The 72,089-nt window shown below is 40.4% G+C and overlaps 2 protein-coding genes across 3 annotated transcripts; one reads left to right on the top strand and one right to left on the bottom strand.

The window, feature by feature from the left end:
- Positions 1-32,211: 32,211 nt before the first annotated feature.
- Positions 32,212-50,906, bottom strand: RNMT (RNA guanine-7 methyltransferase). The gene is made up of 11 exons (XM_050892302.1): positions 50,876-50,906; positions 49,608-49,884; positions 47,204-47,336; positions 45,603-45,725; positions 44,132-44,247; positions 41,996-42,177; positions 41,232-41,396; positions 39,969-40,086; positions 37,555-37,656; positions 34,995-35,028; positions 32,212-33,066 (listed from the first exon to the last, which is right to left on the bottom strand). Exons 2-11 carry the CDS (start codon positions 49,866-49,868, stop codon positions 33,029-33,031), a joined length of 1,272 nt encoding a protein of 423 aa, XP_050748259.1. The 5' UTR covers positions 49,869-49,884; positions 50,876-50,906; the 3' UTR covers positions 32,212-33,028.
- Positions 50,907-51,901: 995 nt separating this feature from the next.
- On the top strand, positions 51,902-70,741 carry FAM210A (family with sequence similarity 210 member A). 2 transcript variants are annotated; one of them, XM_050891286.1, is made up of 5 exons: positions 51,902-51,956; positions 63,390-63,513; positions 64,776-65,248; positions 67,409-67,520; positions 68,821-70,741. In XM_050891286.1, the coding sequence occupies exons 3-5, from the start codon at positions 64,800-64,802 to the stop codon at positions 69,118-69,120; spliced, it is 861 nt and encodes a 286-aa protein (XP_050747243.1). In that variant the 5' UTR covers positions 51,902-51,956; positions 63,390-63,513; positions 64,776-64,799; the 3' UTR covers positions 69,121-70,741. The 2 variants fall into 2 exon arrangements, with proteins under 2 accessions (XP_050747243.1, XP_050747244.1); XM_050891287.1 differs by having other exon boundaries at positions 51,918-51,956; positions 63,393-63,513.
- Positions 70,742-72,089: the final 1,348 nt, after the last annotated feature.

Genomic DNA, 72,089 nt, shown 5'->3' with positions numbered 1-72,089 from the left:
GGGGACAGTGAAAAGCAATTTTATCCATTTGAGTAAAATGGCTCCTCTAGCATTATGCAGTTATAGTCTGGAGATGAACTTTGTATGTCCCTTCTCCCCACTACCGGAAAGAGAATTTAGATTATCACAAACTAGAGGTAGCAAACTATGCTCAAGTGCAGCTGTTAGATCTAAGCAGATAATGCCAGCTAGTGAACAGCAACACTCCCTGCTGTATGTCACCCGTCTGCGTGCCAAATCTGAGCTCACAGTTCTTTGCTATGCTCAAAAGAAAAGAATGGAGGATGCCCATCTGCAGTTCTCTTTCTGTTCTTTACTGTAAAGCATGTTTTTGTTCTCCTAGGTTATCTTTAGTTAACTTACCTTAGTTATCTTTGGTTATCTTTTGCATAATTTTTTATTTTCCCATTGCAGACCCTGGAAATCATATACCTAAAAGTAAAATTTTACTTCTTTCAGTGTTCCTATACCTAGCAAGAACTGCACAGATGTTGTGCTCTTTCCACTTCCAATTATTTCTCTTCCAGTATCCTATTTTTTCGTTTATTACACTCTCTTTTTAAATTCTGTTCATCTTCCCATTTACAAATTCCTCTGTATGTTCAGTTTAATAAAGTTCTTTGCAGCCCAGCTTAGCTGCCTTTACAGAAGTTCTCACTGTACCTGGTAGGACTCAGTAGACCAGCTGATTACAAGAAATAAATAACACATCAGACTCAATGGTTTGGCTGTTATTCCTTAGAACAATGCCAGGTCTCTCACACATAAATTATAAATCAGCCTTTGGATTCTTCTTCCACAAGCCAGACACTGCAGGCCTAAACCCTGGTACAACTGTTTATGCTAGACAGGGAAACTTCCTTATTTACAAAGCTTGCAGAAAAACTACCTGCCTGGAAACTAGGGTAGTGATACAGATGTAGTTTATTTATGTTAGAGGATGAAATGAAAAAATACCTTCCCCCTCCCAAAAAAAAGACAGTTTTATCATTATCAAGCAGCTACAAGCATTATAGTTTGACAAGCAAGTAACTGAAGGGACACCCAACTCGCAGTGGATAGAGGCATGCAGGTGAGTTATAAGGATTGTAAGTAAAGGGGTACGGGACCAGATCTTTGGATTCTCTTGGAAAGAATCCAAGAGTGGCTTCAACTTCCAGCTGGAGGACTCCTGACTGAATAGGCTGGTCTTTCAGATGTTCATGATCTTGGTGTTTGGCTCCCTTGTTTTTTCAGTGAAATAAATTCTCTGTCTCTACAGACAGGTTGGTGCTCAGTGTTTTCCAAGGCCACAAAGATCATGTCTGGACTGCCAGTGTGGGCAAACAGTACTTCATGCATTGCAAAGCCTGCATTGGTATTTAGCTATTGGGCTGTACCAACACAGCACAGGACCTGACCCCTTGAGTGCACACAGAGTGGGCACCCTGAGGAACACACTGAAGCCCCTGTCCTGTTCTCAAACCACCATTTTCTTTCCACAGATGGAAAGAAGAAGAGAGGTTGGACTGGGCGCCTTGAGGTGTGGGTGCGCAGGTCTCCTTGCAGCATAGAAACAAGCACAGCTGGGTCATACACCAAGGAGCCTGGATCTGGAGCCCCTGGGATTGCTCCTGAGGTCCATGGCCATCCCAAAAGGGATACTAAAATGTATCTTTAGGAAAAGGTGTTTTGTTCTGTACTTCATGTACCATCTTATCTGGTGTAAGGAAAATGCTAACTGCTTAAAGTCCCTGTTCCACTGAACTCACTAAGAGTTTGCTTTGAGCTCCAGGAAAAAAGATCAAAAGTGCCCCAGAAAGACATCAGTGAACATAAGAAGCAAAATACGATTCCAGCAGAGAAAGAGATGTCAGGGCCTGCTTCGGTCCCATGCCATTTCTTTCTGTTGTGAAGCAGTGAGAGAGAGCAGAAAGCCACTCCAGTCACATCTCTGCCTCGCAGGCTTCATCAGCGACCAGAGTGGGAGCCGTGACGGCATCACTGACAGAAACACCCAGCCCCTGCCTGCCACCAGCACCACCAGCGATCACGCCAAAGCTCCCCTCCGCCTAGCACGTCCGCTGGGACAGGAGAGGCCATGACTACCCTGACCTGTAGGCTGAGTTATATCATGTCAAAACCAGCAGGGAATTGCATGCCGCGTTTATGACAGCAAGATACTGATTTTATCAATGAATGCATAAGTGAGGTCAACGATACAATGTGCCCCTGAAGAAGTTTCTGTAAGAAGAGCTTATTGCACTCAGATGCATTCTGGTATTAATCTGTGTTAATCTTAACAGGTTCAGAAAAGAGTTTTACTGATACTGATACAAATCTACCCAACTTGTCTAGTGCTAATACATTGAAGCAATTTAATTCCAGTGTCCTTCTGTAGCTATTTTTATCTATTTGATGAAAGTACATTTGTTCTTCATAATGTAGCTTTGGATTGGTGCTCTTGACCTATTTACAAAATCTCTCCTGTCTACTCCTTCCCTATGCTGTCATTAGCATAGTATTTCAGAGCCACAGAGGATCCTCTCAGACTGCTCTAAGAGATAACCAAAAGTGAAGATTGTGGCCTTCTCTGCATTTGACTCACATAACAAATGTTCTCTAACTTCTCAGACTGAGAAAACTATTTCTCTTGACCTCTGTGCTGAGTAGCTTTGGCTGAACCCCATCAAGGTCCCCACTGTTACCTCCCCAGCATTACCGTCCAGTTAGCCTTTAATAAAGACAGGCAATTAATTGAGATAAAGAGTAAAATGCATCAATAATTCCTGTCCTTAAATAAAAAAGCTGGATGAAGTGGTGATAGACCCTTTGTAGTTCAGTCCCCTCCTCTGTCCAGGGGACGGCTGAAAGCCTAAAAGTTAGGCTTTGCAGTAAGCAGTGGTATAGTGAATACATTCTTTTACATCACGGCCCTAATCTTCAAATCAACACTTGAATGATTTTTGCAGGAAGAATCACAGAAAAGCAAGACTGAAAAAAGACATCAAAATACCACGTAAATTGTGCCCTGTCAAAGGGTAGGATCAGCCATACTTATTATGACTGCACTAGCACTTCTGACCACCGCCCCTTTCATCTGAGTCCTTCAAAATGGTTTGAGATAATCTCTGACCACTCTCAGTACCTATGAGTGGTGCTTCTCGCATCAGAGTAGAAAGCCGAGAAAGATGCAATACAGTATAAAAGGCATTTTAGAAAGACATGTCCTAATAACCTGAACTGGACGATGTCATAACCAGCCTCCTAAACTGTAAAAGGGTAGTAAGAGGTTTAGTAACCATCATTTTTATGTGCCTTCTTATGGGAGCCAATTCTGGTAATGAATCATCCCCTAACATTTTGTTAGAGCATGGGTCAGCAGTACAGACCTGGTGAATCATACAGAAGTGCCAGCTGCAGACTCCACAAAGCACAGATGACCACTGAAGACCATAGAAACTTTCTGACAGAAAGGAGGGTGTCCTGGTTTCAGCTGGGACAGAGTTAACTTTCTTTTTAGTAGCTGGTACAGTGCTGTGTTTTGGATTTAGTGTGAGAATGATGTTGATAACACTCTGATGTTTTAGTTGTTGCTAAGTAGCGCTTATCTTAAGCCAAGGACTTTTCAGTTTCCCATGCTCTGCCAGCAAGCAGGTGTGCAAGAAGCTGGGAGGGAGCAGAGCCGGGGCAGCTGACCTGAACTAGCCAAAGGGGTATTCCATACCATGGAACGTCATGCCCAGTATATAAACAGGGGGGAGCTGGCCGGGCGGCGCGGATCGCGGTTCGGGAACTAACTGGGCATCGGTCAGCGGGTGGTGAGCAATTGCATTGTGCATCACTGTTCCCCCCCCCCCCCCTTCTTTTTGTTGCATTCCTTTTCATTACTATTATTATTATATTTCATTATTACTATTGTTAGTATTATATTTTAGTTTAGGTATTAAACTGTTCTTATCTCAACCCACAAGTTTTACTTTTTTTCCTTTGCTTTCCTCCTCCTCACCCCACTGGGAGGGGGAGGGGGAAACGGCTGCGTGGTGCTGAGTTGCTGACTGGGGTTAAACCACGACAGAGGGGTAATTCAATAACGGACAAACAGACTGGGAAAAAAAAACGAAAAACAAAAAAACACTTAGCAGGTTCTTATTGGATACTACTTTCTACAAGAGAAAGGAAAGTATTTCTTGTTAGACCACACAGAAGATTTAATACATCTTTATCCATTAGTATAATTATCAAAAAAAAGTGATTAAAAGTGCTACTTTAATTACATACTGTAAGACATTCCATGTCTCATTTCTGCAAGCTTATCTTGCAGTATGGCAAAGGCAAACATTAAGAGCACATTGTTCATTTCTTTCATAAAATGCTTGTGTATGAGAATCTCTTTTTTTATATAAAACGCTGCTTATTTGTTGTATAATTCAGCTCCTCAGTGAGACTTCGATGTTTGAACCTTTTAACTTTGTTAGAGTAATCACAGGCAATTCAGTGAAAGCTGATGTATAATACCCAATCTTCAGTAAATTATATTCTAATATTGAGCAGAAAAGCCCTAGATATTACTTTTAGAATAGAACAGAACAGAATAGAATAGTTCAGTTGGAAGGGACCTACAATGATCACCTAGTCCAACTGCCAATTCACATTCACAATTCCCCATTTTTCCAGCCCAGTTTGTAACACCAGTGCTAGGCACACATTAGCTGCCAGGTGGACCTTCCAGTCACCCGTTTACCAATAGATATTCACAATCAGATCATTCTGCTGCAGGGACTATTGCAGGTGTGCTCCAACATCTGTTCCCAGCAAGAACCAGCTGACTTTATTTGCACTCTTCTTGATGGGATCTGAGAAGAAGTAGTCCAGCCTAAGACTCATTTTGTTTCAGTTGGGACCAACGTGGGGCTCTGATTTTAACAGGCCTGCCCTGTGATGACAGCCTACCAACTATTTCCCTTGGCTGAAGAAACAGAGGTCTCCTTTCCATGGCGAAGGCCTTTTAAAGGACCGGTTTGAACAGGCCAGCCACGCATCCACTGTTCCTCTCACCTGCGTCACTAGCACATGGCCCAGACACTGAATCTTAAACCTCCCCAGCCTGATCAGAAACACAGGCACTGTTCTGCCCTAAAGTCTCACACATTCCCAAGATACAGACCAGTTCTAAAATTCGGTCTTTGCTTTTCTGATGTCTACCCTCATGGTCCAGCTCCGGCTTCTCTTGCATCTTAACTCCACCTTTCCTTAACTTTCATCAAAGTTGTGAGCTCCCTGGTTTAGAGTTTGCATCTTCCTCATGAAACAAATGTGAGCAAATTCATGTACAAACAGGCACTGCACAGAGTGTCTGAGCACATCATTGCATTTACATTAACAGATAAAAACCAAGATATTACAGACCACTAGCAAATAGCAAACCTTCTAAACCCAATGCACTGCGCTTATGTCATCCTTCCCTGGGAGTTTCCTGCATGTCCATTTGAGTATAAAAAGCCACATACCCCTCAGAATGAGTGAAAAAAATCTGATATCTGGGTTTTTATAAACTCCTGGTCTAAAGAGATCCCTTAAACAGCTGCTCACTTCCCTCTTCCCTCCTGCCAGATGAACACAGGAGCACAGCATGAACCCTCCCCTGGGAGCACTGCGCTCCCCATCCTGGGCTGGCTGCTTGGTTTGAGCAGGAAGCCCTGACAACTCAGTGTCTCTCTGTCCTGTGCTGTCTCTGTAGTCAGGTGTTGGTATTTTAGCCCAGCATGGGTATGGAAAGATAACAAAGAAGCTGAAGGACAACCTTGAGAAGATGTACAGTGAGAATAATCATTAATTCACTATACCCACAAAGAGACTTTGCTACACACGCAAAATTGCAGATGCAGCAATGTGTGCATGCGGTTCCTATCTAGGCAAGTGCAAATGTCTCTGATTCAATACATATGATGACTTAAACATAAATATACATGCTACCCAGGCAATTTTCAAGAACACTACGACAGCAATATCAACATTTCTCTCTTTAGAAGTAGTTTTCAGTGCTAATCGAATGTCTCTGTACTGATATACAGGTTCTTTCCTCACTCTCTGTTCAGGTTGGTAAAAAATGCAGTTACTTCCTATTTAATGAGGTGTCTAAATGCACCAGAAACGAGAATTAAATAATAACGATTTAGCTCAGAACTTAATTTTTTCTGTCAAGCCCTTACTACACTACTTTTTCTGAGCTTTCCTACAACACAGGTTTGCAATATACAGTATCTTTTTTTAATGTCAGGATTTTTTTTTTAATCACTGTATCCTGAAAGAAAAAAATAAGCAACATTATTTCAGGAGTAGGAATTATTTCTCTTCTAGCATTCACCTGCTAAGGAGTGAAAATGTGGAGTATTGCTATGGCTGAAACCAAAGATGTCAACATTAAAAAGGCAAATTATGTTAGCCAGAAACAAACAGATCTGCAGAAAGGAAAGAAGTCCAGTATGGTGTCTGAACCTAGAATATTGTCCTCTATACTGAAGTAACCAGTGTATTCAGTTGTACCAGTGAGAACTTAAATCGGTTTACACTAAAGCATTGTCCTTGATGGCAAGCTGTTCACTGACATACAAAAATCAAGTGACTCTCATGAGCCCCCCAGATTCATGGCATTTAAAATTTCAAGCACCATTAATCCCTCACAAAAGCAGGCACCGTGTGCCCTGCTGTATTTAGTGTCTAAGCCAGCATTAAAAGTGAAGCAGAACCTGAGAAAATGCTTGTCATACTGGTTTGGTGAGGCTGCCAATAAGCTGCAGCTTTCTGGCTTTCCTGGTCTTACAAAGTGCCTGGTTATAAAAGAAGACCAGAAGAGAATTCTTTTTGGCAGGTTTTGAACCATGAACCAAAAAAACCCTTTCTTTCTTTCTCCCCGCCCCCCAAACAACCAAAGAAACCCAGCATGATTTCAGAGAGAGGGCAGCCTCTAGAGCAAACTCTGGTTCTAATGAAAATAATCGAGAAAGCCTAGTGCATGGGTTAATCATTCAGGCTAAGAGGGATGGCACATTTGTGTCTCTAAGAAATCAGTTGCTATTGGATCAACTGGGAAATCAATTTCTGCAAGATCGAAGCTGGACTATGCCATGGTTTCTCAATTGAATTACATTTCTTCATGCCATCTCTAATTGCTGATAAATAAAAAGAAAAAATTGCTGGGCATCTACAATCTTTCTCACTTCCTCTTGCTGAGCCCCTCAATTATTGCAGCAAGGAGGTCAATGCTGGCTAAACATCACAGCCTTCAAAGTGGTGAAAAGGTGCATCTTTGAAAAAGTGACCTTCATGCTTATTAAAGATGCTGAATGCCTAAAATGCACCTCAAACTCTATGGCTAGTTGAAAGCTGGGATTGAAATATTTCCATTTGGGGCATGAAAGACAGACACTTCAAACTTCTGGGGAAAAACATGAAGCTTTAATCTTAAAGAAAAATCAAACTAAATTTTTCCTGTGAATCTGTATTTGAGTTGCCAGCCTTCACAGTCTCCGGGGCTGACAGGCAGAAAGCTCAAGTGCTCTTCAAGAAAATCACTGGGGAGTCAGGAGGGAAGATGCAGTTTGTGTAGGCCTTACAGCAGAACACCATGACAGGAGTTCCTGTTCCACATGTCCACATAAGACACGTTGATGGAGCAGCAGTTTGATACCACAAAAACACAATGGCCCTCTAGTTCTAGTAATTATTCTTGTACTCCTTGCACTCACCCGTGGATGTATAGAGCCACCACCAATGTTGTTGCAGAAGTTTAAACAGCAAGGATTGCACTCGTTAGTACAACTCCATTACTGTCAGTAATGTCACGCAGCTACAGAACATGGCTCTGATTCACAGAACCAAGTATATTTTTGTTGATATGTCCTGGTCTGTCAATGACTAGCTTATATGAAAAATTCCCTGAAAGCCAGCAGGGAACAACTAAGGTCTGAACACCTCCTCATGAATGCACAAAGGAGTAGCAAAGAGTTAACTTTGGCTTCAGGGAAAGTAGTAGCAGTGTAGTCAGCTTATATATATGCAAATATTTTTTATTCAAGAGAAGGGGACAAACAAGTTAATTCAAAGTTTCAGATCAATTAGAAGAATCAGGACAAAGAGAAATTGTAAGTCTCCTGACTTTCCTCCAGAGAATAAATTTGCAGGCAGAGCAAGTTCACAGGCTCTTGTTCAAAGAACAGGATGAAACAAGAGGAGCCTAATTTCCAGCAATGAGAAAGAAATGCACTTGGTTAGCATACATCTCCATTTTAGTAACAAAATTAGTATTGACCTGCAGTACCAACATTATCAAGTTCAATGATACCATCACTTCTGAAAAACAGGAAACAAAGTATACTTCCCAATACAACCTGAATTCAGCCTTAGCAGTAGGACAGTTGGAGCTTTGTCTTAATACACAGTGAGAAGCAAACTAGAGAAAATCAATTGTCCATTGAGTATGTTCGGTTAATTTGAGGTTTGCAACCAAGTACTGGTTTTGGTGCTGAGAGTTAAAATTAACTGCTACTAATGCAGTGAAAATAATAATGAGAAAACAAACAGTAAGACACAGTTTTCTTTTTCAGATTTATAAAAGTCTATTCTCTGCAGACTAAACAAGACTAGGAAAAAATTGCAGTGCTTCTCAGTTATAAATAATACAACAATTGATTAAAATACAAAGGCAAATAAAAGTTTAATATTATTACAGAATTTATAATATAAGAGAGATAATTTAATCAACTAATGAAATTTCCACCTCTTCATCTTCATTAGAGTCTTCCTAAAAGACAGTAAATTTGTCAATAACTAGAAGCTTCTTTTTAATGTCTTTTTACATTATTTGGAGATTAACATAGCAAGCTTGTAAAGTGCCAGAGAATAACAGGAAGGCCATGGGAATTTCTTACGAAGACATGCTCCTACAAGTTAGAGGATGCAGTGAGAAAAAGTTGAGGACACCTGATTCAGTGGAAGAGATATTTTTATCCTGAAGGTTTGTACTGGATTTAGCACACAACGTAGAGTTTATGCCCTGCAATGGGATGATCAATGCCTGACCTGACATAGAGTTAGAACGGGGTGGACAGGCAATTCAAGCACTGCCATAAAGCATGCCAGTGTCAAGTTAACCCATCAAAATTGTTTAAAGAAATTTGAACCAGCTGAATGAGTCTGTATTGCATCAGAGCTTTGTATCACAGCCAGATTTTTAACAGAGGATCAGGACATTAACTTTACTGCCTTGTTAAACCACAGCTCCTACATTCCTTACAGTTGAGGTCCTTGCCAGTGTTAACATTGCAGGCTAATGTGCCAACTACTTGCAATTGTGATAATAAGGCTCTTTCCATGTGAATATGTGTCCACTACACACAGTCAATAAAACCAAAATCCATTGGTTCTTGATATTTTAGCCCTGTCTAAAAATTTTCTTCCTATTCTGTCAGCCCATTTTTTATTTTATTCTTAACTTTTGATTATTTGTGTTTCTTGAGGTTGTCCTACACAATCATTGAATTGTTTTTTTCCAAAAGACATTCCAGAATAGATTTTCATTAACAGCAAAATGATCATTACTTTTGAAATTCAGGACATATGTTTGGGTCATTAAGTATTGACTAAAAGGCTAACTCCAGGCACACATTTTAGAAAACCTTGCCCTATCTATTTTCCAGCTTAGAGTTATGAAAATATAATGGGGGGGTGGGGCCTGGGGGAGTTGGGTTTTTGTTTGGTTTGGGGGGGAGGGTTGCATCTTTCCCATTTCTTTGGCATAACTAAAGTTATCTGAAGTTATCTGAAAGTTATCATTTGCAAATGAACACTGGAAAATGAAACCATGAAAGAAGCATGCACACAGTATGGCATGGGTGGAAATCCATTTATTTCCACAATTATGGCCCCTTAAGCAGCCCTCAATTCCCAGCCTGGCCTCCACACCAGCCGTGCCAGCAGGAAGACTTGGAAGACATATGACAAATGGGATCAGGGAACAGTTCTGAGTTGAAAAAAAGTAGCCTCTTAAAAGGATGGTTATTTTTCTGCTAAATTTGGGCTCTAGGTCTACGTATTCACATATAGATCTGTGCAACACAAGTGGGAGGAAAAAGTGGCCAATGGGAGACAGAAACTGTTGCAGCCAGGAGAGCTGCCAAAGGAAATCTGTGCCAAACCACAGCCTTAGAAACCAAAACTGTTCTGCTAGCTTAAATGTTTTTCACATACAAATAAAATAAATACAACTGACCTTATTTGTTGATGTGTGGGCTAACAAACTAAACCTGTTAACAGGAATACAGATGCATAACAAATGTTTTCTGTGTTTACTGAAGCACAGCACAATTAACAAGGGGGCGAGCTACCTTGGAAAAAACTTAGCTGAGGGAGCCAATTAATAGATGAAGTCAATGAGGTGGCTGCCCTCAGCAGAAGGATGGTAATGATACCTGTCTTCCTCCTCTCCTGACCCAGACCCAATCACAGCATTTAGCTGCCTGAAAGACCATATACTTATTTGAGAGGAAGAAGAGTTGAGTGCTCTGAGGTTTGTTGCTGTTTGTAATCCAACAACGATAAGACACTTTGTCCAGGGAACAACGTCAAAAATACCAGCTTCTCCTCTCTCAGAGGAGGGTCCTAATGACCAGCTACTATTAAGAGATCATGGCTTACTCTTTTTTGATCCTTTTCCAGCTCCAGAGAGCTCACTTTGGTGTAGCTTCAACAAAAGAGCTGATCTGACAGCAGTCCCATAGTCAGACGAGCAAGTCTTATTCCTTGGGAAGCAGGAGGCTGGGTGCTGAAACCCCTGCCTCCGAGGGGGCCTGTGATGGAGGCACCACTGCCCTGCGTGAGGGCTTGGGCCCCAAGGCTGTTCAATAAGTGGTAGGCATCTCTTTCAACACATTGCTCAAGGCCATATTTACGGGGCTCAAATTCAGCCTGATGCTATATTTATTTCACCTACAGCAATCCCAAGCTCAGTGTAACCGTAATAGAAAATATGTCAGACAGAGTGCAATGACTAAAAAGACAAGCTCTAGCTTCTCTTCCCATAACGGGACACATGGCATCACTCGCCAAGTGAGCGATGCTGGCAGGGCAGGAGCGAGACCAGGAACCCTAAGCTGTAAATAGTATTCCAAAGCCTTGAAGGTTGGAAATGCACACAATCATGCAGGAAGATCAAATTCCAATTCAACTTTCTTCATCTAGTTTAGAAAAGATGTATCAATTAGAGGTGTGACATCTTTACTAGGACAGTTTCGCCTGCACACCTTGTTGTACTTGAATGGGTAGAGATGTTTCTGTGTATAACATCTGCCTTTTTGCATGTGTAAATGGGCTGTAACGGTACAGCTACAGCTCCAGTGAGAAGCTGTACCACTTTCACATAACTGGTGGCACTAATGCAAAACAGCTGCTGTCTATAGGGAAGCCCTGGCTGAAACTGAGCATCTGGATGCTTGCACGCAACCTCTTAGAGGAAAAATGACATATTTGTTCAGCCTATTTCTATTTGCTGCCTGAAAAAAACTAATCAACTATGTCACCAAGGCCCTTGGTGCCATATCAACTATGTCGCATTCTGCTCTTGTTAAAGGGTACAGAAACCTTCTTTTAGGCCTGATGCTGAAATCTTGATTAAAATATGCCATCCTTTTGCTTTTTTTGGAGAAGCTGTGCTCTGGCATTTCCCCCTGAAAACAGCTGCTATATCTAAATAGCTTTTTGTGTGAACTTGTTCTTTTAGTACTAACTGCACTTGATTTGTTGTTTGCAAAAAAAGGTGATATTAGTATTAACAACAAAGAACAACCCATGCATTCACAACTGTGGTTTGATTTCAAGCTTTCTACTCCATATGCTTCCCTTACATAGCTTTGAAAAGGCTTGCATAGGACAATCTTTATTTGTTTCAGACTTGTTTTAATGTTTTTACTTTAAAAGAGACTACCAAGTTTTCTTTGATTAAAGGATGGGTATTGTTCTGAAGCAGTGGTATAGCCACAGTTGCATAGACGACAGCCAGATGACATAATGTACTTCAGATGAACAGTGTCCAAAGATTAGCTTTTGGTGCAAGGACCAGAGTTCAGTCTTTGCAATGAAATGTTATCCAGGTAGAAGGAAATTCCACTGGCTCTTTTGCTAGCACAGGATGCCCAGGTGATCAAAACCTCCAGCTCCTACAGTAGGAAGTATGAAGACGTGAAACATGCTGCTAGGTTTGGATGCACAGGAGTAGGGCAACTGCAGTAGTGTGAGTTTCCTTACCTACATCTCCATCTTGGGTAGCGAATACTTCTTTCAAGTGCTTCTTGCTGGCAGCCAAAGGTTTTGACATCTCCTGTAGCACTAGATGTATTCACATGAGATTAGGTCACTGTGTAAGAGACATGCAGCAGTTGAAGCTCGCTGAGGAGTGGATTTTCATCTCAGTGCCTGTTCAAGAACAGGACAGAGCAGAGGTACGGTGAGGCTGTATCACCCACTATACCATCCAATGCTATTGTCCCAGAGCAGCAGGGGAGAGCTGTGGGGAAAAGCTTCCATTATGATACAGTACAGGGTTGCGTCTGGGAAAAAAGCAGTCAAATATTACCACTGATTTTGAAAGTCAGAGTTCTGGAGTTGATGACAACAGCTTCTCACTAGCCTCTGATTGCTGCTGTATTAGATTTTTCTGGTTTTTTCAGTTTATTCTTCAGATAAGATATGTAAGGTAATAAGAGGTAAAGTGTTGTATCTGTGTCAGAAGTAGACACACACATGGAGGACTGCTCGTCACAGTGGGCTGGAGACAACTCTCAGACAGTGGAACTGGAGCAGGAGAAGGCAGGAAACCCCAGCTGGTATTGGGGTCCCATTCAAGGACTGCTGAACAGGTCATCTGTAAAAAATCAGATCATAAAAAATACTTTTTATAGTATTTCCAGTAAGGTGCCTTAAAACATAATTTCTAAAATCAGTCATCTTTTAAAATTCAGCTTTGTTTTACTGTGGTGGGTTGACTCTGGCCAGCAACCAAACACCTACCCAGCCGCTTGCACTCCCCTCTGCCATGGGATCAGGAGAAAATATAAGGCAGGTGAAAAAGCTCATGGATCAAGATAATGACAGTTTAATAAGGAAAGCAAAAGTGTTGCACACAGGCAAAGCAAAAAGAAGAATTCATTCACTGCATCCCATTGGCAGGCAGATGTTCAGCCTCTTCCAGGAAAGTGGGGCCCCAGCATGCCTAATGATTACTTGGGAAGACAAACACCATAACTACAAATGTCCTCCTTTCCTCCTCCTTTCCCCCAGCTTTTACTGCTGAGCACGATGTCATATATTACAGGATATCCCTTTGGTCAGCGGGGGTCAGCTGTCCTGGCTGTGTCCCATTCCAACCTCTTGCCCACCCCCAGCCTACAGGTCTTTGGGGGAGGGGGATGGGTTGGAGAGACAGCCTTGATGCTGTGCAGGCACTGCTCAGCAGTAGCCAAAACACTGGTGTGTTATCAGCACTGTTTTAGCCACAAATGCAAAGCACAGCACCATATGGGCTGATATGAACTCCCTCCCAGCCAGACCCTGTACAAGTACTTTCCATATTTGATTTCTCCAGTGTTCCTGCAGACTTTGACAGTACTGGCTTGTCTAGGTACTATTTGTGCTATTCCATCTATTATTTTTGGCATATGTGCTGATTGCAAGCCCACTGGGCAATGAAGCGAACTCTTTTATAATGAATAGTAAGCTAATGCCCTCAGAGTTCAGCCTATGTAGAAGAGGGATTATAGTAAAATAATTTAGAATACTTAAAGCATTACAGCATTGTACTTGGAAAATACCTTAATACAAGTCTAGAATATGTATTACAATGCTTTAATACTGCAGCTTAATTGTACAACCAGACACTGCATTTCTACCTTTAAGAAAAATCAAAGTTATTAGGTTTTATTACACTTTAATTCAGAGATTAAAATGTATTACATGAAGAGGCAAAGACAACAAACTTCACCTTGTCAGTGATGGTCGTCTTCAAGTAAAATTCCTAGAAATGAGCAAGTAGTCACAGACTTACAGAACTCTTTTGCAATGTTTGAAAGAAATCTCTTGATGGATGGTTGGTGCCTCAAAAGAAGTACTCTCCGTTTAGGTTAAACAAAGAACCAGGTAAATGTGCTGTGTTGAAATCTAGCCTCTATTCCAAGACAGGTTGCTTGTGATGATATGCAGACAGATCTGGACTGCAGCTGCATGTCTGCTCTGAGGCAGGAACACACACACACGGAGCATAAAGAGGGAACAATTATACATTAGATATGCAAAAATACCTGAAAAGGAGCCAAGAAGGAGCTTTCTATTAAAGTACTGTCTTGGAAGACATTTAAGACAAAAAAGCTATCCCTATCTGATTGCTACTACCCTTGTCAAGCAAACAGGACATTCTGGGCCTTTTTGGTGAATAAGGAGGACTTGTTCAGTGTTAGGATCCTGGCAGCGTAGAACAAGGCTTATAAGCTCCTCCCTCAGGAGTGGACAAATAGGAAGAACAGCTTTCTCCTGCCTCGTGCTTTACTGATGCCACTGTCAGCTTACTTACCTGGAAACTGGGCCTGAAGTCCAGTTATTATATTGAATCTTTTTACACTGAAGTATTGGTTTCCTACCTCATCACCTAAGATCCTGAAGATGGCTTCAACTATGCCTTTGCAATGTGATTTATACCTCTGTATGGTATAATCGAGAACATACTCTGAAGATGAGGCAAAAGCACAGGTCAGCTAACGTCCTACATGGTTTTTACTATCACTTCAGAGATGTAAAGAGTCTATAAGACAATGTGGCTTTCATTGCTGGCATTGTAAGGCTGGCATCTGAGGTATCCAACTTATCACATGTGAATGAAGCAGTCTTAACATGGAAGTAACGAACACACAAAAAATCACAGCTCCTCTGCACTCTTCATGATGCTTCTTTCAAAGTGGAGGGGCAACAGTATATTCTGTACAATTTCCATAGGTACTGTCTTTACATTTCACCTCTTCACATTCTTGTGCAGCTGGATGCCACCCTCCACTCTCCACTTGTATTTCCTGGTAAATCATTCCAGCCTCTGTGAGGCATATGAGGGCTTTTTATATGGAAAACACTCAAAGCAGTGGGTGGCTTTAGTACTATGCCCTCACCTAACAGAGGTTTAGTCTGTTTATAGCCAAATCTTCAGGCACACTGAATAGCACCTCTTACTTCATATACATCCTCTCATTAATGTAACAGCCTACATGCTCACCTGTTGTGATAAAAATTGTAAAATTTGTCTGTAATTATGAGCTACTTTTTGCCTTTCTTCAGCAAGAGAATAAGAGCAATTTGCCTTCGGCTTGTGCAGGTAGTATTGTTTCTTTATTGTGATTATATCTGACAGGGTTCCAAGGGCTGCAATATATGTTGCAGGGCCACTGCTTGCTGCAGAAAAACAATCACCACAGCTGGTATATAATTACGCCATACTAATTGAAGCAGAAGATATTTCCTGGGCAGTAATGAGTAGTAGAGAGGATTTAATGGACCAAATTGCTACAGAAGCCAATCTCAGTCACTCGTTATTCCTTCAGTAGCTTAGCTATGCTAAGTCCAACTCAGCAACTACACAAAATATCAGATGAAAACCTAAGTGTACACTGCAATAATACAATCTTTAAAGTTTCCACCAACATATAAAGTTTTAAAGGTGGTATTTTTTGCACCAGTAAAAGTCACATAGTGCCCAGATCTGCAGAATATCTTCACTTCTAGACTGGGATTAGTTGTTGGATGAAAGACCAGTGCCAAAACCACCTAACATGCCTCCTTGTTCCACAAATGATCAGTTGATCATAATAAATTTTTGCTTATCTTGCTTTACTTTTTTCTATTTTTACTTCTCTTAGGAAGAACAAAAGGACTGAGTTTTTTCATAATAAATATTTATCAGTGTTTATGATGTAAAGTCTTGCCAGACAGTTGAAAAAGTGGGAACTTTCACACACACTCTGCTCCCTACTGCAGTGCGTGAGAGGCAGAAAAAGCTTTCTCAACTCAGAAAACCATCTTAGATTTCTGGACTAGTGGTCTTGTCTTCTCCTACTTTCCAAGGAAAGTGTTGCCTTTTATTTGTGATGACTGAGGTTTCTCACAGGGTGGCTTATCAGATAAAACAGCTCTCCCAAGAAAAGCCACCCAGGAAGGATGAGATGGCTGGTCTCACCAAAAAAAGTCATGTGGCAATAAGCAGCCCCAGTCAGGCAGGGTAAACCAAAGCAACTGCTAAACATTATGACACTACCGCATCAGAAGAATGTACATCCCAGCTTGTTCTGGTACGGCCAATCTGCTGCAGATTCTTGTTAACAGATAGGTTATGTTTACTCTGAAGTTAATCTGCTTTCTATTGCAGCCCTTTAAAATCAGATGCAGGCAAAGAAATGCATGAAGAGAAGTTTGAGATTTGCAGTAAAGCAGAAGAAAATATATGGCTATGCCGAGTAATATGGACACTGTCCCTTTTCCTACATTTTTTCAGACGTATTCAGCCAGAGCACTGGTGTTCGCTGTGATGCAGGGCAGTCAAAAAATTACCTCCATCTCTGCAAAAACACAGAAGCCTGGCAGAAACACCCTGTGCTGGAAAGCCAATTTCCTACTTTTCCTGCCCGTGTTTACTGTTTTCACATCTCATTGTTACCTTTTGACCACCATCTTCTGTACCAGCACAGAACAAAAGACTCAGCGATGCTTCTGCTCCATTTGTGGGTCGTCCCAAAGGGAAAGTGGGCAGGCAAACCAGGTGCTGCTCTTTGTGTGCATATCCTTTCTCCACCAATCTGTCCCTTTCCTCTTTCTGGTATCAAGGGAGAACTACACTTTTGTAGCTACTCCTCAGCATTAATTCAGGTTTAAGAGGGGGACTACAGATAAATGCCTAAAACTCTGCATCTGGATATGTAGTCAGTCTCAGAAAACACATCCTGTATGAAAAAAAAAGGCAAAGAAAAGCATAAATTGTGTGAATGATAATAGAGTGCCTAACTTTTGCTAGGATGGCCATTACCACTTTGTAAGGCTATACACAGGTTTGCAAGCACTTTTTCCCCCTCACTTAATAAGCAATCATGACTCTTGGAAAAATATGCTGCCCCTGTTAGTGCTCTGGATTGCTCAGCGGTTTTTGTCCGAGTAACCCTTGAGACAAGAAAAAGTTACCCTGTCTTAGGAGAATGCAACCACTGTCTTGGACTCGGGCAGCGTAAATCTTTGATGCAAAGCTGCTATGAGGAAACCTGACCTTGGTCTTGGGCTGACAAAGAAGGGGCTGAATAAAAAAGAGCACAGTAAGTACATCATGGTGCTCCCAGGTCAAGCATTGCTGGTTTTTCCTCCGCTAAGAAACTGACAAAACGCCTTTTGGACATGTGATACCACTCAGCAAAGGGACAAAGGCAGGTGCCAAAAAAGGACAAATAGTGTGTTTGACGTTCACATCCACGTAACCACCAGACTGCTCAGAATTAATATGACCACATGATGAGCCTGCATTCTGATTACAGCCCATCTGTGCTAAATCAACACCAAGGAACAAGTTGAACTGTGAACTAGCTTGAAGGAATAATTGTGCAGGTTGATGAAAAAAAGATGACAACTACGAACCACTTCCTTGGATTGGCAGCCTCACTCCAGAAAGAAGGTATAGTGGTTCCACTAACAAGCCAAACACACTTAGGGTAGCAAAAATAGGCCACCTCCAGCATAAGAAGCCTTGATTGCATCAGTATTTCACATGCATTTCTTTGGTAGCACCAGAAACTGGAAAAGGGAATGGCACTTCTAAACATAGCATATGAATGAGTCCCAATTGCCGTCTACTCCTGCTTCCCAGAAGTCTGTAACAAAACTTTACTCTTTTCACAGTGTTTTCCACCCTGGCCCTTACTCAAAACAGTCAGAAGTTAAAATTTTAAAAGGAGCCTAGAAAGGCTAGGGACAAAAAAATTGTAATTTCTTTTGAACCAAAGCCAGATCCCAGCTCCCTGTACCCTCCTTGGAAATTCCCAGCCCCTGCTATTTTGGGAGCTTAAGAGAGATGTTAAAGAAGATAGAGGATTCTTGCCTTAAAGAGTCTTTACATTATTACACTAAAAACTACTGTACTCACAATACGACAGGGTCGACATACACAAGCCTAAATATACAGTACGCACAGTGCTGCTGTTGCTGTGCAAGGGAAGGGGAAAGCTCCAAATGCGAGTACCTGCAGCCTTTCGAATGAAATATCCTCAAGAACAGACACCATATGATACCTGGATTACCCTGATGATTTACACTTGAAAAATGCTAAAAAGTTTTCAAGTAATGAAAATGGCCAAAAATTATTGTATCACTAGATGCAAATGGTTAAAGCAAAAAGCAGAATTTAAAGATACATTGGAAGTGATTTTAAAGGCTGCAACAGCCAAACATGTCATCTACTAATAAAACATACTACCATGTTGTTATTGTATTCTTCCAGTTACGTCAATGTTCTGATGTGATTAAGGAAATATCTCAGTTATTTCATGCTTGACTTCTTTTCCTCCATCAGGCTGTAATTTATGTGTGTCACTAATGGGTTTGTCTCTGAATTACAGTTCCTGGCAAATTCTGCTTCTGAATGTGCCTGAAGTTCCCACATGATTTAAGGAAACAGCTTCTAAGTGTTGAGGTATCATTTGGTTTCTACCAATTGAAAGGAAAGTTAGTGCTGAAATCAGCAAGGCAAGGGACTGACTGACTTTTAAAACAAGATGGCTAACAACATAAAATTAACCTTTCAAAGTATGTTTTTATTTGGGCACAATGCACCCAACGTGGATATATCCAGATTCTCCTGCATAGCTGTGGGACATCCTCAGCAAAATAGGGGCAAGTTGTAGAAGACTGCGGGAAAACTCCCTCTGACCGCAGTGGAAGTCAGACTGAAGCGTGATGTTAGTTGCATGCGGCTTTTCATCCCAATAGCACGTGCTAGCCAAAGGTTTTCAGCAAGCATGAGGGGGCTTAAGCATAAACGGACTCACAAAGTTTAAGAAAAGTAAGAAGTTCACAGTTGCCATACTTTTAGGACTGAAAGTAAATAGACTTCTATTTTGGCATAGATCTACTGCAAAAATACCTACAGGCTTACACCCCGTCCCTCAAGAAAACTGTAGCTTGACCGTATTTTTCTATGGTGTTGAGTACCAAGCACAACAGTGACATTGAACACATGTTTATTTCTGCTCCACACAACTCTCATGACTGTCACTATCTGGCATGAGAAAAGCTACTTCAAGTCTGAGACTACAGAGAAAGTCACATACCAAATATCAAGGAAACACCCTCTCCCCTTATTTCAAGATGATCCTGTTGCCTTCATTCCTGCCATTTGAGGATGTGCTGCCTAAATAAGGGATTGCCTTTTGGAGTATCAGCAAGCCTCCAGCCAGAGAAGATTGTTCTGTTGCAGTTACTCCACTTTGCAGTAACAAGCTGGAGATCTGCATATAAGCTTGAGTTGTACCCGGAGTAGCTTGTGCTCCCTGAAGCACCTCCCCTAGATTTAATTTTTCCCAAGCAGAGTAACAATTATAAATACCTCATGTCCTTCATTTAATAAAAATATTCATCAACTAAATAGATTCATGATTCATAGTTCATAATAAAATTTCATTTAAAGTTACTGATCATTTCCTCTTTATTTTTCTGGCCTCTGGAAATAAATAAAAGAACTTAGAGGAGGATTGGGAATAAAATATAGTGGAAAGTATGAATTAAATTTTTGGTGACTGCATTTTTCCCTTCCCTGCCCTGCTCCTATTTCTGACTACCTACACAGAACATGGTTTGCCAGCTCTTTTTAATGCAGATTTGAGCAAGAAAGGCTCTGGTCAAAGGCTGCAACATTTGGGCTGAAGAAGGACTTTCTTGGCCTGACTCTCTGTATAGGCATTGTCCAAAGAATTAAGTTAGAAACCTACAGCTTTGGGAAAATGAGAACAAAGGAATGCCGCAATTATATTCCATGGAGAACTGGATCTGAGAGAAACCCATTCTAGCAAAGACTAACATGAAGTTTTACAGACGCACTATCGCATCAGTACTGTATATGAATGCAATCGCATGCATAGGAACAGGACAGAAAGATGAGAACCAACCCAGATCTACCAACTACTGATGTTTGGTACAGGCAGAAAAAATGTTATGTTATATACGTAGAAGCAGACAACCAGCAGTTGAAAGTGAACCAAATGGCATTTAAATGATTCTCTGACAGTGCTAAAACACTACAGCGTACCCCTGTTGCTTTCTACAAACCAGTTTCTGGCCAAATCAGTCATCTAGCCAGGAGACCAGAAATATTTTTGTGTGTAATATCGCCCAGAGCCTTTGCTGAGTCACTTTGCATTTTTCTTGTGTCTATCAGCATATCAATAGATATCAGAATTCAGTTACTTATTCTTGTAGTTGTATTAGCTCAGCATTTCCCAGACTCCTAAGCTTTTGCTAGTGGTCTGCAGGTCTACCCTGCCTTCATTCTGCTGCCTGCCTTACCTCATCATATGGATTGGTATAATTGCCCAGCAGAGCACTGCCTGGCATGTCTCATTAGCATTCTTTAATTACAGCAGGACTGAATGGCGAGTCATTTTCTTGTAAAAACTATTCACTCTATAATACAAAAGTGCTTATAAACTAATCTCTAAGCTTTGGCTTCAACTTGGACCTGACATTTTTATGGACATCTATACTTCATTCTGGTAGTTCATGACAACACATCCCCTTGACTAAGCTGTTGCCTGTTAATAAGCAATCTATCCTAATTCATTATCTCACACTTTATTAAGCATAGGTAAACAAGAGTCTGGGAAATTATTTTATTGCTTATTTGACTTGTTAGTAAATGTTCACACTAATTTGACCTATTCTCCCTCTTAGCTCCTCCTTGCTGATTTCAGTGACTAAAAAAAAAATTACATTTCAGCTGGAGTTATGTAAGTTTTGTAGTACAAATACAAACTAACATGCTCTGCCTCCATATTGGCCCCTCTGCCCTAGCTCTCCTGCTGTCCCTTGTTTTTGCAGAAAGTGATGGCAATGAAGTCCATCTGAAAAAAAGACTCTTCTAGGCGATACTTACTCTGCTCCACATAAATTGAGTAAACCCACTGGATCAGGGCTCTCAAGGACTCTGCCACAGAAGAGGCAAAACTGCACTTAAACTAGGGGAAAGCAAGAAAAAGGGGAGAAGAAAAAAGAGGAAGAGGTCTCTACAGGAATTTGGAGTCTGCTGAGCAGGTGTGGGGGAATCATAATTTCAAATCCAAATACTTAAAACTCCTCCTCGGTCCAGTTTTAGAGACCTAAGACCTTTGTATTACTAGCCCTTTGTATAATCGTGTGCCAAGCAAGCCAGACAACAGAATAAAGTTTTGCCTCACAGCACAAGGTTGAGTTGCATGAAGCCTTAGTGGTCTTAGTGGTCTTAATGAATGATCTACAAGGAACCCTGCCATTGCTATCTACATAAATGTCATCACCTTAGTTGATCAAACTGGATTACATTTTTAGTTCTAACATGCTTAAATCTAAAAAGAGTTTCAAGGTGACAGAAGTAAAACAAATACTTTACTGTGTAAGTGCAAAGTCAAGATTACCCAGGTTGGTTTACTACTGAAAGAAAGAAAAATTACTACATCCCGTAGGGAGTATATGCCATTTTCCATTTAGGCTGAGGAAAAATGCAGTTAGCCCCACTAGATGAATACAGAAATCCTGATTATGAATTAGTTTTTCTCCACTGCACTGAACACAGCCATCTTTACACTGGGTGAAGTGGGCAATATTAACACCCTAAATAAATCAGGATTTAGTTTCATGCCCACATAGGAGGTTCAGCACACTAAATGACTGAAAGGTACAACATCTGTGAAAGATTCATTTTTCTTTTTATAAGACATGCTTCAGTGTATAACTGCTAGATTGCTGCTAGAAAGGGCAGCTGAGACAGGAGAAAACATGGTAAGCAAAACCACAGACACTGTCTGGAGACAAGCACATCTTCAAGAAAGGATGAAAGATAATATTCACCTGATTTAAGCCATTAATTTAAAGTAGAAATTGCTAAGCAAAGCACAATGAGGGCATGTTCTCTGTTCCATGAACTGCTTCTGTCCTTGAGTCCACAAGCAGAATGTTTTCCCCACTGTGGACAACTCATGCAAAACTCCTCGCCTGTTAGACCCAGAATGTTTACACTGCTTTATAAAGCATATTTCCATCAAACTCTTATTGGTACTGGAGGACCCATGGTCTTTTCACACATGAAATGGAAGTATTTCACACAATAGGAATGGATTATTTAAGGCACTGACCACCACTGACTGAGATTCATTTCAAGTAAAACAAAGGAATGGGTAGTGATTATTCTACACTACAGTTTGAAGGAACTCCTGCAAAGCTGGACAATGCATTTTATTAATAAGTGTTCTTCTCCCCAAAATATTCTCACTATAAAAGTCTCAGTTACAATAATTGAACTGATCAACTCCCACAGGAAACATGATAAACATTCTTTCAGCATAGCATTTGATAGCAGAATAGAGAACAACGGGGGAAAAGGAAATAAAAAAAAAATCCTTTTATGTTCTCTTTTGTTTATTGTAAGGTGTGCTGCCCTACTCTGTACAAACAACTTTTAAAGCAAAACCCAATGAAATTAGTTGCTGAGCCAAAAAATTCTATGGCAGGCTCCAGCTGTGACTCACGTGCAGGTGCACAGACACTGCGGATGCTCTTGGTTAATGCACCTAAGTCATCTTTGGAGTTAGCACCAATTGACAACAGGAATGATGACTAAAATTAAAAATTGTACTACAAAAGTAATCTCAGAATAGAAGAAAGCAGTTCAATACACTGACTTCTTCCGTTAGGCCACCTGTAGGTGAAAGTCAGGTAACAAAAGAACATTTTAGCCAGTCTTCTAAAAGTGGTTTCTCTATAAAACTCCATTGTTTCATCTTGAGATTCCTAAATAATGCCATGAGAATGACAGGTTACAATGCTGCAGAATTAATGGACTTCTACCAGCAGGACATCCTTCCCTCTCTCCTCTTCACTCCTCAGGAAAGAGGGGCACAATTTTCCTTGGCATATGAAAACACTGAAGGCAGCAGCCAAATTGCACATTTCATTTCCATTTACCTCAGGAGTCAACAGAAACCTCTGAAAAGGAAAAACATAAAAATTGGGGGGGTTGCCTCTTTTTTTCTAATATGTTGCTAGTGATTAGTAAAACGGTAACCCCATTACCATCAGCAGATTAATTTCATAAAACAACAGTGATTTTATAATTTGTATTCTGGCAGGGATGAAAATATGCAAGAAGAAGAAAAATATTTCAAAGATGGCAAAGTGGATATAAGTAACGTGCACTTTATATAAAAAATTATACTCCAGAAATAAATGCGTTATTGCATCCATTACGTGTCCTAGGTAGTCTTAAACCATTTGGTAGGGTCTCTTTGCCTTCTCTGCATCCTCCTGCCTCAGATGTTGGGCTAACAGCTGCTGCACAGGTATTTAAAATCCTGGTCTCAAGGGCTAATGCATGTATTTATTTATTGTTGTAATAGGCTGTTGGGCAATGATGTAGTCATGTGGTGGCAAGAACTATGATGAAGTGCCAGCTTTTGCTACACCAATTTTGGATGTTTTTAAATAACAACATTGTGTTGGGTTTGCGTGGTAAGGTTTTGGTAGTGGAAGGGCTACAGGAGTGGCTTCTGTGAGAAGATGCTAGAAGCTTCTCTTATGTTCAATAGAGCCAATGCCAGCCGGCTCCAAGACGGACCTGCTGCTGGCCAAGGCCGAGCCCATCAGCAATGGTGGAAGCACCTCTGTAATAGCATATTTAAGAAGGGGAAAAAACTGCACAACAACCTGCAGCCGGAGAGAGGAGTGAGAATATGTGAGAGAAAGAACTCTGCAGACACCAAGGTCAGTGAAGAAGGAGGGGGAGGAGGTGCTCCAGGCACAGGAGCAGAGACTCCCCTGCAGCCCATGGTGAAGACCATGGTGAGACAGGCTGTCCCCCTGCAGCCCATGGAGGTCCATGGTGGAGCAGATATCCACCTGCAGCCCGTGGAGGACCCCACGCCGGAGCAGGCGGATGCCCGAAGGACGCTGTGACCCCATGGGAAGCCTGCGCTGGAGCAGGCTCCTGGCAGGGCCTGTGGACCCATGGAGAGAGGAGCCCACGCTGAAGCAGGTTTGCTGGCAGGACTTGTGACCCGTGGTGGACCACGCTGGAGCAGTCTGTTCCTGAAGGACTGCACCCCATGGAAAGGACCCACACTGGAGCAGTTCGTGAAGAACTGTAGCCCATGGGAAGGACTCATGTTGGAGAAGTTTGTGGAGGACTGTCTCCCGTGGGAGGGACCCCACGATGGAGCAGGGGAAGAGTGTGAGGAGTCCTCCCCCTGAGGACGAAAGAGCAGCAGAGACAACGTGTGATGAACTGACTGCAACCCCCATTCCCTGTCCCCCTGTGCCGCTGAGGGGGAGGAGGTAGAGAACTCGGGAGTAAAGTTAAGCCCAGGAAGAAGGGAGGGGTGGGGGGGAAGGTGTTTTAAGATGTAGTTTTATTTCTCATTATCCTACTCTGATTTGATTGGTAATAAATTAAGCTAATTTCCCCAAGTGGAGTGTGTTTTGCCCATGACAGTAATTGGTGAGTGATCTCCCTGTCCTTATCTCGACCCACGAGCCTTTGATTATATTTTCTCTCCCCGTCTAGCTTAGAAGGGGAGTGATTGAGCAGTTTTGGTCAGCACCTGGCATCCAGCCAGGGTCAACCGACCACAAACATACAATAAAATATTGCTGCTTTGCTCAAAATTCTTTAGCCTGGAGAAAAGAAGGGTCCAGGGAGACCTCATCAAGGCCTTTCAATACTTAGAGGGGGCTTATAAGAAAGATGGAGAGAGACTTTTTACCAAGGCCTGTAGTGAAAGAACAAGGTGCAACAGTTTTAAACTAAACCAGGGTAGATTCAGACTAGATATAAGGCAGACATTTTTTACTATGAGGGTGATAAGACACTGGGACAGGTTGCCCAGAGAAGTTGTAGATGCCCCATCCCTGGAAGCGTTCAAGGCCTGGTTGGATGGGGCTTTGAGCAACCTGATCTAGTGGAAGATGTTCCTGCCCAAAGCAGGGGGGTTGGACTAGGTGATCTTTAAAGGTCCCTTCCAACACAAACCATTCTATGATTCTATGAAATTGCCAAAATATTCTTACATTATTACAATAAAACATCAATTCATCTCTATTCAGGCACAAAACCATAGTACTATTGAAGGCAAAGGTCCATCCAGGTAGGGCAACATAGAAAACCATTTTCTCGTGATTTAAAGTCTGTTCTTCAGAGGATAAACTATTCTTTCACCTGTCTGGACAGCACCTAGCATGCAAGTGCTATCACACCACAAGCACGTGATACAACCCACAAGCAAAAGGACAAATTTAACCTAATCATTGACAGGTATGTCTTTAGGGCAGCCTTAGGACTATGTCTTCCTTTCAGATTGTGTTACATTTTATAAAAACTTCACCTTAAACAGGCGTTAGACAAACTGTACACTATGTAATCAGCCCCTTGGTTATCACAGTTGGGGTTCCATGGTTTTGCCCAAAAGCCTGCTGTGGGCTCAGACTCACAGTAGTCAGTCCAGATCCCCTAGTTTCTAAGAGGTCCAACAGTCCATACCATTATACTCGAGGCGCAGGGGGCCCTACACACTCTTAAGGCAGCCCAATTTTTCCTCAAGGCTGTTGTTAAGAGGAAGCAGTGATTTGCTTCTAGCGGAAGAAACATTTAATTGAATCTTTTTTGAATTATGCAAGGAAGCCAACAATTTCCAACCCTATAATTATTGTTATTTGTTCAGTTCACTCACAGCTCTCTTATAAAGAAGCAGGCTTCAGTTCCAGCTGTCAGTTGCACAGATGTACACTGGCAGGTGTCAAAAGCAAGGGAACTGAAGAAAGAAAAGGACTACTTGGACCAAAGAATTAAGAATAATTCTGCTACCAGAAAACTACTACTCCACAGAGCAGTTTCCTTGGACTATAAGAATTAGAGGTTTAAAAGCTGTATTTTATATATAAATCAAGGCTGTCTTTGTGTTTATTACTTTATGTAGTTTTTTGTAGCTTTAAACCAACAAACAAAGACTATTCTTGTGCCTAAAGTTAGAACAATTTCATCACTGTCAAGTTAGAAGACGTGAGCGCAAACTGAGAAGGAAGCTGTTACTGGTTGGGAGCTAGTAAGTCATCAGCTGAGTAGTCTTATTCCAAGACTATGAAAAAGCCATAAAAGTTAAGAAGAAGAGCCAAGCACCTAGGCGGGAGTGAGAAAGTATGACTCCAGAAAATGTGAACATTGTTACTCTGAATCCCATGGCGATATTCATTCCACTGCTAAGAGTAGTAAATTTCCAGTTTAATCACAATTAGTGATTAATTAAGGGTTAGCAAAAGCACACCCTTCTATCAGACTGTGTCAGAAACACAACTCGGATGAATTCAGACAAGACTGTAAGACTCAGAGGGCGAGTGCAACTCTTATGAAGGTGACTATTGAAACAATGTGGCCTATGAACTAGAAGAATATCCTTTCATTGGGCTTCAACTGTTAACAGCACAGATGAGTCAGACCTTAAATGTTCAAACACCTTACCCTGAAAGTGAATTTCAGTTGCTGGGAGATACATTAAAGCGAATAAAAAGACAACAGTGTTGAGAACCAGCTTTAATAAAATGAAGAAAGGATGACAGCTTCCATTAAAACGGCATTTATGCACCATCGGAAAATCTTTAACTTATCAAAACCTAATTTATCAAGTTAGCTTTGTTCTGCCTTACATCTCTTCTCTAAGTAACAGAAACATTCAAGGCAGTACATAAATCTATGATGGTGATGTATTAAAGGGGTATGCTACAAGGGAGGTTAAGGGAAAGCCATTTCACCAGCACTAGCACATCCATGTAAAATGCTACACACTGAAGCTGCAAAAAACTAAACTATATTAACAGGTTTTAGTTCAGTACACAATATTCATAATGTCATCAGCACAAGGATTCAGATTTCAGACTTTTTTCTTTAAATCTCAAATGAGGTTTCTTGTTCAAAAACCACTCAAACACTTGTCTCCATGTCTTTTGGCATTTAAATGACCTGATTTTTGTGCTTCACACTTCTGAAAAATCAGGACGCTTATTTGCATTCATAAGTAACAATACAGATGTCTGTTCCCTCACTTCCATACAGACAGAGGCTCTCATTTGTAGCATACACGGAACACTGGGGACTGAGATTACAAAACTACTGTTAATCCTGCTTGATATTAGACAAGCCATTTCTCCCCCCAGAAGCATTATTACTTTGGCAATAAGTGGATTGCAAAAGTGGATTTATTATCAGCCCCTTGATTACTCTGCAGATGTTTTAAATTTATTGCTACCCAGCTTAATGTTCCCTAAATTAACTGTTTTCAAAGTCTTTACAAACACAGTTTAGCAATTAGAATACAGCATATAATTACTCTTTTTAATAAAAACAGATATTAGAAGAGAGAGTGCTTTATTAACTAGACTATGACTCAAAAGGAAAACACTTTTAGTCAAAGGACTGAGATGTTCATTATGTAAATTAAACTATTCAAATGTTGTAACAGGAGTACATGTAAGATTTGCAGCAAGTCTAGCTTCTTAAGTCAATCAAATACATTCTACCAGGCAACACGCCTCCTTAAGCATTTGCTTAAAACTTAAGCACAAAACACAGCACATGTTTAAGTGCCTTGCAGCAATTTCTGCCACACTGGTGTGTAATTCACAAAAGCAAACTCCTACAATATAGCACTGATACAACAGTAACATACTGAAGCATGACACATTTCCTGCACAAATACAATACTTCATTTCATTATTTTTGCAGTAAGGTTGCAGAATATCCTAAACCCCACAAGGAACAATTACCTATACTAACAGTGCTTGTGCAACTTTGTTGCCTCATAACCTCAGCTACAGGACAAGGAAACAAAATGCATAGCTCCTTCTTTCAAAAGCAAAGAAAAATGGGAGAAAAAAAGTTAGGACAAATTGCCACTGGCAGCCAAGTACCTTTTTTTTTAACAAGCCTTCCATCCTTACCTCGGCAAATGCATCTTTCATGAGCACTGAATCCATCTTAAATAGAAAGGGCTGGTGTTTGACTTGGCTTTTCATCAACACAAAATTATGCATATAAAGCATTGTACTTTTGAACATATTAACCAATCAGTTAAAACAGGATTTTCATACATCCACTTTCATGATGAACTGAGGTGTTTCCTGAGGCAAGGAATCTATTTAACATAAGTGCAAAACAGTTTTTTTCAGCTGTGCTGGCTCTCCACAGCAACTACGTGCTGAGCAACTGTGTTCTACCACAGTTCTCAACTGTCTGCCATCACAGAAGGAACCAGAGGAAAAGGTTGCACCTCTTCTAGCTCCTGTTCCCAACTCGTATGTCTCTACACCTAGGTGAGAGAGGATAAACTGAACTACAAAGTTAAGTTGCCATTTCTAATCTGAATTCCTTGATTGTGTAAAGTGAATTTGGAAATAGAACCACTTAATTGGTGTAGCACCCTTCACGTATCACTCCTCCATCCTTTCTTAATTCAAGGGATTGCCAAAACTCCTTCTATTGCAAAAAATCATCCAGCTCAGATGACCTCGGCACTCCCCTGTCTTCACTTTTTCATCAGCAACCCTGAGGGCCTTGATGCTCTGCACTCTTAATTGCTTCTCTGAAGCCATCCAGTTCTACTGGGAAGATACATATGGCATCAGGAAATATTGCAGGGCTATCCAGTTGCTGTTGCAGGGCTACAGTCTTGCTGGGATCACAGACACGTGGTGGGATGACTTGCCTGACTGGAGTGCTGCAATGAAGGGATACAGGCTCTTTAGGAAAGACAGGCCAGGAAGACAAGGTGAAGTGGTGGAGTTGCCATTTGCATGAGAACACGGCTGGAATGCATGGAGGTCTGCCTTGGGATGGACAATGAGCCAACAGAGAGCTTATGGGTAAGGACTAAAGAGGTGACAGGTATGGGTGACATTATAGTGGGTGTCAGCTACAGGCCACCTGACCAGAAAGAAGTGGATGAGGCCCTCTACAGACAGCTAGAAGCAGCTTCACGTTCACAGGCCCTGGTCCTCAATATCTATTGGAGGGACAATAAGCAATTCAGGAGGTTCCTGAAGAGCATTGATGACAACTTCCTGACCCAAGTGACAGAGGAACCAATGAGAGGTGCTCTGCTGGACCTCATACTCACCACCAACACAGGGCTTGTTGGGGATGTGAGGGTCAAAGGCAACCTTGGCTGCAGTGACCATGAGATATTGGAGTTCAGGATCCTGAGATGATGGAGCAGGGCAAAAAGCAAGCACAACACTGGACTCAGGAGAGCAGACATTGGCCTCTTCAAATATCTGCTTGATAAAGTCTGATGGGATAAGGCCCTGGAAGGAAGGAGGGCCCAAGAAAGCTGGTTAATATTCAGGGATCACCTCCTCCAAGCTCAAGAGTGGTCCATCCCAATGAATAGGAAGTCAGACAAAAATACCAGGAGGCATGCATGGATGAACAAGGAGCTCCTGGCAAAACTCAAACACAAGAAGGAAGCATACAGAGGGTGGAAGCACGGACAGGTAACCTACTAGGAATACAGAGACACTGTGCAAGCATGCAGAGATGCAGTTAGAAAAGCCAAAAGCCTACCTGGAATTGAATCAGGCCAGAGATTTCAAAGGCAACAAGAATGGCTTTTGTAAGTACATAGGTGAAAAAAGGAAGGCTAGCAAAAATGTGAGCCCAGTGCTGAATGGGGCACGGGCACTGGTGACACAGGACATGGAAAAGGCTGAGGTCTTGAATGCCTTCTTTGGCTCTGTCTTTACTAGCAAGACTGGCCTTCAGGAATCCCAGGCCCAGAGACCGAGGGAAGGCTGGAACAAGGAAGATGTGTCCTTGGTTGAAGAGGATCAGGTCAGAGAATACTTCAGCAAACTAGACATGCGTAAGTCCATGGACCCTGATGGGATGCACCCACAAGTGCAGAGGGAGCTGGCAGATATCATTACGAGGCCACTCTCAATGATCTTTGAATCCCCATGGCAACTGGGAGAAGTGCTCAAAGACCAGCGGAAAGCAAACGTCACGCCTATCTTTAAGAATGGCAAAGAGGAGGACCCAGGGAACTACAGTATGGTCAACCTCACCTTGATGAGGTGATGGAGCAACAGATCCTGGAAACAATTTCCAGGCACATGAAAATCATCAGGAGTAGTCAGCATGGATTCACTGAGTGGAAGTAATTTTTGACCCACCAGATAAACTTCTATGATGAAATAAATAACCGGCTTGGTAGATGAGGGGAGAGCAGTGGACATAGTCTACCTTGACTTCAGGAAGGCTTTTAACACTGTCTTGGATGGACAGTGAGGCGCATTGCAAACTGGCTGAGCAGCTGATCCCAGAGAGCGGTGATCAGTGGCACAAAGTCTAGTTGGAGGCCACTAATTAGCAGTGTATCCCAGGGGTCAATACTGGCTCCAATCTTGTTCAAAATCCTGGAGCACCTCTCATATGAGATGGTGGGATTGGAGCATCTCTTATATGAGGAAAGGCTGAGAGAGCTGGGGCTGTTTAGCCTGGAGAAGAGAAGGCTCAGTGTGGTAATCTTATCAATGTATACAAATACCCAAAGGGAAGGTATAAAGATGAAGCCAGAATCTTTTCAGTGGTGCCCAGTGACAGGACCAGAGGCAATGGGCACAACCTGAAACACAGGAGGATCCCTCTGAACATCAGGAAACACTTTTTTACTGGGAGGGTGACCAAGCACTGGCACAGGTTGCCCAGGGAGGCTGTGGAGTCTCTGTCCTTGGAGATACTCAGAAGCCATCTGGACATGGCCCTGGGCAACCGGCTGTAGGCGAACATGCTTGAGCAGGGGGGTTGGACCAGATGACCTCCAGAGGGTCCCTTCCAACCTCAACCGTTATGGGATTCTGTGATATGTTGAAATTTGCTTAAAAGAGGAAAGACACTCTACTGTATTTCCCCTCTTTTTATTATTCTGATTTCTTCCAAAAATAGCATAACAATGTACTTTCAAATGAAATTTGATACCAGAAATCTAACAAAACTAGCTCTGACGCACACAAATTTCAGTGAAACACTTCAGCACTTCTAAAGTGTCAGCATTTTTCAGCTAGTTTCGTGAGTACTAATTCTAGCAGACAAGACTGACTTGTTTTCTTAATTTCAGCAGCAGAACTGACTGTGATTCTGCTGCTTTGGTAAAGGTTATAGGTGTCCTTCTAGACAATAAACAAAAAAAAAAAAATCAGGAGTGATGGAGGAAAGAGTATGACCTAATTACAGGGGGAAGGCAATACAACTACAAACTCAAGTAATTTGAACATTTAACTCTGTAACAGAAATGTTCTTTCCTAGGTTTATTATAACTTTTCAAAATACTCATGTACCATCAACATTTCATCATTTCATCTCTATGTAAACTATACTAGCCAACAGCAGCAAACAGCTACTGTTAGCTCAAGAAGGGAGAGAAAAAACATGAAGTACCCATGCCCTCTCGGCAGTGGGTGGCTACAAGCATGTGGAAAGCAGAGCAAACACCATGTCAGAAATCCCTAAGCCAGCTCTAAGAGACTGACGGGCAGTTAAGGTGGTAGTTAGGCACAGTTCTGCCTATTGATATCATTAGATTACATTCCCAACCAAAATATTTGGCTCTAATTTGCAGATTGTTATCCACATGCACCGGGGTGTGTACACACATACACAGCCCTCCCTCCCAGAGTGAACTTCTAGTATCCTCAAATGTTATACAGGCTCCCCTTTTGGTTCATGATCCAGTACGTGATGACGTTCCTAATGCCTTAAGGACTGCAATGAGGTCCCCATCACCACCAGTAGCTCATCCTTCTGCCGAGCCCATCTGGAATTTTATGAAACAAATAAGAAACAAATCCTAAGATCTGTCTAATAAGTTTCAGGAGACATTAAAACTACCAAAAAGTCAGGAGAGTCTTTAATACAATAGAAAATGTTCAGTAATCTAAGTTCAGCAGCTGTTATTGATTACCGCATAGTCATATTTGGAAAAATGACATAGAGATTTAGAACTTCAGAAATTCAGTTCTTTCAGAGCAGTTTTGTACAGAACAAACTCGTTTAATCTTGAAAGCACCATGAAGTGACACTACATATCATCAAGCACGAAAAACAAGAACATCATGGGACTTTACCATGTAAACTACACCTTGAATACCGCTAAGGTAGATTTACACTGCAGGCTTGAGCACAGCACAGAGGTACTCAAACTGACTCAGGTATTATTTGCCACTTAGCTCTGCATGCAATGTAGACATACCCTATATGTCTGAATATATTTCATTATGAATTAACTGAGCTCTGCAGTACAATATTTAGGCCCTCATTCTGCACTATCAAAGTCAACAGCCATTTTTCCATCAATTTCAGAAAGTGCAGGGTCAGGCTTGTAATCACAAACATGCTTCTACTAACAAAACATTTGTTTCTAACATAAAGTTGTGTCAAGTTCAAACATGAGTTTTGCCAGCATGCAGATTGATTACAAATGCTTAAAAAGACTGGTTCAGAATCTTTCTTATATATACACACACAAGTCCATCTGTCACAGACAGGCAATGTAACTCAGAATCATGAGCTTGCTCTGGTTTTTGGTAGTGTCCTGCACACTTCTGATAATTAAAAAATAAAAAAATAGTTGCCACAATGGATTTCTGACCATTCCAACTTGCACACGGATATGATCTCTTCTTGCTGCATCCCGCAGTACGTGAAGTTTCACAGTTGCTTCTCAAATGCAAATACCAAGTAAATACCTAAAAAAGAAAATGGGAGTATTTAAAGTTTCAGCTTCCTCTGCGACTCCATTAAGTTTTCAAAATGTGAACAGGTTGATACTCTGCCCAAACAACCTGTTAGCAGATTACTGAAATTATAAAAAAACGCTATGGTTTCCCAATGAGTAACTCTAGCATTCAATTCCAGCATGGTTTTAGACATGTTTTCACAACAGAGCTAAGAATGCACAAAAGCAAAATATTTTAAATACTGCTGATACGGTTAATGCAACATTAACTTCAGTTAACAATATTACTGGAATGGAATTCATAAATTACTATGCCATTCTACACATAATTAACATTCACTGGTGCATAAAAAGTCATAAGCAACTAAGTTTAAAGACTCCTTCATACATGCAGTAATGGACAATTAAGGGTGAAATTATCAACTTCATTTTAATTAAAAAAGTGAATAAACTCATGGTACAAAACTATTAATTTTGCTCTTTTAAATTATCACGGACAAAGAAGAAATATTTACAAACACTAGATGGCATTTTCTCAACTCCAGAACAGTATGATTCTAGAAATGGATACTCATACACTCCACACCAGCACCCTTGGCAAACTCATACTTGGCATATAATCCACGCCAGCTATGTCAAATGTTCTTATGCTTCATACCAGACAGATAAGTTAAACCAGTTTCTTGAGACCATGAGTCTAATTAAACATTTACGGATTTCCACTTGAACTCAACTTTTATTTTAATGGATGAGGTGCCATAACTACATTGCAAATCTTTCAAGACAAGCCTATCGTACATTCCTCAGCAATAAAGCAAAGTGAAGTTCCATGTAACGAGCAAGCTGTGCTTATACCCTAACGATCAGAAGCTCTGTACTCCAAATCTCTCTGAAAAAAGAGACTACTTAGAAAATACAGTCATCACTGAACGTTTAAAGGTATAAAAAGCCCCTCTCAATTAGATTAATAGTTTACATAATACTTCTACATTGCTGGAATTAATGTTTACTTTATGATTCATACCTTTAAAAATTAGATAATAATTTAAGAAAGCAAACAACTTAACTAAAGATTTTTTTCATTCGTGAATTGAACAGCATTTTTTGTTTCTTTTTAAGCCACTAACATAACCAGTATAATGGTCTGCAAAAATGCAAATGCTGGTTGGCTGCAGTTCCACAGAATTAAGTAACAATCTCTCCAGGAATCAATTTTTATCCTTAGAATTCTCAGTCCCTTATATCTGAGTTTTATTAAACTCAACATTGGAAAAACCCGATGTCAAAAGTTTTCCATGGCACACGCTCACAAAATTTCAAAACATATTTAACAATAGTGTATCCTTTTTGGTGTCTGAGGCACTGACTTTTTTCTCCTCCCTTTATAAAACATTCAAATACCTCTTCACCATCCATGCTTTAATTGCCTCTTCCTGAAACATATATCACTACATGCAAAGAGTAAAACTTCAGTCCCTGTCTTCCCCACACAGATTTCTATTATTTTTGATGAATGTATGTCCCAACCGGAGTTTGTTTTCTAGTTGACTGGTAACAGTATAATATCCAAGTGTACCAAACAGAAGTATAGTATTTAATCCTCTAACACTAGCAAAATAATCCTTTAACACTGGCATCCTCTTTTCATACATCCTAAGTAAGGCTTCCCCAAACTATTTTAGCCCAAAAGTTTGCGTGCTAGAAGTTACTTAAATAAAGCAAAATTTCAACCTATTTTATGCATTTCTCTCCCAAGTTCTTGAGATCTGTGCCCTACATAATCTATACATAGGTATTTGAATAACACAAATAATAAAATCTTGTTATATTTAAAATTTGGATTTTCAAATTGGATTTTCTTCCATAATCAACAGGCTATTTTACACACTTTCCATAGCAGTCATTCAGTCAATACTGAGTTTTCAAAACAATACTTACTTGTTGCTTCCCATTCAGATTTACTCAAGGTTCCCTAGAAGGAGACCAAAAAAAAAAAAAAAAAAAAAAAAGAAAAACACAGTTTCAACAAAAAATGAGGAAACAATAAAACACCGATTTAACTCAGGATAATCAATCTTTCACAGACCAACTTCTAATCACCCACACTGGCTGGATATTTAGGGACAAGAAGAGCATTACTGTAGACCACAGATACTTAAAACTCCAATAACCAGGATGGTAGGGAATTGGAACACCTCAGATAACGGAACACATCTAAATTACACAGGTATAGGAGAATGGCCCAACAGTCTGTTGGGCTGGATGCCTCTGCAATGCAGAGTGAGCTGGGTCCGTTACCACACATCAGTGTGACTTGACCTGGCTCAAGCTGCTGTCCAGCCCGAGATGCCCAGCACTTGTGCAGAAGTCAAGAAGAGGTCCTATATCACAGTGCTGCCACCTTCCCTGGGAATACTGCCTGCCTCCACCTAACACCTCCCTGCAGCCCACAAAAACTCTGTTTGCAAGAGACTAACTCCCAGCCCAGCTCATACACTGTGAAAAAACAGCCTGCCTTGCAGCCTAGGAAACCTACTCCTAGCTCAGCCTTTCGAATGAAAGCAGGACAAGTGCACAAGTAAAAAGCTGCTGCCATTTACCCTACCAATTAAGAAGCATGAGGTAACAACAACAAGCTGGTTTTCTGCTCTGCCCACTCCACCCCCTTCCAGTGAGTCCTAACTGGGGGTATGATTTAGCCCATATGCTACCCACTGACCAATCTGGATCAAATGATTCATCTTTTAAAACGCTAGTGGAAAAAAAGGCCTGTTCAAGCAGATTTCTTCTTTGCCAGGTGACACAGCACGGGCAAAAGAGGTCTTTGGTCTGACCTGACCAGTCTCATGTTCTTAGGCTTATTTCTTAAAAGAAGCATTTTTCTTTTTAAAATTTTTAGATTTCAAATACAGAGAGCAGGTTTCTTTTCCCTCTTGATGTAGGATTTTTATATATACAGTAAAAGGAATACATCTTCAAGAATTCAGAAGATGAACGATAGATAAACCAATGATTAAAAAAAAAAATCCAAGCAGAAAAACTTCAAGCTGACCAGCCTCATGCTACATCTATGACAAGGAAATAGGATGCCATCTATCAGTAACTGCATATAATTTTACTAAAACTACAATCTTTACTCAAACTAGTCTCCAATTTTGGTTCTTTCTTGTCAAAGAGCCTCAACACATAAAAAAGACCTAAAATTCAGACTGAAAGAGCCAACATTGCTTATCAGGAACCATTCTGTGTGAATAGTTAGGTTAAACCAAGCCTTTGCAAGGTTTCCATCCAGCCTGACTCCCCAAATGCAGAGACAGAAGCAAACACACAGCTATATGCTACCCTGAATAGCTAGCCTGGCTACAGATGGAGAGGCAATGGCCAAATGGCAGCAGTTCCTGGGGAAAAGTGACAGCAGACATTCCCTGTCCTCCTGCTCGCTTCCCAGGAACAGCAGCTGTGCAGGCTCCTGTCCATCATGCACCCAACTCTCAGACCAAAACAGAAGAATGAATGGCTGGGAGGGGACCAGCTGCAGACAGCTCCAACATTGTCATGTACTGCTAGGACAATGGAAAAAAGAAACACCCTGTATAAAAACATGAGAAAGACAGCAAGCTCAGAAAGGTAGCATGTGCATTAGAAGACAGGACTAGAAGCAGAAAAAACATATTTAATTGGACAACTAATCTAAAATCTAATATGACCACCATTAAAGATAGTTCAGTATTCTTTTATTTCTGAAGTCATAAATCAAGCTGCCAAAACAGGAGAAATGCAGAAAAATAAGTGACAGGATTGCAGACTAAGTTTTGTACAAGGTAAGATTACGAACATCACAAAGAAAGTTTCTTTTCATTCCAGAATGTGAACAGAATATCGTATTTAATAAAATTGAGGGTGGAAATAGATGGATTTAGTTTTATGCATGTAGGACTAGTCTAATTCTAGGAGCTCTGGTAAAAAAAAAAAAAAAAGAAGGTACAGCTGATTTAAAAAAATAGCATTTACAGAACTTTAATAAAATCGGCTGAGAAGGGAGCTGGATCTTCTTCACCCAAAAAGACAATAGAAAAACAGTGTTCAAGATTTCAAATACATACAACATTATGAAGAAAGTTTTCAACTCTCCTGTCAGAGGATTAAAAGAAAACTAAAGCTTTAAATCGGCAGTGTGAAGATCCAGAAACATAAGAAAATTCTTCAAATTAAGAAGAGTTATGTTAGAACAGCTGCTAAGGAAGATGGCAAAGTATCCTTTCCCTTTTGCATTGTTACAAATTTCTTAATAGCTACCAAATTAAGTGAATTTGATTCTTTGAGTATGGGGTATAGATTAGATGAACTCCTCAGCCCTGCAGCTCTATGATTTTTCACATGCACAGAGATATTCATACCAATTTCTCTGCAGCTGAAATGAAGAAGGCACCACATGTCCGAAAGATCAGGATCTCAATTTTACACACTGTTTGCTCTAGTGAAGTAAGAAGGAACTTACCAATGGTAACTTTGCCTTCCCATCTTTGATGAACTCTTTTGCATGCTCATAATCATCAGGTTTATCAGAAACAAGCCTGGAATCACCAAATGTAGAATATGGCTGGAGAACATAGAAAAAAATAAGAAAAGATATTAATTGCGTAGTAAGATACGTTAATCACATCAGTCAAGGGTTTGTCACAACATAGCCCAGAACGGAGGTCAGTAATTATTAAGACGATCTTAAATTTAGATCTCTCCTTTATAGCACCTACAAGATCAGGTCTGATATTCCCTACCTCCCAGAAAATCCAATAGCCAGAATTTATAAATTAACTTTTATCCATATGTCTCCAAAACAGGGGAAACAGAATAACTATAAAAATTATCCTCTGCACACAGTTCATTATGAGTATTACCTAGATATACCCTCTTTTAGAACACCAACTGAACAAACCAGCATCTCTTAAGCAGAAGTACTAAGAAATGAGCACCTGTAAGATCTCAAGCAGAATGCTTAAAATGCTTCAATAACACACAGGAGCTGCAACAGAAGTATACAATTGATTCTTCAAAACTAATATATATTTATGAAGGATCCCAGTTACTGCATAATGGTCTGTACTTAACAACGCAGTCCTCAATTGTAAGTGGCCACTAATTTAAGACAACTCTCACTTTTCTAAGAACAAAGCTGATATGTCAAAGGCTGTGTCACCATGCTACTGCCAATATGAGCCCATACAAAGCACCGTCACTTTCAGAGTCAACAAGGACAGTCAAGTCCATTTGCAGCCCATGTGACTCAGCTTAATAAGTCACCAGATACTTGACTTGACAGTTTTATGCTGAAAAATTCTGTTTGAGGGAGGAGGGAAGCACAGAGAACTGCGAGTAAAACCAAAGCCTCAGAGATGGTATTGAAAAGCTTCTCTGAAGCTGCTAAAGTCATCCAGTATAAGAGCTTGAGGATAAAAAAGCAAAAACATCGGGCAAAAACGTAAGCTCAGTTACAGGTAAATACCATTTTCTTCTACAAACACAGCCTGTCCTTTTATTCCTACAAAGATTACTTTCTGTCCTTTCAATCAATATTCCTTGCACAAAGATCCAGCTTTCAGTCTCTCTCTGCTGAAGAAGAAACGGATTACGGTTACCACTATCTGACATCAGGAATGATTCTCGTGCTTCTGCTTACTACTTAATAAAAACGAAAACTTGCCTCAAAATTGAAATTTTATCTACGAAACTGAATCACTCTATTGGGTGCTGGTGCCCAGGTGATGGCAGCAGTGGGCTGCAGAGGTGGCCTCTGTGAGGAGAGGCTGGGGCTGTCCCATACCAGACACAGCCGGTTCCACCAGCCCCAACAGAGCCACCGCAGGGCACAGCTGAGCCCCTCAGCCACGAGCGGGGTGCCTCTGGGAAAGCATATTTAAGAAAGCGCAAAAAAAAACCCCACACAACAGCTGTGAGAGAGGCGTGGGGAAAAATGTGAAACTACCCTGCAGACACCAAGGCCAGAGAAGAAGGAGGGTGAGGAGGTGCTCCAGGCAACAGAGAAGAGACTCCCCTGCAGACCCTGGAGAAGACCATGGTGATGCAGGTTGTCCCCTGCAGCCCATGGAGGACCACAGTGGAGCAGACACCCACACTGCAGCCCATAGAGGACCCCGTGCTGCAGCAGGTGGACATGTCCTGAAGGAAGCTGCAGCCCGTGGAGAGCCCGCACAGGAGCAAGCTCCTGGCAGGAGCTGTGGCCCCTGGAGAGGAGCCCAGCCAGGAGCAGGTTTTCTGGCAGGAGCTGCAACCCTGTGAGGAACAAACCCACGCTGGAGCAGTCTGTTCCTGAAGGACTGTACCCCATGGACAGAACGCACACTACAGCAGTTTGTGAAGGACTGTATCCCATTGGAAGGACCCATGCTGGAACAGGGGGAAAGTGTGAGGAGGAAGGAGAGGCAGAGACAAAGTGTTATGGACTGACCACAACCTCCATGCACCATACCCCTGCGCTGTGGGGTGGGGAGAGGAGGAAGAAAGGTCAGGAGTGAAGGGGTGAAGTTGAGCCTGGGAACAAGCAGTGGGTGGGGCCAAGGTGTTTCTAGGTTTGTTTCTCACCATCTTACTTTTTTTTTTTTTTTTTTTGGTAATAAATTAAATTAATCTTCTCCAAGTTTAGTCTGTTTTGCCTATGACGGTAATTGCTAAGCAATCTCCCTGTCTTTATCTTGACCCACAAGTTTTTTTTCTTATTTTCTCCCCCCATCCTGTTGGGAAGAAGGAACGAGAGAGCAGGCTGGTGGGTGTCTGGCAGCCAGTCAAGGTCAACCCACCACAGTCACACTTTCACAACAGGAATTTCAATTATTGCACAAATAATTAACACAATGTAAAATGCTATTTAAATGAAACAAGTAACTCCGTATTTACCTCCAAGGCCTGCATTCTCCTTAACAGCATTTTATGCTCCTCGTTCTTGATTTTTTCTTCATAGAATTCCCGAAATGTCATTTTGTAGACCAATTTCATACCATGCTTCTTCGCCATTCTGTCAAAATAATAAGCTTAATTAGGGAAGCCACAAAATTATTGTAGTTTTATTTTCAAAGGAACAATTTTAAGCCACAGTGACATCTTATGGTATTCACTAGGATTACACTCTTTCTAGAATTTGTTTTTTTGGTAAAGACATTTAGATGAAAAAAACTGCACTACCACCACAAACTGTACTTTTTTTGATTAGGACAACAAAAATCTACACAGAAGTTTACAAACATTTTAATAGAAAAATGTCTCTTCTCCCAACACACAGAAGTAAGTTCCATTTGAACTTCCAGATAGACTACGCTATTTTCCCTGCAATATCATCACCTTGTCAAGTTAGATATTATGGACATATTTAGAGAACCTCTTTCTACTAGATTTAGTGCCTTACGTCTCAATTATATGTAGACACTGTGGTGATACAACACTGAAGTTACAGGTGTCAGTGACAGATGCTGGTATTTTTCATAGAAAACTACAAATGAAGTGTGTGAAAATATACAGGTTTGAAGGGAAAGCTTAATACTGTTTAATAACCATACTGAGCTTGAATGGCAGGAAAAACCCCAATCTGGAAACATTTGTCTGTACCTCAGGAGACAGGCTGGGAAAGGCAAATCTGAATTCACACAGAGGTAACAGCAAAATGTATGCTCACAGATGAAGAAGACTTAAAGGAAGAAAAAGTCGTAGGAAAAATCCTACAAACATCCAAAGAAAGTCGGAGAAGACAAGGAAGAGGCACCATGATGAAGAGGATATACAAGAACGCTTGCTGAAGGACTAGAGAAAGGTAGAATGAAACCCCCAAAAAGTTAAGATTAAAGAAGAAAAAGCTGACAGCACTAAAGGTTTGCTGACAGATCCAACATATCAGATAGAGACATTCTCATGTGAGACCTAGTTTAAGTCTTCAGAGCTTCTGACCAGAGCACCTTCAAGTGAGTGCAATGGACAGATTACAGTTGTGGATGGAAATGCAAGAAACCTCTGCATTTGGAGTAACAACAAAAAATGAAGAACTGAAAAATATAAGAAGAAAGCCAAAATATAATTTTCTGCAAGTATTATGCAATGACACACAAACTAAACAAATGCTTATTATGTTTCACAGCTTTCATTATATAATGAATTCAAAACTTAACTTACTCTTCCAGTAATGGGAAGTAAACCAAGAACTCGGGGACATCAACCACTTCTTCCAAGTGGAAATCATACTTGCAGCCAAACAAGGGATATTCTCCCTTCTTTTCAAATTTTACACTGTACACCTCATTCCCAAATGAATTTGTTTCTGAAGCTTCAAGTCGCTTTCTATGAAATGATATAAACAAACATTAATTGACCAGTTTTTAATTTAACAGGCAGAGAAAACTATGCATAAGAGGCTTGAAAGTGTTTCTCCCAGTACTACAGCATTCAGTCATCTCTGTAGTTTCCCACCTCTCTTATCGAATAAGGCAATGAAACAATCAAATGAAGAGAAAGTTACGTTTTAACAGTTTATCATTCCTATACAACATACCAAGGACTAAATGGACCTCGAAAATTAACCTTTAGCCCAGACACAGTCTACATGGACAAGCTAGGCTTCTTGGAACAACCACAGCAAAACCCTGACAGTTACTCCCCAGGCTGTGGCTATTTTGCCACTATGTAAGTCACTACAGAGAGTTTATGTATGAAGATCTATACTCTGTACCAGAAGAGCCATGGGTGCAAGAGACAAGGATTAGTACAGATTTACCTGCTTGAGTCAAGTTCATGAGTGAGATCTTCCTGACTAGAATCCAAACTTGTTACCAAAAACTTGCTTTTGTTTGCACAAACATATCAGAGCACTGTAAGAACGACTATCACTTAAAAATGCTTCACAGACTTTTGAAAGACTAATAGAATATAAAAGTACTTACACAAGTTCAAAGCTATTTGGAGTTGTGCCAATGAAATACCCTCCAGGAGAGAGGTTCCCACAAGCATTTTTAAGCATCATGTCAGCCTGCTCATATGTCTCAAATGAGTAATGGTAAACAAATTGACAGCTGCAAATGTCAAAGCGCATGTCTGGATCATTGTATTTGGAAGACAAGAGATCCTGAAACAGATTAAAAAGAAAAAACTTTGTAACAAAAGCTACAGAAACAAGCATGATTCACTTAAATCTTCCAACAAATACGCTACTCCCATAATTCTTCGAAGTTTTTCCTTTCAGCCCTCACTTCTTCACAAGTTCAACAAGAACAAGATGAAAAAGGTAAGAGTAAGAAAAAGTCCTCTGCTACACAGAAAACCATACACAACATTTGGGAACAAGAACACACACACACATGTCAAAGTTATCATGTCCTCAAATTCTTTTCATGTTGTCAAGTAACACCACTACACCTGAAAGGCCAAAACCCAAGTTTAGTTACCTAATAGTTTCCAGAGATATTTTACTGCTGAGGGTTTATAACCAGCCACCATTTAGCTGGAAACAATTATTATAATAAAATGAATTCTCAGTTTACTAAGTCTCTGTAATGAGACCTGACCCATTAAACATATAATTGAGAGGAGGAGTGGTTGTTTTAAATATGGCAGTTTGCACTGCCCAACAAGTTGTATTTGTCTGCATTCTCACACACGTACGTACATGTGTACCAACATACTCCTCCCCACCCCAGACCAAGTAACCAGTAACGCTGAAGAACTTTGAGCCCTTGAAATTTGTCAGGTTAAAGCTTGCCACAGTTTGAGTCTGTACTCAGCAGTTCTCTAACTCTTCTTGATCAGGCTTCTTTTATACAATACTAGTAGCCACCATAAATAACACAGGAGCACACAAGTTCTCCCCAAGGCCTATGATATGCATTTCATACTTAACAGTTCTACCCGAGTTTCTCTCCTCTCCCAGACTTCCCAACCACCCACTCACTCCCAGACACTACTAGTTCATGCCAAATACTGTCAACGTTCTGTATGTGGCAAGACAAAAATGGACACTTCACATACCCATAGCAATTTTATCTGTTCATTTACTCCCCCTCCACATTTTGAGACAGAGAGATACAGGAAACTGAGAAACAGAGGTGGGCAGAATTAGACAAGCTGTGAGAATGAGATTTTGCACTATATACAACATAGATGATAGAGATACAAAGTCAGGGAGATGAACTTTTGTGTGCATGGACAGACAGAACAGAGCATGCAACAAAAAAATACACGTGCATATAAGACTGAGCCGTAATAGCAACATGAAAATATCCCTTTCTTTCCTGGCCAAGGCTCTCTCCTCTCTCCCTGACTGCAATTTTGAGCTGAGAGAGATGACCTGGAACCTGCAACAGATTGTACTCCTCAGAAGGAGAGGCAACCAAGAATTCAAGTGAACAACCCTCCTGCAAGGCTGGGAAGAACAGGTTCAGCCTTTCCACAGATATGCTGGAACCAGGTAGGCTCTGTCCCTCAGCATGCATCAGCAGGGCACTCTCAGCCTACGTTTCTAGGAAGCAAAAGCAGTGCTGGTCACAACACTGTCTCCTAAGCCTCAGCAATGTATTCACTATCACCTCCAGACAGTCTAAGAAATCTGCTCTATCACACAAGTCTTGAAGATATGTATTACAGTAATTAAAATGCTGCTAGAAAAAAAACACTGGGATAAGCAAAATGTACAAGTCAAATCAGAAAATGTCCCTTATTCATTCCAGCATAAAAACACATTCACCAAGATAGTTTCCAACATCCCATGCTAGCTCCCAGAACTCCAGAGGTAAGTAGTCATTCCCTTCCCCTTGTCAAGTGAAAGAAACTGAAAGCACCAGATTTATTATCTGAAAAAGACATTCAGGCTTCAAGAATGTTACACTGTAAAACAGTAACAAAACGCATTTAATTACATCTTACACAACTTTTCAGTAACCCATATGGCTGATTCTCCTGATAGTACAACAATCTGATCTTAAAAATATACATGCCCAAAATATTACAGCACCACCATCACTCCTATACTTGCTTAACAAAAGAATGTTAAATCTCCAAAATATTACAAAGCATAGGAAGTGTACCTTGGTACTATCTGCTTGTATAAATTCTGCATCAAAAATATGTTCATTATAACGACATCGGGCTTTCATGTCTTCATACCGCTGTTTGCACTGTTGCACAGAAATGTCAGCAATATCTATACATGGAGAGAGAAATTTAAAAAAAAAAAAAAAAAAGTGTGTAAACGGCTCCCCAGACAAGAAAAATGGAATGATTACTGGAACACAGCACATCCATTCTGGCAAGGATAAAGTTGATCTTCAGTTAAGACTTTGAGGGGAACAAACACTTTTATTTCCAATTTCTAGAAAAGGAATTTAATTTGCAGGAAGTGTTTGGGATTATAACTCTTTGTCATTTTCAGTCCTTACTTCAAGACAAAAGCTGTACTCTGAAGATTTTAGAAAGCTCCCATCCTCAAAAGTGCAAAGCAAGCCTCCAGAATTTCCAGTGATGGATACTAGGCGATTGATACTAAGTGCTGTCAGCATTAAGTGTCTAGTATGCATTAGCTAAAACATTTCAGCTCCCAAGGTTTCTCAAACAGTACTGAAAGCTCTTCGTCTTCTTATAAATACACCAGATGTTGAAATGCAATTATTTCTGATATATACTGATACACTGCATCATGGGAATTTTTTTTAAATTTTCTTAAGACTGTTCCTCTCTCAGGCATCGAGTTTCACTGAATAATAAGTTTGCATACATCTTAAAACTAACAATATGCAATAAATTTACATAAGAACTTTGTAAGTAAATTAGTTAACTGTATTTGAAGACTGCTAGCTGAAAAAGGCAAGAAAGAACAGTAAAATGTAGAACACCCAGAATAATTCCCACTAAAATAATTTTATGATATCTTAGTATTGAATTAAATTTGAAGTAATACTTCCTCTGATTATCCTTAGGATGCTTTTTGGGAAAAGGGAAGATGGTATCTCCCTCCCAACATCTAAGCAAACTATTTAAACGAAAGGATTTTTTAAATCAGCTTTCAGCTCTTCCCCTTTCTGAGTCTGAAAATCTTTAGTTGATTGTAACACCCAAGATCATTTTTTTGTCAAACATTGTGGAGTTTATTTGTTTTTTAAATGCAACTCTTCTGTGTGTGTTTTCAGAACAGTTTAAAATACTACAAGAGATTAGATGTGGGAGAAAAGACATAAAATACAAAATGTCAGTCTTTTTCCCAGTGGTACATTTTGCGTAAGACAGTCTGTGGCAATTGTGTGTTTCTTTAGTGATACTAGTTTTTATTTATGAGTTGACCTGAAAGCTAATTACATGGAAAATCAATGGTTCTTATATTTATGCTGGCAATCCAGTTGATGTCCTCAGGTTATAAGACAAAGTAAGACTTTTTGACAGAAGGTGTATCATTGCATTCTTGGGCTTACTAAAAAAAAGGAAATAATAAAAGACTGGAGATGTGCTTGGTTTTCCCATAAAACACTGATGTACTTTCCCTGGAAAGTTATTGTGTCTTCTTACCAGTACAGACAAGTTTTTTAATTCTGCCTTTTTTCCATTTCAGTAAGTCTCCACCTTTGCCACATCCTAGATCCAAAACAGTTATATCATTCTTTTTCCGTCGTACCCGGTCTATAAATTCACCTAGAAAAATAAAAAGAGAGAACGTATATACAGGTCTCTAATTCACTTGTACTGTACAGAGAAGCCTAAAGAACCAAAAGGGTTTGAGAATTTTAAAACATCTCAGAACTTACTTTGCCTGTAAGTCTTCTTAACATTACAGACTTAAATCTCTTTCTCTAGAAACCACTAATGATGAAAGGAACCACAAACTTTTAAAACTATGGAGAAGATAATGAATATTTTCTGTGCTTAATGTGCTTTGCATGTAATGTGATTGGAGCTCTGAACTGTTTCCCTGGCAGACAAAGGCAAAACTGCACATCGCTAAACAACCACCCTGTGCATGAGCAGGGAAAGAGTTCCCTTTCATTACCATTATAATGAAGGCAGATGTTATTTGAAAGTATGGGAAAGCCTTTTGCAGAAGAGTAAAAGCCAATTAAATGCATCAGCGACAACATTTCCTTGTAGTCACGTTACAAAAATGCATTGTTTTCCACTCACTCTCCTAGGCCCTGCAATAACATTAGCTACTTGTTTGCTGTCTTTTTACCCTAATATACCATTTTCATCTTCTCTTCTATCTCCACTCTGTCTAGATTATCTCTGCTCCGACTGATGTTGGCATATTATGCAAAACATATCAGCATGCTAGCAACTTTTCTTCACAGTAAGAGACATGAAGTATGTTTTGATACAACTGCTATAACGCCACACTACTGAAATTCATGACTGAAAGGCTTCAACACAGGCTTCAGGAATGGCTTTATATAAACCTAAATATTGCTTCTAACTGCTCTGATACCACACAACAAAAAGCAGCATGCTAAGACAAATGGTGCCAACATCTCCTGGCATAGATCCCTCTATGAATCTGTGGTGCTCTGCCGATAATTCTTTTCTTTGCAGATATCTGATGGTTTTGTTTCCTCACTTTGGAATTAATTTGTGGAACAGCAGACTGCCTTTTTTAAAAAGCTGCCGATTCTTAAAGAACTACATACATCCTCTAGTTTTTCATCTTTTAAACCGTTGACTATGGGTAATACAGAAAATATTTATGTGTTCAAGTTTCCTGCAGAATTGCTTAATTGAGACCTGAGGACAGACTGCTTTGGGAAAACGGCTAAGAAATTATTTGAGATAGATTTAAATAACAAGAACAGCTCAATCTAACAAGAACAGACAGATTCTTTATGATTTAAAGCTGTACCTTTCTCTTAAAAAATGTCATGAAGAACAGTTTCCAGTATGAACTTTTCCTAGTTTTCAGGTCAGTTGATCTTTAAAACTTTAGCATACATTTGGCACTCCAACAATATAAAACACTATCACAGAGATTCAAAATAAAAGTAAATATAGATATTTTATTGCACTTGAAAGTCTTACTATGTATTAAGAGACAAAGTGCCATAATCAACATCAAAAAGCAGAAAAAAGTTACAAAAATTGGTTACATTTTATTAAAGTCTAAGCGATCAATTAAGGAAGCTTACCAATGAGGACGCTTTTTGTCCAATTATTAAAGTTTCGGAGGTAGAATATGCGAGACTGGCTACGTTTTTCCAATCCAACTTCTTGAAGTTCATTATAATGTGCAGCTACAGCTTGCCCATGGCCTATCTCACGCTGTAGAAACAAGGGAAGGAATATACTCAAGGAGTGAATTCTTTTTATTACTTTTTCATTTAATCAAAAGACATGTGTTCACTTTAAGGATTTAAGAAAGTAAACAAGTAATACTATAAAGAGCACCATCATTATATATATAAAAACATTTCCCATATCTGTCCTGGTACTGACCTCAGTACTTCAATTATCACAGAAACAAGTCCCTTAAAAATTTAATCCCCTTTTCAGTTGGTCCAAGTAATTTCTGATGGATGATGCCCAGCATCTTTCCTTCACAGAAATACTTAACTTTCAGTTCTCTAATACTCTCAGCACTCTCAAAGAATCAGTTTCATTCTCTTTAAGCCTGGGATAGAAGAAGAGGATGTTCCTTCTCGACAAACTTTAAGCTTCTTCAAAAATCCTGTTTCAGAAATTCAGTGTTTACATCTAACAGAAGTGTATAAACTGCCAATTTAACCAAAATGCCAACTAGCTCATGTCACATAAAGCCTGAAGCGGATGATCCCACTGCCAGAGCTTTAAACAGACCACGGTAAGGGAATGACAGTAATGACTTGACAACATATCCCATTTAATGCCTAACAGTTAGCTGTAGAAATGTCCCTGGTTTAGCCTTAACTGCAAAATACTCCAAGAGATTTCTGTCCCATGTGACACAGAGAAGCAGTCTACATCCAGATACTACGGTCCTAACATTTCTTCACCTTGAAAATAGTGTTCAATTATATACATGAAATTAAAACAAATTATAAATAAAATACAAAGCAACAGAACATGGAGAACCAACACAAATTCTGTGAGGTACAAAAGTGTTTGAAGTAACAGTACAAACTCGAATGAAGGATTCTCAGTTAAAACCCATAAACATGCTACAAAGCCCCAGCCAGTATGAATTCACACAGCAATTAAAAGCATTCCCAACAGCTGACTACGAAAGTCAACATCCCAATATCTTATTATTCAAATAGCAGTTCCTCAAGGGAAAAGAAGGTTTGACTGACTTTAATATACTACATGAATTCTTCAGTGTTTCATATAATTTTGGTAACCTTCAGAACGAACACAGACATACTTGTCTGGAATCTCTATGACCCCATCATCTTTTTATTACCACACTCGGCTGACTGATACTAACAAATATTTTGACCATTTCTACTCTTTTTTAGGGTAGGCACAGATGGCTCCCTGAATGGCCACTGAAGCTGACGTAAGCTACAACGGCTGACTTTGACAAATGTGGGGACATATTCATACAATCCATTAACACATCTCAGCTGCAGCAAGCACAGTTGCAAACAGCCATCAGCAGTAACATCTAGATCCTGGCAGCTGCGTTCAATGCAATCACCTCTCTACACCCTGAAGCTATGCAAAAACAATGTATTTCTTGTCCATCTAAACCTTATCCCAGAACTACTTTATTAAAAAGACGAGAGGGTTAACAGTGTTTCTACAACAACAAAGGGCACCCTTTATTTTACCAGATTGCTTAGCCATAAATTAACATGCTGGAAAAATTCTGAACAGAGAAACAAAACATTAGGTCAAAGACTTTTTCAAATTATACTTAAATATCCCAAAATAGTCAAAATTAGACTGGATATTACAGCATCAGCTTCTAGAAGCTCATACACAATAAAGGACAGTGTCATATAAAACATTACCCTTCTCACCCTCCCAGTTAAAAGGACAAATATTTTCTGCTACTCTTGCAGTCTTAAAAAAAAAAAAAAAGGCATCTGTAAACTTTTCAGTACTTCACTTCGCTAACAAATCATACTGAAATTACATCACAAAGGATGCAGTCTGTAGAGTTTTTTAAATTATACAATACCTTATTGAGGAAATTAAGGGACAAAATTATCTTATGGAAGAACCTCCCACACACAGATAACTATAACTAACACACAGGATAACAACATACAAACATATGAGTTCAAGATACGGGACTTGGACTAATGCCAGTAAACCCTACACTACACTACCAGATTGCTACCACACGGATGATGGAACGACAGTCTTAGAATTAGACTAAGAATGTGCTGAGATCATTTTTCTTAACATTCTACTTACTAGCCCTCTTTCTTTCTGTTAAGCCCAACATAACTTCTTCACCTGTTATTTTGCTAGGAAGCTACCCACAAACTTTGACATTTGGTGTTTCATGCTGGTTTACATATGTTTAGCATAAATATTTTCAATCTTTTATTGAGCTAAGGCTTTGAAACAAGGATTTGAACATAGCTCAAAATAAACGATACTCACTACTTTCTTAGGAGGTTCATCTTCAGGATCTAAATTCTTCCTTTTTGCTCTGCCATCCTGATTACCACTATCAACTTTTTTTTCATTTTCAGTGGAGTGCGCTGTACCTGAAGTTGAACTATCGCCTTCCCAACCAATACCTGAATCTGCCTCTAAAGTACGAGGTGTTTTCTCCACTTCTTCATCCAAACTCTTCTCTACTTCCTGTTCTTCTGCCTTGGTTAAATCAGCCATTTTTGACAGGTTAGTCTCCTTGTCCATTGATCAGAATGGAAATCTATAGAGGGGGAAAAAAAAAAAAAACCACCGACTATTTTCAGTGCTGAATTTCACTTACTTGTGGTTACGGTCATGACTTTCAATCATAACAGTGGCATTATAAAAAAATAACACGCCCTTGCCCTAGACAACATATAGACTTCAAATTTGACTAGTTATTTAATAAAGACAGCACAATAAAATATGTGGAATTTCAAAGTACCCTCATTATAATAAGATCAAATTAAGATAGATCTTTACTCTTCATGTTTGCGTCTTTCTTAGCTATCCTTATTGATTCAACTGCAATGTGCTAGTTTTTGAGCCTGTAACCTCCCTCTTCCCCTCCCCATAAAGTAACCTACAAATCACTTTATGTTTAGAAACACAAGCTGACAGAGTCCCTCAAATTAGTAAGTTCATTATTTAATCTGATATGTTTTCAAATGGATGTCCTCAAACAAAAAAAATCAAGGTGGTTTTTAAGAGCAAATTTTCCTATCAGTTGCGGATTTTCAAGTTTGCCAAGAATATCCACTATGCCTCAAGCTTCACTAATACTAGGAATCTTCAGCTGCAACTGCATTTCTGTATCTCCACAAATATCTACGCAGCCTGTAGAACTGCAAATCATTACTACAAAGCTCATTTAGTCTCCAGCACATCCCAGCCTTCTTTACACCATCATCAGGAAGCAGAGCGCCTATTTTTTAATAAGGCATAGGAGAGGATAATTTGGCAACTCCTTTTCTAAAACAGCGGCCTATTTCAGTCTAACAAAAAACACGCACGCTCCGCTGTATCCAGGCTTAAGTCTCCTAATGAGGGCCAAAACACGTTCACGAAGTGGACCACTACACAGAGACCCCGGAACAGCCTTCCTCAAAACAGACGGCCTCAAAGTATGGCTTATGGGAATAATCTTTCCCCTACGGTACAGCATCTAACTCACGCTTCCGAAGAAGCAGCACACCCTTTCTTATCTTCACCCGCTGTTCCAAGCAATTTACCAGCTGCTCTTAAGGCCTAAATTCAGAAACGATCAGAATTTCGCAACTAGTGACGGCAACCAAGTGCCCAGGGGGCAGCTCCTTCGCAAGAGAAGCTGGAGAGCTCAGAACGCCAGGGGAGCGGGGGACGGGACGGGACTGCGCTGGCGGCCCATCAAGTCGGACGCGCAACGAAGCGACAGGCGCTGCAGCGCCACCCCGCCAACGGCCAAGGCCCTGAGGACTTTCAGCTGCGTCACGGGGGGCTGCGCAGAGGCAGGGAGCGCGTCCCGACGCCCGCAGGCACGGACCCTCCGGCGGGGCGCTCCCGCGGGGAGGCCGCCGGCCAGGGCGGCTTCCGAGGGCCCCAGGAGCCCGCCGAGGCCCGGCCCACCACGGCAACGGGCAAAGCGCGCGCCGCCGCGACGCCACCCAGGAGTCCCGGCGCGGCCGCAGCCGATTGGCGACGGCCGGTGGCGCAGCGCAGCCTCCCGCCCGCACCGCCCCCCCCTCGGCCCCGCCCACCCCGGCGGCCCGCGAGGCCGAGGGCCCGTGGCCCGCCTCCCGCGCGCGGCGGGGCGCGCCCCGCGCCGCCCACCTCGCCCGCGCCGCCCACCTCGCGCGCCCCGCGCCGCCCGCCCGGCCCCGCGCCCCGCGTCCCCGCCGCCGGGCCGCCCGGGAGGGCGCGCGGCACTCACCCAGCCCAGCGCTCCGCCATCCTGTTTGCGGAAGTGACGTCCCCGCAGCGCGGCAGCAGGAATGGCGGCGTCACGTCCGGGGGTGGGGGAGGGGGGGAAATGCGGCGCTGCGCACGCGTAAAACGTGACGGAGCGCCACGCCCGGGCTCGGCCCTCTGAAGGAGAGGACTACGAGCCCCAGAAGGCCGTGCGAGGGGTGGGGTGCGCGCCTGCGCAGTCGGCCCCGCCGGGCCTCAAGGTGATGGTGGGGACGGGCGTTGCTGCACGTTGCCCTGCCGCGCGCGCGGGGCGGGTAGGGGGAGGTGACGGGAGCCGTGCGCGCGGCAGCGGCCGTTGGTCAACCGCCGCCCGGTGCGTCTCCATGGCTCGGGACCCGTGAGGAGGAGCGGTGGCTTAGCCACAAGGTACCCGCTTGGTGTGGGTGGCCGAGGGGGAGGGGCTGCCGCCCGGGAGCGGGCGAAGGAGGGTGCGGGCGCCTCCCGGAGCCCCCCTCGGCGGGCGGTGGGAGCGAGCGAGCGGGGCCGCTGTCGCGCGAGGAGCGGCGGCGGCGGGTGGGGAGCGGCAGGACCTGCGGGCGTCGGGCAGGCTCCCCCGCCGCGCGCGGGTGCCCCACTCCCGTTTTTGCTGTCGCGGTCCCAGGGGATTGGGCTGACTGACCTGCGGCCGCTGGTGGCCGGGGCGGACGGTGCGCTCAGAGCCGCCGGGGCGGAATGCCCGCTCAGAGCCCCGTGCCTTCCTCCTGGCTGCTTTCTCTTTTGCAAACTCCGGGGCCGTTTTGTCTGGCGTGAAAAATGTCGGCCGCCAGTCTCTGACAGTTGTACGGGTAAAGGGCCGTAGTTAGGTTATGCTCCTTAGGGTGTTTCTCTCCCGAGACAACTGATTCTGTGCGTGTCTGGACTTTTTAGACTACTTAAAGTGGCTGTACAAATATTTTCTTGTCTAATAAATATTTTACATGGGGTTTGGTGACTCGCTTGTGGCACGTGACAAATACAAGCAAAGGGCTGGCTTCCCTCAGTAGGAGAATCTCAAAACTGAGAAATCTGATTTTTGCTTCTCTTACCTGTTCACTGGTAAAATTATGTTTTCTTACTCATCTTGAGCTTTCAGCACTTTCTTCTCTTACGTTTTGTATGGACTAGCTTTAGAGGTCCCTGAATCCATAGGAGGCAGTGGCTGGCTGAATGAGACACAACCCTGTTGGCAAAGTTGCAGAGTTATGGTTCTCGTTAGTAATCTCCTTCTGGTAATTAACTATGGGAGTTATCCAGGGAGTCAGACTGAGAAGTCATAAGAATTTTTAAGGCTGTTAAGTCAGGTGTGGGTTTATGTCAGGTATTACAAACTACATGTTCAGCCTCATTTATGTCCATTTCTTAAATGCCTTCTACAAGCTGGCCCGAAAGAGAAAACATTAATTTGGACAGTAGTATGTGAAGTGTCCTAGAATTTCTTACCAAAACTAATTCTTAAACTGAAAGTGTTCCTCAATTTACCTAAACCCGAAGATGTTATTACTGTTACAAGTATAAACGTAAAATGATTTGCCAAAGTTTTGCTACTTAAGGGAGAGATAGGGAACAGGTTCCTCATTTGGAATGTGTCTTGCCGCCTGTGCCTCAGGCTTTTATGATTTGCAGCTGCTTCTGTGTGGGAAATGCATGCACAGAGGATAATGTGTCCCCACCGTCCGTCTCCTCCTATGGAGTTGACAGCAGATGTTTATCTCCTTTTCTGTTCAAGGGTTGTTTGAGGTAAAAGGGGTATGACTGGCCTCTGTGGCAGCATTATTGAATTGCACTCACTGCTTGAGAAGCGCTTCCATCAGGGAGGGGAAAAAAAAATATCATTTGATGATTTGGGTAGGTGGATATCAGGTGGCTTGCACAGGGCAAAAACTGAGTAGGCAAATTCAGACTGTTAAAGAGCATGTAAGGAATGTAAGAAGTTAAAGATTTGTCTAGCATGACTGTCTACAGATCTTCTTCACAGTCTATAGCAGCTGATAAGAAAAGGTTTGATCTGGTTTTGGTTTTTAAAAGGATCTGTGTAATTTTCCTGCTGTAGATGATCTTTTCTCCAGATGAACTGACCTAACTGTGTGTATGCTTATAGGCATCACTAAGAAACTGAAGTCTGTTTTTGCAAGACAGGGAGTTCTTGCTGTCCCCTTATCTCAGATAACAACCCTCAGTTTGCATCTTGACACATTTCTGGATTTGTAGGGAGTTCTGACTGGTCTTGAAGATAAGGCCACAACAAATTCAATGACAAAAGCAGATAGAGCACGGGTTTTTAAAATGTAAAACTGCTAGTTGAATCCATAACATTCCTTGTAATCAGTTAGTTTTGCAGATTGGGAAGAAGATCCGACATAGTTCTTGTTGGGGTTGATACACTGGGAACCCAGATAGTTGAAGCTGAACTTATTTTGAAAATTAGATGCTGAAGCAAATTCAACATCAGTCAGCAATATTTCAGTATTAAGAATGGAATAAAACCACTAGAAGAACTGAGGCCTGGGCCCAAAACATGATTGAAGTCTTCCTGGACAGTAAGGTATCGTCACAATAGATCATAAGGATTTTACCCTGATATTGTGATAGGTAACTACCTAGTTCCATCACTTTAGATCAAGGATCAACCTCAGGGTCAGGGATTCTTAATGACTATAAAGTACCTCTAGTAGATTCTTTGACTTGAGACAAATAGATTGTGCAGTATGGCAATAGCAACAAAAAAAAAGAATGCTGCTCAAGTTACAGGGCTTATTCTTAATTTTCAAGTCTTCAATCATGATACCTCTAAAACCCACAGATTATTCTTCATATCCCTGTCATTATAATAAAATTACAGTAAGAGTAGAAAGTTATTATTCAGTTAAAAAATCCTTATGATCTATTGTGATGATACCTTCCTAAAGTCAGTTGGTCTTGAAGGTACCAGTACAGGTGTGTTAAGTCCAACATACTTTGTTCATATTAAGTCAAGAATGTATCACTTCAGACTGTCAGGAAAATTATGGTTTAACCAGGTGTTAGTAGGCCAGATTGGTGTGCCTAGTTATGTCAGACCCCTTAACTTTTGTCCATCTTAGTAAGCAAGCAGTTAAGGACAGAAGTCATTTCTCCTTTAAGGCACTGGGATTATACAATAAGGCTTTACCCTGGTTGGTGTCTAGACTTCTGCAGCGCAAATGGTAATGATCTGTGTTCTCATGAACTTTGTGTTTCCTCTAAACAGCTCCAATCCTTTCTACCCCGGTGCCTTCCATCACTCAGTTCTCCCCATATCATCTTCAAACTAGCTACCCATTGTATGATTCAACAAAAAATGAAAATCTTTTGTTGTTTCCAGACATGACACTGCTCTTTCTAAACAAAGATATCTGAATGGTAAAACTAGGTCTTACTCTGTGCACATCAGAAAATGAAAGTGCCACTTAGCTGGGCTGTAAATTTTAATTCCGTGGATTTGCTATTTGATCTTGTCCAAAACCTGACCTTGACCATGTGTAACAGTTCTTATATAAACAAAACAAGAAGTTGCGTGGCTGTGATCATGGCTTTGTAGAGTGTTGTAGCAGATGATCCCCTGCAGCTCTCTAGAACTTGTGTAGTCTGTCCTTGCAGAGTGGGATGAGGGAAGGGAATGGCGGTTAATACAGTCAGGTGCTCATGAACAAATTGTAAAACACAGCAGTAGTTTTTTCAAATGGATGAATTTTGTTGGTTCTAAATAAAAATACCTGAGTGGCTTTACAGCAGTCCTATAAGTCTCTTCCAAAAGTAGCTGGTGGAAGAGTTGAGTAGAACGTGAGGGCACTTATCTTTTAACTGTAATGGTAGTGCTTAGCCCCAATGTGTGCCAGTCAGTTAACTATTTGCTCTTAATATTTTGTGGATTTAAAAGCTGATTTTGCTGGTGTTAAAATGAGATGGCATCTGTGGTGGGTTGACCCTGGCTGGATGGTGTCATCTTGTTGTTTGTATGGCTGGCTACATTAGCAATCATGTCCTCTATGCAAAAGATGCTGTGTAAGGCATGAAATTGAATAGTGGGCAAGAAAGAGTATCCACTCAGGTATCAAGACCTTAATAAAAATAATACTTCTTTCATAAGAACAGTTCACGTTCACTTGTAGAGAGGTGGGGAATAGTATTTACTAAAAATTAGATGAAGAGTGTGGTTTTGAGCATGTGTGTGTTCTGTAAATGTTATGATCAGCATCTTCACACATAATTTTTCAAGATATTCTGATTGATACTACACATATTTCCCCATATGGACAAGTTTGAATTCACAACAGAGAATTCACTTTGAATATTTAGAAAAGATTTATACTGGAAGTGAATGTCTGCCAACAGTAATTCTGCTGAAAGATGAACGATCTGTATTTTTTTCTGGGAAAAATGACAGCTTTTCAGTGTTTGGAAATGTGAAATAAATGTGGTGAGAGGATAAAAGAAAAAAATCTTGAACCTAATGCTTCCACTGTGAATTCTCTTCTTATTGAAGCTGGGGTTTTTTTTTTCAGTTTGGGGCTGGTTTACATTTATTCCTACTTTGTTTCTAATTATAAGGCTTCAGAGTTTTTCCTTGAGCATGTTTTTTTAAAGTCTTAGAAGCACTTTGGGTGAATTTGATGGGTAAAAGACTCGTTACTTGGTGGGGGTTGTTGGTTTAAGTGTTTAGTAAAATTGTTACATAATGTAATTTGCATTTTAAATATTATTACAGCCAATACTGTTGATTACAGTTGGGTTATGGAGGGAAGAGACACAGAACAATGAGACAAGACCTGCGAAGACCCAAGGTGGCAAAAGTGGCGTTTATCAAGGCTAGAAAAGAAACAGTTTTGGTAGTAACAATGCAAGATGAGGCAGAAGGCTGTACAAAGTTGATGCTAAGATCCAAGTTTAAGTCTATTCCTAATAAATGCCTTTTATAATTAGTCAAGAGAAAGTATTTGAATACCTCAGCTCTTATTCTATGGTCTGGTCAAAAAGGCTGAACTTTACTTGGGTTAGCACCATTTGTTTTAGTGAAAGTCACAGTATCTGCAGTGTGTCTCCAGTTGTTTCATTAGACCTTTCAGGAATAAATATTTGATTGTAGCTCCAAGAGCCGTTTAAATTAAATATTATAATCTAAATTTTATATGTCAGCAAAGTCCTGAGTGACCAGAAAGAGTATGAAATAAAAAAATGAGCTTGACTACTAGAATCCAGATTATGAATAGCAGGAAGTCTTGAGCAAGCTGGAGTTCAGTTTTCTCTGCAACCTTTTGACTGTTATTGATGTGTCTGTTAGGGAAGAGATGTGCACAGCAGCTCTGAACTCTGAAGAGAGGTAGCAGAATGTCATAAAAGAAATACCTGAACCCTGAACATAGAACTAATAGTCATTTCTAATGCCTTCCAGCGTGTGTTAAAATGTAGAGTCAGAACTCTTGAGATGCTCAGTGAAAGTTGAAAGAGGTGAGGAATCTGCCAAATAAAGTTCAATGAACTATCAAGAGGGGAGATCCTAAGAGATTCTCAAACAATGTTTTGGTGAATTGTAGAAAACTGATCTGTGTGTGTATTTGTTTGTTTTAGCATCTAACCCCTCACCAGTTCAGTTGTGGGTTTTTTTCTGAGGGAGTTCAAAGCCATATGCAGGAAGCTGCTGACATGATGCTTGCTTATGTGAATTACCTTTTGTAGCCCCTTTTAGTTATTTAGTAGAAACTTCCCACTGCTTTGTAAACCGCACCCCCCCACACACCTCCATGTTAACAGCCCTCTGATTGAAAACGCTCTGAGAGAAAAACACGAGTGTTTTGAGGGGGTGAACTAATGATACACTGGGAGATACAAGGATGAAAGAGGCTATTAGGGGTTGCTTGGGAAAGTTATTACCTAAGAGTGGAATAGAAAGGAGGGGGAATTAGATCTTATTTTGGTCATTAACTTAAAGTGAAAGGTAACATGCAGAAGGGCAAAATAATAAGCAGATGAGTACAGTCCCTGCTTTGAACTAACAAAGGGCTTTTTAAACCTTTTTAGCATAGATGTATATGCCTATTTTTAAGCTTAGTTAATATCTAAAAGCATAACTTCTCTAACTTGCTTATTGCAGACCTGTCTGTAGAGTGACAAATGGACAAAAAATCAATTCAGCTAGGACTTTAAAAGGCAAGTTTTTTCCCCTTCCCTTGACATGCGCCTGTTATTTTGGGGGGCTCTGGAACCAACATAGAAGATGATCCAGCAAATATACACTTCTTGGAGGGAGTCGTGGAGAGTAGAGACCTTCTGTAGTATTAGTATGAGGTGTACTTATGTAAAAATTCAGTAGAGGGCAGAATGAAACTCCTGAACGAAGGCACCCAGCCTAGCTGTTCAGCACTGCAAAGCAGGAAATTGGAGTTAATAACTGGTGCTATTCCATCTTTTAAAAACATAGTTCTGAAGAGCAGAAAGCACTACAAATGATTATGATACTTTCTTTTAGAAGAATTAAAGAGAGAACATTCACACTTTTATATAATGCTTAGCTGCGTGCAAGCTTAAGATCTAATGCCTTCCAACATAGAGGAAAATGGGGATACCACTGTCATATTGACTGGATGCAGATCAGCTGTTAAGCCTCCAGTTTAGCATTCCAGATCTATAACTCAACACATAGGCATTCCATTAGGTTCTCCTGCTTTATTTGCCTTCTGAATCCAATGTTCAGACTTTATAAATGTCTACAAGAACTTGTATTCTTCCTAAAGCTACTTTTTGTTGTGCTTTCTAATACTCAAGTATCAGAAGATTGTAGTAGTGAAGATTGCTCTGTGTGTAAGGACCCTATGAGAGTTTATTCTACTTTCTTGACTTCACTAAGTTTGTTCTAGCAAGAACAAGAGAGTTTAGATAAAATACGGGTAAGAAAGTTGTTGGCTTGTCTCCACTTATATCAGTATTGAACTGTAATAATATGATCAATTTAAAAATTATAGCATTTACTAACTGAAGATATTATAGAGATTAGACATGATGGAGGTGGGATGGGGCTAATGTTTTAGGGTAATTTGTCTACAAGAGTTTACTCTTTCTTTTTTTTTTAACGTGATGATTTTTTACCAAGATTTTAATAAATTTCACCATGACTTATTTTGCATTACTCCCTTTAACCTAAAATGTGGTGTTATATTTTTTAGACAGCCCTAAATGGTAGACAAGATCAGACAGCTAGTGATGCCCAAACTTCAAATTATAACCAAGTTTCTTAGTTTAGAATGAATAACAGATTTTATCAGGGACACTGCAAAAGCAGTAAAGGTCAAAATACAAATTCTAAATGCTCATTCATACACACTAGAAGTACTAATACAAAGAATAAGAAGTCCCTATACATTGCCATGTTCCCATCCATGGATAGTGACTGCATGCTGTGTTGAACCATTGCAGTTACTAAGAGGTTTATAGTTATATTTTACATTGAGTTTGGGGAAAAACAATGATGCTTTGCATGTATTGCACTATTATTACAATGATTTTCAAATGTGTTCCCAGCTTTTTAGGCAACCTAGATATGTTTTCTGTTCAGTTGCGGTTTTCTTATTTTGGTTTATTACCTTGGCAAGATGCTTTTTTAAAAAAATATACTGTCAATAAGTTCTTGAAAAGAACAATTTAAATCTGAAAATAGGTTTTGATTTTTTAAATTATATTTAGTAAAAATTTAAGCAATAAGGTGGGGTTTTTTATTAAACTGAGCTGTTTGGATGAGATCTCTGTACATTTGCTTTTTATGCAATCTGAAAAGTGAGTTGAAAAGGATTTCTGAAAACTTAGTTTGTGTCCTTTCAAAATTCTTCTGTATATACAACACACAACCCTCAAAGTTTGCTTGATTTTACATTAAAAATGATAAGAATGTAAATTAATTTTCTGGTTTCATAGAAGGGTGCCTTGGGAGTGGAAAAAGCTCATGGATTTTCACTGGGAACTCTCCTGTGGTATAATTAATGTTCTTTTTTTAAACAGTAACAGAACAAGTAAAAATGCTTTAAATTCATCCATATTTACATATTGTGTCCAGAGTGTTTCTGGTAGAACTGAGAAAATAAACCAGTATAGTCTACATATACTATACCTGCAATTCCCTCAGATGCTTTCTGACCTCTTTTACAAAAGAATTTACACTAAAGTTTTTGCCATGTTATATCCACCCCCATTCTTGTATTTTAATTTCTCTAGTAGCTAAAAAAAAAGTTAATTGTAACAGGGTAACTGTTTTTATACAAATTATCCTGATAAAAGTTTCATCTGACAGCACCTCTGGCATGATTTCTCTTTCCAATAGCAGATATCCACAGCAGCCTTTGCTGTACCTATATTGGCCTGGCTTGTTACTTCTGTGTTTTCCAATGATCCCGTTTCTTTTTTGTATCAAATGTTAGCACACATCCAAAACCATGAGTTTGTGGTAGTCACATAGACCAAATCTGTAACATTAAAAGATCCTGAACTTTTGTTGCCCTCAGGAACAAAAGCAAGTCTAATCTCTTCTTCCTAGTAATCACTGGAAGGCAAAGATTTAGCAGAGCAAATGCAAAAGATAGGGTACTCCTGCAGTACATCAGGTTTATGCCAAAGCTGATCTAAATTATAGCAGAAGTACAAAAGTTTGCTAAACAAAATCTCTCACACTGTAGTGAGAAGCTGATCTATACTTTTCCTCAAGAGGCCACTAGAGCACTCCCTTTCTGTCAGAGGGCTTGTTAATAGCTTGCCATGAGACAGACGTGCCTTCAGGAACTAAATGGATGTCCAAGAATCCCAACCAGGAGTATGTCCTGAACAGCCAAGATCTCTTCAGCTCAGTTTACAGCCAGCTGGAGATACTACTAGTTAGCCAGAATATGACAGCGCTGAAGAGGAGACCATATCCCAGAAGTGTTTGTATATCGTTTCATAGTTTGTCCTACTAGCATCTATTCAGTCACCGACCACATAGGATTCTTACCACAGAGAACAGCTGTATTTGTCCTTAGACATCTCCTTTTTTTTTTTTTTTTCCTTGTGGCATTTTTAAGAGAAAGCTAATGTAGAAATCTAAGATGTTTTAAAACACCTTCTTTCCCCCCCAGCAAAATTCTCATGCCACAGACCAGCTGCTTTTCCACCTTGGTATCTGAAGCTTCTAGCTTCTGTCCTTTTCTGTGCCTTTGCAGCATCATGCAACAGCATGAAAAAAATGAAATAGACTAAAATGAAGAAACAACTTGAAAAGTCACTAGGTGCAATTGTGGATAGTATTTAGGTTACTGTCCTGACTTTGTTAGAATCTGAGTGGTTTTAACAAGCTAAAGTTCAGCAATTGTACAGCTTATGTAGCTCCAGTAATTTCTTTAAGAAAAGTGTTACACTTGGAGAATAAAATTGTGTCTCAAATCCGTAGGCTGACACACTTTCTCCCGCTGCCTGTTGAGTGCACAGGGTACTAGGAACTTCCTCTCACTAATTGCATCTTAAATGACAGATTTCTCTGTATTCATCTTGTGGTTTAGAGGGATGAAACAACTACAGTTTTGTATTTCTTTGGACCTCCAGCCACATTTCTTGCGCACTTTGAGTTGTCTGTCCTGTTTTAAGATTTGTTTGCAATGTTGAGCCAAGTAATTAAAATATTACAGTTGAGCAGCTGCACCCATCACCCCTTTAACACTATTCATTTCTTTAAAATCAATTTACAAAGTGTATGCTATATTAATCTGTTATTTTATTCATTTGCCTTTCCTACATCCTGCTGTAACCATTATAATACTTCCCTCGTTTAGTCTTGTAGTGCTGCTGGATATTAGCGTAATCCTCAACTTACTGACACTTCAAAAGTCTCTCCTTTGTTCATTTAGACAAGTAAAATAAAGCACATACCTATGAAGCACAGTAGGATCATTAGGAAAATTCCAACGTTGTTTTGAAAAACCTGTTTTCTTTTATTGTCTCAAATATAAGCACTATCATATCTAAGCCTTTTCATATATATCAAGCATCTAGCAAAAAGCTTTTTTAAAGTGGAGAAGCAAAAAGTAAGCTGTTTCACAGAATATTGGCTAGAACCATGGTATCATCTGTGCTTACAAGGTTCAGGACCTTTTCAGGATCTACCCTAGACAGTTAGAGAACCTTCCCTTTGACCAGCCAGGTCTTGCATCATGGAGAAAAACCCTTTAGTTAATGAGCTCCGGGTCCATCTGAGGATATAGGAACAAAAAAAGTAGCGTGGCAAGTCTTGTCAGTGGCCCTCGTAGTTTCCCTTCTTCAAAGCCATTGGTGACTTTCTATTTTTAAGTCTTATACGGTCCACCTAACTCTGTGAGCAGAGGCCTTGCAACTCATTTACTAATCACAACTATGTTAGCTACTGACTGATGAGTGTTGAACACATAGTAGTGACCCATTGCTTCTTCACATCAAGGAGAATTCTCACCCCCTGGAAGCCATTTCATACCCCAATGTTCTGCAGCCATTGCAATGAATCAGAGATGTGGTACAGTGTTACTTTTGTGCTGTCAGTAGGTGCTGGACAGCGAAACCGAGAAACGGTGTTCTGAGAAATGCTACTATATATACACTATATAGAATGGGAAAATTCAGAAATACTTGTTCAGTTTCTTCTTGCTTCTGTATGGAAGAATGATCTCCTTCCAAGGCTGTTGAAATGCTGAGTCCTGTTAATAACATTAATGAACCAAAATCAGAGTGCTGAGTGTGGTTTCCACCATGCTGTATGGTGGCAATTTTCAAAGCTTGTTTGGAACAGGTATTTTTCAATAGGGTACCATCCACTGAAAATAGACAGCAGAAGTCTCACTCAAGAGCTCCCAAATTCCCATAGGTGGAGAGGTATCCTTTGCCGAGTCTGCTGGCTGGATATTGTGAAAATCTGCTTAGGGCAGATGCTCAGTGTTGTGTACTATTGGTGAGAGAGGAAAACAGTCCTCTGTGGGGAGTGTTATCCCTCAGGAAAAGAGTGTAAGTGGCAATAGCAAGCAATGTAGTTGTCTTCTTCCAGTTTGTTGTTATAATTTCTGTAAATCAGTAAGGTAGTTGGTATATGACAGAGTGCTATCTTAACACTTGAGTTTTGCTGAGTGTTTTCACTACTTTTTGTTTTGAGAAGCAATTGCATTTGGATCTAAGAAGTCAGCAAGAATCTCTGCTTCTTGTAAAACCAGAGATACCACAAGCAGTTGCTACTTCCAGTGAATTCTTACAGAAGACTGACTCGTTGAGAGGCAGTACCTGTAACTGATTTACTGCTCTATAAGCAGCAGTACTTCTTGGCTCCCACTGAGTTCATAACTCAAAAGGAGTGAGTAACTGCTTGCTTACATAGAGACAAGAGTTCTCTTTTCCCCTGTTGATGCAATAGCTCCTGTTAGTATGAGTTCAACAAAAGTTGGGGTCTGTGCTTCACATGCAAGGTAGAGGTTCCCAGGGACTTTGAAACCATTCCTCCAATCTTTTTCCCACATCAAACATTGTAATTCTAGTAATTGCGATTAATTCAAGCACAACAATAACATAAAAATACCTATAAAACATGTAGGCAGGAATGTTCCAATAGATGCATTTGGGTTATGAAACTTTTCTCTCTTGGAAGGAAACAGTAATTCACAGCTGAGGAACTTCTAAGTTACCCAATAAAAATCACCCATTAGCATGTCAGTATCCAAAGGGGAATTTATACCAATAAATTCTTCAGTAAGCAAGGTTTCAGGCTGACCAAAAATCTTCATAATACTAGTTTGCTGTTCTTGCTATTTCTCTAAGTGTGCCTTTTTTCTACTTTAGCAGAGTCATCAATATGTTCAAGACATATATTTGAAAGGTGGCGAACTAGTGGAAGAGTTGCAACTTTTTGAAGATACAAACCTTATCATACTTTTCTTGTTGCATATCTGGAAAGTATTAAAGGGTATGTATGGCTTCATTTTTTTTTTAAACTTCTGCCTATGTTATGAAGTATTGATCATTTTCAGCAGCCTAGACAAATTCACTATCAAAACACCTGATTGAAATATATCTAAGGCTATAGGTGATGGGGAAGCAGACAGGAAGACGACAGTGGAGTTTCAATTAAACTTGAATGATTTCTAGTTTGGATCAAGAATTGTTATGATGATTAAAAACATAAAGGCGTCAGAAAGATCCGAAAGTTGTAATATAACTGACTCAACTGGCATTTATTACAAAAATCAATGAGTGGCCCTTTTTTTGGAGGGCAGGAAAATTAGTTCTGTAACTTGCAGTCATTGCATAAAGGAAAGGAGAGGCTATTTCATTCACTAGTTCAAAGCATGCATTTTTGGGGGAAAAAAATGACTTCTTGATGTCTATACATGCCAAACAAAAGTCCTCTCTTCTTTTGTGGGGAATCTCTCAATGGTTCTTGTGAACTTTCAGGAGTAACTGTTAAGTATTCAAAATCATAAAGTTAACTGGGTTATCCACAGTTTTAAAATATTCTTTGCATTGTAATATTTCAGAAATTGCAGTTCAATTTTGCTCCTGTTAATACATGACATTCAACAGTACCATCCCCCTTCCTAACAGATGTATACTGGCAGGCTGTTATGGTTAGGTTTGTTACTATGAAGGTTACTGATTATTGATTGATTATTAATAATAATTATTATTGTTGATTTTTTTGTGCTGTATGAACTTTTACTCTTAGTTCAAAATAGTGTAGAACATGAAAAATTATACCAAAACTAAGAATGTATTGACACCAAAAATTAATTTTAATTGCACTTCAGTGAGTTCATACTACATTTATGTAGGCTTGAAGTATCACTCAAACTATCAGTTGCTACTAGAAGTGAAGTTGCAAGGGTAACTTTTCAATAACTGTGCCAAATTATGCAGATAAAAGCAGTAGATAGCACTAAACATCTACAAATGTTTTTAGAGAGCAGAATGAGCAGTTTAGCTGTGAGGAGCAGAGTGTGTTAAGTGAAGGGGCCATTTTAGTTCAGAATGCTGAAGAAGTGAGATCTTAATTCTTGCTTAATTCTAGAAGGTAACAATTTCTGCAAAGCAAGATAAGGAAAACCTTTTAAAGTAGAAGAATAGAAAGCAATTTAAAATTTGAGAATTTCAGGTGGCATTGGAGCAAGTAGAAACCAGATTATTGAAATGCAATTTGTTTACTCTTTTCTTCTTGTTTCCTCTATATAGAAACCTCAGCCACACTTCATCAAAATGCAACGGAGTCTATCACATACTGCATCTCAGCTGGCACATGGGACATGTTTGGTTTTTCCTCGCAGTAGTATCTTTCAGTGCTTAAAAGGACAATCGGTGTTGTCTAATGTTGGATGCAAAGTGATTTTGGCACTGGACCCTCCTAAACGGTGTCTTCATGCAGGTGCAGCACGCTTTGCGTCAAAGAAAAGTGCTTTTTCATCACAGCCAGCAGACACTTCTCACAAAGTACCAGAAGAGAGAAATCCTTTGACTTCAGCCACTGATACACCCAAGCAGAGCCCTGTAGAGTCAGATTCTTCAGATCCTGATCCGTTACAAGACAAGTCAATTAGTCTCGTTCAGAGATTCAAAAAAACTTTTAAACAGTATGGAAAAGTTATGATTCCAGTGCATCTTCTGACTTCCACTGTATGGTTTGGATCCTTTTACTATGCAGCCATGAAGTAAGTTGGTATTTTGTTGCAGTGCCCAATACTGCTGTTGAACTGAGACTGACTTTCACAGATTCAAGGACACATAAATTATTATTACATGTTAAAAAGTGCCTCTGTATGTAATAGGGGAATGAGGATACATTTTTAACAGAAGCATAAGACTAATATCGAAAGTATATAGGATTCATGAGAGTGTCACGTATGTACTATTATTATGCAGTTATTGCTGTGTACCAGATATGTTGCTAACATTTGAAGGAATGCTCATCTCCCCAAAATATGCATGGATGTAAACAGCACTGAAATTACTAGTAACCTCTCACAAGGTGAAGATAGGAATTTGGAATCCTGATTACAAATTGCTAGGTGAGGTCTTTATAGATCTGTTCTTTTTTTGCCGAGGGGTATTTCACCACTTCCTCCCCCCTTCATCCCCAATCCTCCCTCGTCATTGGACTTTTATGTCGTTCCCCTCACTCTGAGCTCCTTGCAAGCCGTGTATATCTTTTCCTTTTTTATTTGTTTCCTGTCTTTCCTGCCTTCTGCTGAAAAAAATTACTACTGTAGGCCAGACTTTTTAATTGGAAATTAAATATTTGTGTTGCTAAAAAAAAGATAAATTAAGGATTCTAATTTTAGTTCCGTTCAGCTATAGCATGTGCCAGATACTGTTCTGGAAAATGGCATTTATTAGAAAAAAACTACTATATCAGCTATGAGCTGCTAGTTCAAATGAAAGAGTTTTTATCTATCTGAAAATGGTTTTATAAATATAAGTAAATGTTTATCTCTGGATCGCTAGTCTTGTATATTTAATGATAGAAAGCATGAAACAACAACAGTTCATGGCAGCAAGGATGGGGCCTTGACATCAGAATGCCTTACCACACAAGTGTTTGTTTTAGTTACTCTAACCAGCTGGCATAATTGCCCTTTCTAGGAGCTATAGATCCAAATGTCATTCTAAATTTAGCTCATGTCAGAGGAATAAAGGTCTTGAGCTATAAAAATATTTTGCTTAGGATGAATTCAGGTTGATGCTTACATCCAGACGTTTCAGATTGAGTGAAGATTACTTTTCTTGAAACACTTAAGTTAGCTGCTAAAATAGGTATTTGATGGATGAAAACAACTGAAATATTTAACTAGAAACTAATCATAACAAAGCTTCAGTTTGTCATGCCACAGGAGCAGCACCCTCTCGAAGTGGAATAATAACTTTCAGAATGACTGCTCATGATACAAGACTAAACAATGGTGGTTTATGAAATAACACAGTGAATGCTGTCGTTCAGATCTTACTAGGTCTCCATTTTCTGCTCTGGGGATAGGCCTTCAGATTGTAGGTTCTAGTAGTAAACTGCTAGTAAATTACTGCCTGTTATTGTTCCTGATGCTAAAGGGATCACATGCACAGAAGAATGCTTAAAATACTAGGTAGAAATGGATAATGATACTAATAATACAACATTGCTAAATATTGGAAAGTTCAGGTCTTCTATAACTGCACATAGCTTTCTACTGTAATGTAAAGACGGGCTGTCTTTTTTTCTTTGGTGCTGATGTTAGCTTCCCTGGTTTTCAAATAGAAATTGTGATAGGAGCTCCCTCCACCCATCTTGCCACCTTATATTGACAAGGTAGAACAACTGAGCACAAAACCACTGAAGTCTTGTCCATAACATGCTGCTTCCTTTTCTTTTGCCACATTCCATTTGTTTGATATATTTAGAAGTGAATGGAGGACACTGAAGTATGGGTTCTGTGCTTCTGGGCATGCTGCAGATTAGTCTGAAATTTTAAAAAGAAAAACAAGTAATTTTAGGCAAAACAACATGAAGTTGAACCTGCACAGCTGGAGCCTGAGTAGCTGTCTTACCACCATTATATCTACTTACCTCCAAACATAATAAACTGGGGCACAGGTAAGTTAGTAGCTACTCAGCCCAACAGGGATAATATAAATGGGTCACCTCTTGGGATGCTGAAAAGACCATTAATTTGCCTATATGTACAGAAATATAAATCCTGTAAGTATATTGCTTAGATGAAAAAATACTTTGCTATCAGATTACAAAGTTTGTATAATAAAGAATGGAAATAGTACTGTAAATCACTGTTCGGGTTTCAAATTCCAATTCAGGTTGCCAATTTTTTTCTCTTTTATAGAGGAGTGAATGTTGTTCCATTCCTAGAGTTCATTGGCTTACCAGACAGCATAATAAACATCCTGAAAAATTCCCAGAGTGGAAATGCACTGACTGCATATGCATTGTATAAAGTAAGTATAATTATATTTTATAAATATGCTCAAAATCTTGCCTGGTGAACTAAACAGGGTTTATTTGTTTACAGCAGAAAGAATTAATGCTGTTTTCTCTCTTTCATAGTTAAACATACTTGAGCGTTCATTTTTGTAGTAAAAATAGTCATATGCAAGTTGATACGGGCTCTGTGTTCCTTTAGGGAGTCTATCTGTATTTCTAAAATAACTTCTTTGTTTGCTGCAGAAATATTGTCTGCCCTCAGAGATTTAACTACAATTAAGTTATTCCTCTGTATCTCTGACATATTTAACAGGGATAAAGAGGTAAAGTCTAAACACCTCATGATTTCCAGATAAAAGTACAGTTATTTTTATCCTAAAGGATTTGCTAGTTTGTCTTCCTACCTTAGTTCTTCATCATTGTCAAGTACTTTCATTGTCCATTTGCATCAATTACTTACATTCAGGTTTGGGTCTCTCTTTATTGCTTTATATGTGCATGATCCGTGTTTGGGAAACTTGAAACGTGTCAGACCATGCAAAATCAAAGTACTATATTCACTTCGAATGCCACTCATCTGTTTTGTTTTCAAATGTGATGTGCTTCTTATCTGTTATTTCAAGGGGTTATTTTCCCAAACAAAATGTGAAAGCACTGCTCTTGCCAATTATTCCTGTGCCTAAAAGAGACCAATAAATAAATGTGGTTAAATAGAAAGATTTCATTATAACTTGGAGATCTGGCAGTGTTGGAAGAAACTTTCAAGATGTGGAAGCACTAGAATAGGTTGCAAAGGGAAGATTGTGCAGGCTTTATCTTTGAAGTTCTGAAAGAACAAGGTAGTATATCTGGAATAACAAACCTGGTTTGTTGTGTTGTGGATTAGCTGACCTCTTAAGGTCTCTTTTTAGCTCTAGTTTTCTATGTGTGGGTCCTAGTTTTGGACTGAAAGATGCCTATACTCTTGTGAATTTTAGAATTTAAAGCATATCTTGTTGTCAGTATTTCCTCTTTGCTTATATGATTCGGTGTTCACACTGTCTGTTCTGAATTGCATTCTGAGATGCCTAATGCTCGTCCCACAAGCTGCACAGGGAGGTGGTTTTTTCCTGTGCTGGTTTTGTCAAAAGGATACTTTAAGTAAAAGGCATGCATTTCTGGGGGATGCACTGTAAACTGGCTTATTTCCTTATAAATGGAAGATCTTTTTAGTATCTGACACTGGCCACAATAAATTCTCAATATTAAAAATACCTTTTGCTCGATACTATTGTCTTGTTTTATTGATATGGTGTGTTCTTTGGTTTCTTTAAGATTGCAACTCCTGCCAGATACACTGTGACTTTGGGAGGAACATCCATCACTGTTAAATATCTGCGTAAGAATGGCTATATGTCCACACCACCACCAGTAAAGGAATATCTACAAGATAGGATGGAGGAAACAAAGGATAAAATTACGGAGAAGATGGAGGAAACAAAGGATAAAATTACGGAGAAGATGGAGGAAACAAAGGATAAAATTACGGAGAAGATGGAGGAAACAAAGGATAAAATTACGGAGAAGATACAAGAAACCAAAGATAAAGTTTCATTTAAAAAAATAAAGGACTAGGAGAGATGCTTAATTTTTGGATATATCAAACTTAGCACTTTAACCCTTTGTGAGGCAGGATATACGAAGTGCACTTCTGAGCTTTTTTTCTTTTTTTTAATTTCTTTTTTTTTTTTTCCCCTTGTCTGGAGACTCCAGTTGCTCTGTGGATGTAAAAATTCTGTATATTCACCAAGGTTAAAGTTCCCTGGGGAGACTAGTTGTGACAAAATTTCAATTTACAGAAGGAAAAATAACTCTCAAATTAGAAGTTCATGTGTCCATTGGTAATAGTGTTAACAGTTAATCTTCCCTCTTCTTTCTTTTTTTTTTTTGTTTTCCCCCCCCTCAAAATGAAGATGGTTTCTTCCAAAAGCCAGTACTTTATTCTTCTTCCATCGTAGTGCACAGCCATTATTCCATTAGACTGAATCTTCCATTAAATGAGAATGAAGATTTCTCTACTGGGAAAGGCAACATATTTTGGTTTTCAGAGTATGTGGACCCAGGCCTCTTCAGTCATGATCATCTCTCAACTTGGAGACAGACCGTTGTCACTGATACTGCACATGAAGGAATCGATGGATTAGTTACTCAGTTGGAATGAATTATAATGGCTACATTGACTTCAGCTGAGCTCTGATAGTTTACAGGTTGAGACTATGAATCTTTCTTGGACTGTATCTTTTCAGAAATCTCAACTGAAAGCTATAGGAAGATGAGTTTATCACAGTAGCCATACTATCAAGTATACCTTGTTTCCTAAAGTTGATTTACAGTAGAAAGTTATTAAATGAAATTAATCAATAATTGTATATTAAAAACTAGGATTTTTTTATTATGTTAAAGTTTACAAAACTGTTCTATTTCATTTTTGGAACAAAAAAATTCTGAAAGAGAAGTTTACTCAAGAAATTGGTATACTAAGGGGCTTTTTAAATACATGCAGAGTTAGAGGTAAACCCAAAAGTTCCTATTCAGCAATCTCTCAGACTTCAGTAGAACAATTTAACTAAAATAAGCATAATTTCTGAGACGGTGATCACAGTCTACCAGTCTTTTCTTTCCCCTAGATTTTCTTAGGTGAAGCAAATAGTTATTGATAGCTGAAGGCTGAAATGCAGTCTCAGAGATGTCATAAAGGACTAAAGCTGAAACTGTTCTATTTGACTGGGCAGGCAAACTTCTCTCATGTTTTTATTCAAATTTAGGCTAAATTGTAGTGTTTTTTTCCCATTTCTGTTACAGCCCTCACTTTGTAGCAACTCTGCATGTGTATCTTGTTTGACACAGGTGTTTTTTTGCAGGGGGATATGGGGAAGGAACAGAGTTGGACCCTGAGCATTGTAACTGACTAGGGTAAAAGAATATAGCTGATACTTTATCAGCTCTGCCCCACTCTCTTATGTTTTCAGTCAAGTCACTGAGGGCCTCTCCATGTTTAAGTGGGTTGAACTTCATTGACTTAATTGTGCAGGATTGATTACATACTTCTCTGCCTCTGTCCACGTGTCAAATAGTAACTGCAATCTAATGCCTACCTCACAGGGATGTTGTGAGGATTAATCATTGTATATTCAGTCCCCTGAAGATGTAAAGTGCCATGTTTCTGATAAATATTATTAAAAAATAATTCTGTGAACTCTTATGCTGCTGAGATGAGCACTACTGTAGGATTGGAGTTAATAGATGCTTTTCTTTTTTTCTGTTTTAGTTGTACTTTTCCTTACTGTCCCCATGCACACATTGTTCTGATGTTGGCATTTGTGCCGGTTTTCCATTTTTGCAGGCAGCGTTGCCTGTGTCCTGCAGCACCCTGCAAAACCCGTCCCAGTAATACTGCACAGTCATCCTCTCAGTCTGGGGCCAGATGTGGGAACCTCTCGGTGCAGTTCACAGGATCCATCTCTTCTTTGCATGTGGCAGGGGTTGCACAGGGGCACCTTGGTGTCCTAGGATGGGTTTGTAGCCCCCAGGCATGTTAGAACTTGTTCGTTACACAGACACACCCTTTTGGTACCCCCATCCTCTTGCTGTTCCCCGTGTCCAGCTGGCCTGTGACTACTCCAGCACTTACATGATCCATCACTACCACGGCCAAGTACAAAAGATCTCCTCTCTTAACTATGTGCAGTAGGCTGTCCTATGTGACCATTTCTGCAGCTGCAGGAACAGCTCATAGTGACTGTTGGCAAGTGCCTTATCTATGTATTTGTTTGGTCAATTTTGCAGCGTGAACAGCCTCGAGGAGTTTCTGGGACAGCCGCATCCTCCACCCAGCGTGTCTATTAACAAAGCACACAATTATGTGGCTCAATCTACACCAAGCAGGAGGGGAAATCTTCAAGACTTTGAAAATCCGACCTGGAGAGCTTTTGTGACAATTAGTCAAATGCTTGGGTGTGCTGGTGACCTTGTCTCAAGTTGGCCTCAGCTGGAGTCAATATCTTGCCTCATAAGTGCAGAGGCTGGCTGGGGAGGTCCTGGGCCACCCAGGGAATGAATGATGTTAGTCCACTGGGCACCCAGCATGTACCCAGCTACACTGCAATTTTAACTATAGGATAAAGTTGACTTTCATCCTTGTGTCTCACTTACTTACAACTTAATTTCCATAGCTCTTGCCACACTACCAGGGTGCGGTTCTCGTTACTGATGGGTCCCTGTGGCTGGCGGCCAGCGTCTGTCCCGCTTTGGGGAGGCAGTGCACCCAGACTGTGCTCACAGGCTGGGCATTTCCATCAAGCAAGGGGGTGCCTGGGGACAACACAGGGTCTCCTCTTACTGGTGCCCAAGCCAGCACAGTTGGCACACTCCCATGTGACAGCGGTGTTCTTCAAGGTGGAGCAACATCAATGGGTGCCTTTGGCAGCACAGAAGGAACAGAGTAGTGGGTGCCATGGCCTGGGAAAACAAACAGTTCGGCCACAGCACCTAAAGCTGGCGTTGAGGTGGCCAGCAAGTGACCTGAGCAAGGGAGCGCCCAGCAG

Source organism: Gymnogyps californianus, chromosome 2 (assembly GCF_018139145.2).
Source record: "Gymnogyps californianus isolate 813 chromosome 2, ASM1813914v2, whole genome shotgun sequence".
NCBI classification, from domain to species: Eukaryota; Metazoa; Chordata; class Aves; order Accipitriformes; family Cathartidae; genus Gymnogyps; species Gymnogyps californianus.
The sequence above is the reverse complement of the archived record's forward strand: the minus strand, read 5'-3'. Positions and strand labels throughout refer to the sequence as shown.

Excerpts from the sequence above, each read along its gene's own strand:
- RNMT (XM_050892302.1), bottom strand. The coding sequence starts at position 49,868 with ATGGACAAGGAGACTAACCTGTCAAAAATGGCTGATTTAACCAAGGCA. Across the intron at positions 45,726-47,203 it reads GACAAAAAGCGTCCTCATTG|GTGAATTTATAGACCGGGTA; the intron begins GTAAGCTTCCTT and ends TTATTTTTCTAG. Across the intron at positions 37,657-39,968 it reads GGAGAATGCAGGCCTTGGAG|CCATATTCTACATTTGGTGA; the intron begins GTAAATACGGAG and ends TATGTTCTCCAG.
- FAM210A (XM_050891286.1), top strand. The coding sequence starts at position 64,800 with ATGCAACGGAGTCTATCACATACTGCATCTCAGCTGGCACATGGGACA. Across the intron at positions 65,249-67,408 it reads TTTTACTATGCAGCCATGAA|AGGAGTGAATGTTGTTCCAT; the intron begins GTAAGTTGGTAT and ends TCTCTTTTATAG. Across the intron at positions 67,521-68,820 it reads CTGCATATGCATTGTATAAA|ATTGCAACTCCTGCCAGATA; the intron begins GTAAGTATAATT and ends GGTTTCTTTAAG.